This window comes from Triticum urartu, chromosome 2A (genome assembly GCF_056163025.1).
Source record: "Triticum urartu cultivar PI428250 chromosome 2A, HENAU_Tu73, whole genome shotgun sequence".
In the NCBI taxonomy this organism is placed as follows: Eukaryota; Viridiplantae; Streptophyta; class Magnoliopsida; order Poales; family Poaceae; genus Triticum; species Triticum urartu.
The window spans coordinates 67145322-67216278 of record NC_141874.1 but is presented as its reverse complement, the minus strand read 5'-3'; the positions used below and the strand labels follow the sequence as shown (position 1 = coordinate 67216278).

At 44.5% G+C, this 70957-nt stretch overlaps 5 protein-coding genes across 7 annotated transcripts; 1 reads left to right on the top strand and 4 right to left on the bottom strand.

The window, feature by feature from the left end:
* Positions 1–25098: 25098 nt before the first annotated feature.
* Positions 25099–32182, bottom strand: LOC125535647 (B3 domain-containing protein Os07g0679700). The gene is made up of 12 exons (XM_048698718.2): positions 31878–32182; positions 31001–31082; positions 30812–30913; positions 30007–30746; positions 29735–29831; positions 29078–29252; positions 27942–28018; positions 27445–27858; positions 27263–27312; positions 27017–27130; positions 26330–26397; positions 25099–26155 (listed from the first exon to the last, which is right to left on the bottom strand). Exons 1-12 carry the CDS (start codon positions 32009–32011, stop codon positions 25359–25361), a joined length of 2850 nt encoding a protein of 949 aa, XP_048554675.1. The 5' UTR covers positions 32012–32182; the 3' UTR covers positions 25099–25358.
* Positions 32183–38762: 6580 nt separating this feature from the next.
* LOC125535646 (vacuolar-sorting receptor 1) lies at positions 38763–43396 on the bottom strand. Of its 2 annotated transcripts, XM_048698717.2 has the most exons (12): positions 42742–43396; positions 41005–41691; positions 40816–40904; positions 40658–40727; positions 40468–40551; positions 40292–40368; positions 40132–40213; positions 39974–40056; positions 39823–39889; positions 39589–39720; positions 39299–39405; positions 38763–39187 (listed from the first exon to the last, which is right to left on the bottom strand). In XM_048698717.2, the coding sequence occupies exons 1-12, from the start codon at positions 43079–43081 to the stop codon at positions 39083–39085; spliced, it is 1923 nt and encodes a 640-aa protein (XP_048554674.1). In that variant the 5' UTR covers positions 43082–43396; the 3' UTR covers positions 38763–39082. The 2 variants fall into 2 exon arrangements, with proteins under 2 accessions (XP_048554674.1, XP_087399257.1); XM_087543131.1 differs by having other exon boundaries at positions 39974–40213; positions 42742–43363.
* Positions 43397–47899: 4503 nt separating this feature from the next.
* On the bottom strand, positions 47900–57360 carry LOC125535642 (tRNA (guanine(26)-N(2))-dimethyltransferase 1-like). Of its 2 annotated transcripts, none has more exons than XM_048698712.2 (13): positions 56983–57360; positions 56517–56598; positions 56305–56426; positions 56031–56118; positions 55771–55892; positions 54434–54573; positions 54279–54351; positions 54115–54203; positions 53922–54027; positions 53637–53849; positions 52025–52219; positions 51862–51939; positions 47900–48305 (listed from the first exon to the last, which is right to left on the bottom strand). In XM_048698712.2, the coding sequence occupies exons 1-13, from the start codon at positions 57199–57201 to the stop codon at positions 48171–48173; spliced, it is 1662 nt and encodes a 553-aa protein (XP_048554669.1). In that variant the 5' UTR covers positions 57202–57360; the 3' UTR covers positions 47900–48170. The 2 variants fall into 2 exon arrangements, with proteins under 2 accessions (XP_048554669.1, XP_048554670.1); XM_048698713.2 differs by having other exon boundaries at positions 56305–56423; positions 56983–57358.
* LOC147983792 (uncharacterized) lies at positions 50257–51608 on the top strand. The gene has a single exon (XM_087545653.1). It carries the CDS (start codon positions 50257–50259, stop codon positions 51097–51099), a length of 843 nt encoding a protein of 280 aa, XP_087401779.1. The 3' UTR covers positions 51100–51608.
* Positions 57361–68165: 10805 nt separating the features above from the next.
* Positions 68166–69186, bottom strand: LOC125540532 (putative expansin-B14). The gene is made up of 2 exons (XM_048704150.2): positions 68862–69186; positions 68166–68738 (listed from the first exon to the last, which is right to left on the bottom strand). Exons 1-2 carry the CDS (start codon positions 69143–69145, stop codon positions 68420–68422), a joined length of 603 nt encoding a protein of 200 aa, XP_048560107.2. The 5' UTR covers positions 69146–69186; the 3' UTR covers positions 68166–68419.
* Positions 69187–70957: the final 1771 nt, after the last annotated feature.

Sequence of the window (70957 nt, the reverse complement as noted above, 5' to 3'; positions counted from 1 at the left end):
TCCTTACGGAAACTAAGGGATATTAAGGCCTCCTTTTAATAGAGAACCAGAACAAAGCATTAACACATAGTGAATACATGAACTCCTCAAACTATGGTCATCACCGGTAAGTATCCCGATTATTGTCACTTCGGGGTTAACGGATCATAACACATAATACGTGACTATAGACTTGCAAGATAGGATCAAGAACACTCATATATTGATGAAAACATAATAGGTTTAGATCTGAAATCATGGCACTCGGGCCCTAGTGACAAGCATTAAGCATAGCAAAGTCATAGCAACATCAGTCTCAGAACATAGTGGACACTAGGGATCAAACCCTAACAAAACTAAATCGATTACATGATAGATCCCATCCAACCCATCACCGTCCAGCAAGCCTACGATGGAATTACTCACGCACGGCGGTGAGCATCATGAAATTGGTGATGGAGGATGGTTGATGATGACGATGGCGACGGATTCCCCTCTCCGGAGCCCCGAACGGACTCCAGATCAGCCCTCCCGAGAGGTTTTAGGGCTTGGCGGCGGCTCCGTATCGTAAAACGTGATGATTTCTTCTCTCTGATTTTTTTCTCATCGAAACTCAATATATGGAGGTGGAGTTGGAGTCGGAGAGGCAACAGGGGGCCCACAAGGTAGGGGGCGCGCCCCACCCTCGTGTCAAGGTGGTGGGCCCCCTGGCCTTCATATTTGGCAGGTATTTTTCTTATTTTCTGAAAAGTGTCTCCGTGAAGTTTCAGCTCATTCCGAGAACGTTTGGTCCTGCACATAAATAACACCATGGTAATTCTGCTGAAACAACGTCAGTCCGGGTTAGTTCCATTCAAATCATGCAATTTAGAGTCCAAAATAAGGGAAAAAGTGTTTGGAAAAGTAGATACGTTGGAGACGTTTCATGGAGAAAGATGGACAATGCACATATACTTCAACATAAATTGAAGGATTGATTTAAACATTTTACAACTAAACTCTGTAGTAATTTCAATATGCGGACCTTCCCGGCGCATAAGCTAGTGTGATACCATACTCCAAATGTAACATTTGGCTTGAGCGAAACAGTAGGGTTTTCGATCGTGTTGCTGTCATGACCTCGAGGGTGCTGGCGAAAATTCCTGCCCGACTGTCTGCTTTGGAAGGAAGCTAGGATTAGGTCTGGTGCTGGTGGTGTTGGTCGACGTCTATGTTGTGCCATCATGTAACTGAATCATTTCTCCCGTTTTCTTAATATATAAGACACGCTCCTCTTGTGTGTTCTATAAATAATGTAAATAGATCACGACTTCAAATTCCAGAGTATGGTTCGCAAATTAAAAATGTGTACACAATTGCTTACATAAATGAAGTGGATAGCAATATGCATATCATGTTGATGTATTCTTTCGTAGAATAATTTATATTATTTAACTCAGCACCTGATCTTATGTTTGTTTGATGACATAAGTGCTTGATAGGATAAGGAGACTAAATGGGATATATCAGGTACATGGTATGTATGTACATATATGTTGTTATATGTCCATTGCCTGAAGAATGTCTCAGCCCAAGTTTGCAGACTTTTCTTTGCAACATTTCTTACGCCGAATTATACTCATTGCTTGAAAACTCCAATGAAGCTGGGTAATGTATACACGCCTTTTTTTACTTGGGTAATGAGTAATGTGCGGTCGTTCGACATGTGCATTCTTGAGGCATCTATTTTTAAGATGGCTTCATAGGCGTTGTAGAGTGTACAAAACACTTTTTATTATAAGAGTGGGAAAAGCATTTCCTCCAAAAATAGAGCTTTACCGTTGGAACGATGGGCTAATACAACTATGACAGAAGACGAAGGCCGAGCAAAGGGCATGGAGTCATGGGTCCACCGAGCTCCTCCCTGCCAAGGGATCCACCTCCCGGCCTCCTAGCCATAAAATCATCATTGTTTCAAGTGATATTGCTTGAAAAGGTTTCAAATGCAGACTGCAGTTTAGAAGGCACTCACCTGTTCAATCTCAGACAACCAACTATTGACTTCAGTGCTTATGCTTCGAGAGCATTATATTTCATCATCATAAAGATCATCTATATGGTCCAACAATCTATTGTCACGGCACAAATAAACTAAGCATTAGGTTTTTCAGGCACAACACATGAGGATCGATGCTTGAAGGCTAATTAGCCACACAGCGAAGTTAGTTAGCAGATGAATGTCTTTCAGTTCCCCCTGCCCTCATGTTTCTAGATAATTTTCAAACATAGAGATAAGCTAAGCTAACATTTGCTCCTGAATATTCTTCTGTTTCATTTTCCATTATATTGTTTGGTTGAAATGAACTTTGTGGCAAAAGAGGGGGACCAACCATCTCTGCTGGACCTGAAAAATGTCACATCAGGGTTAACTCACAGTGTATTTTGTCCCATTGGAAAAAGTCATGAAATTCAACCATGTAAGCCAACAGGCTACTAACGATTATATTTTATTGAATTATTGAATGTGTGGGTTTAATTGAATTATTGGATGTGTCATTTTTGTGCCATACATTGACATAAGTACTAGTAATATTTAGAATCACATCAGTTTGAAACTTGCCATCAAATTGGGGCTTGAAATTCACACCAGTAGCACCCTTAATTTGTTCCGACTTTCCAAGGTGAGGCTTCATCACTCTGAGTTCAGGACCAGAAAGGATTGAGGATTCAAAATTTTCACCACAGGCATCTGCATGATGCCCATTAATTAAGTCGATACCCTGCGGATCTTCAATTGGAATTAGGAAACATAAAAAATACACATATATAGGATATTGGAGACTAGCGAAAATAACCTCCATACTTCTAATAGGTCCTTGATCTAGCTTGATCTCATCCTTGAAGCCTGGAATTGTTGATAAAGGAAAGAACATCAATGAACCAAAAGAGGCTTTCAAGCAAACTCCTGATCACATTGCTAAGTTTAGCCAAAAAGATAAACATCAATTCCACACTGACCACATTGAAGTTGAACTGGTGCAAAAAAGGAAGGTGGCAAAGCTTTCAAGTAAAATAATAAGCAGGTCAAGGGACGCCAGACATAGCTACAAGGTCCACCATTTTTCCTGAAGACTTACCGAGAAGTATTAGTCTTGACCCTTGACTGTTGTGATCTAAGTATGGCCCACAACACAAATAATCAGATATAGCCAACGTATATACGCAAAGTAGAAAATGTAGAGTGAATTTCAATGCTCAAATTATGGTATAATTTACTTTAGTAGTATTTTCGGACCAATCAAGAGTTAGTGAGCTTTCCATTTTTTGTGAGAGAGTCTATTAAACATGGTTAGCCTCTACATGTATGCACCCATTTCTTCAACTTCCCGCCCCATGTGTGGCTCCCTCATATCTAAATATGGTACAAATATGGGCTACACATTTTTACCTTAAATTGCACAAGTCGGTCAAGACCTCTTGACCCATACCACCTACAATTGGATTCGCCAACTAGTTTAATCAAAAGACAGAACATGTGGAGAAAGTTGGACAATGCACATATACTTCAACATAAATTGAAGGATTAATTTAAATATTTTACAACTAAACTCTATAGTAATTTCAATATGTGGACCTTCCAGAGGCATAAGTTGCTGTGATACCATACTCCAAATGTAACATTTGGCTTGAGCGAAACAGTAGGGTTTTCAATCGTGTTGCCGTCATGACCCCGAGGGTGGTGGCAAAAACTCATGCCCGACTTGCTGCTTTGGAAGCGAGCTAGGATTGGGTCTAGTGCTGGTGGGGTTGTGGAGGATAGGTTCCTTGTGTTCTTCTGTTGGTGGTGTTGGGCGGCGTCTATGATTTGCCATCATGCAACTGAATCATTTCTCCTCCTTTCTTAATATATAAGACACGCAATCCTCTTGCGTGTTCTAGAAAAAAATGTAAATAGATTAGGACTTTAAATTCCAGAGTATGGTTCGCAAATTGAAAATGTGTACACAATTGCTCACATAAACGAAGTGGATGGCAATACGCATATCCTGTTGATGTATTCTTTCTTAGAAAAAATATATTATTTAATTTTCTTGTAACACGCTAATAGCATGTACAGTAACAAACTTCTACATGGTAAGGAAGAAAAGCATTTCAATTTTCTAGAGAACATATACAGTATAGTTGTAGAAATGCACTTGGAAATTGTTTGATATCTAAGGTCTTCAAAACTATTATTCCCTTTTAGTCTAAATGCCCAAATGAACACCTCATTATCAGTTTTAATGTCAAACCTGAACCCTTTGACTACAAGACATGGATTATTCGAATTAAAACAGGGATGCGAGAGTACTTTAAAATAACCACGAAAAAATGACACTGAACAAATGGACATGTGAGAAGCTTTGTACACCATTTGGAAAAAATTATTCACATTTCCTTGGATGTGTTTTTTTCTCATTCCTGACTACCCATGTGCCCTCTGTTGTCCGAGGAATGAAGACCATACTTTATTAGATGGAAAAAAAGTTACGCGTGTCTGCCTCTACGAGTAATCCCTCCGTCACCAACCAGCTGCCTTGTTGTGTATCCCTAAAAAAGTGCCTCACTATGTATTCTTCCTCCCAAAAATCATGTTTACATATCCAAATGAAGCCCCCACCCCCAATCCAAATATAAACCCCAGCACAAATCTTTTCTTTGTTTGAGGAGATAAGTGCTTGATAGGACAACGAGACTAAATGGGATATATCACGTACATGGTATGCATGTTCTGTATGTATATGTTGCTATATGTCCATTACCTGAAGATTATTTCATCCCATGTTTGCAGACTTTTCTTTACAACATTTCTTATGCTGAATTAGACTGGTTGCTAGAAAACTCCAATGAAGTTGGGTAATTGATATCACACCTTTTTCAGGTGGGTAACGAGTAATGTGCGCGCGTCCGGCATGTGCATTCTTGAGGCGTCTATTTTTAAGTCGGCTTCATAGGCGTTGTAGAGTGTACAAAACACTTTTTATTATTAGAGTGGGGAAAGGAATTCCTCAAAAAAATAGAGATTTACCGTTAGAATGATGGGCTACGACAACTACGATAGAAGACAAAGGTCGAGCAGAGGGCATGGAGTCATGGGTCCAACAAGCTCCTCCCCACCAACGGATCCGCCTCCCGGCCTCCCCACCACTGAATCGTCATTGTTTCAAGTGATATAGCTTGAAAAGTTTTCAACAAAAGACTGCAGTTTAGAAGGCACTGGCCTGTTCAAACTCAGACAACCAACTATTGACTTCGGTGCTTATGCTTCGAGAGCATCTCATTTCATCATCATAAAGATCATCTATATGGTCCAACAATCCGTTATCATGGCACAAATAAACTAAGCATTAGGTTTTTCAGGCACAAGACATGAGGATCAATGCTTGAAGGATAATCACTCAGAAAGCAAAGATAATTAGCAGACGAGTGTTTTTCAGTTCCCCCTGCCCTCATGTTTCCATATAATTTTCTAACACGGAGATAAGAAACTAAGCTAACCTTTGCTCCTGAATATTCTTCTGGTTCATTTTCCAATATATTGTTTGGTTGAAATGAACTTCGGGGCAAAAGAGGGGGAACAACCATCTCTGCTGGACATGAAAAGTGTCCAAACATGGTTAACTCACAGTGTATTTAGTCCCATTGGAAAAAGCCATGCAATTCAACCATGTAAGCCAACAGGCTACTGACGATGGTATTTAATTGAATTATTGCATGTGGCAGTTTAATTGAATTATTGGATGTGTCATTTTTATGCCATGCATTGACATAAGTACTAGTAATATTTAGAATCAGATCAGATTGAAACTTGCCATCAAATTTGGCCTTCCAATTCACACCAGGAGCACTATCAATTTGTGCCCACTTTCTAAGGTGAGGCTTCATCACTCTGAGTTCGGGATCAGAAAGGATCGAGGATTTAAAATTTTCACCACAAGCGTCTCTATGATGCCCATTAATGAAGTCGCTGCCCTACGGATGTTCAATTGGAATTAGGAAACATCACAAATACACATGTATAGGATAATGAGGACTAGGGAAAATAACCTACATACTTCTTATAGGTCCCTGATCTGTGTGTGTGTGGGGCGGGGGGGGGGGGGAGCTGCTGCGGGGGCGCAACACGAGGGGCGTGTCGCGGCCGGGGTGAGAGCTGCTGCAACCCTGGCAAGCTGCTGCGGGGGCGGGGTGTGAGCTCGTGGCGGCACGGGGCAGCACCAGCACGGCGAGCGGCAACAGGGGGAGAGCCGCAGGCAGGCGCGGCGAGCTGCTGCATAGGGAGAGCGGCGGGGCAACGAGCTGTGGGCGCGGCGAGCCATGGGGCAGGCGGCGGCACAGGAGAGCCGTGGGGCGCAGCGAGCTGCGGGGTGGCGGTCTGCGGTGTTGCGGGGCGGCGGTCTGCGGTGTGGACACGGCGAGCGCGCACGAGCTTCGTGCGGCGGATAGGTTCCTTGTGTTCTTCTGTTGGTGGTGTTGGGCGGCGTCTATGATTTGCCATCATGCAACTGAATCATTTCTCCTCCTTTCTTAATATATAAGACACGCAATCCTCTTGCGTGTTCTAGAAAAAAATGTAAATAGATTAGGACTTTAAATTCCAGAGTATGGTTCGCAAATTAAAAATGTGTACACAATTGCTCACATAAACGAAGTGGATGGCAATACGCATATCCTGTTGATGTATTCTTTCTTAGAAAAAAAATATATTATTTAATTTTCTTGTAACGCGCTAATAGCATGTCCAGTAACAAACTTCTACATGGTAAGGAAGAAAAGCATTTCAATTTTCTAGAGAACATATACAGTATAGTTGTAGAAATGCACTTGGAAATTGTTTGATATCTAAGGTCTTCAAAACTATTATTCCCTTTTAGTCTAAATGCCCAAATGAACACCTCATTATCAGTTTTAATGTCAAACCTGAACCCTTTGACTACAAGACATGGATTATTCGAATTAAAACAGGGATGCGAGAGTACTTTAAAATAACCACGAAAAAATGACACTGAACAAATGGACATGTGAGAAGCTTTGTACACCATTTGGAAAAAATTATTCACATTTCCTTGGATGTGTTTTTTTTCTCATTCCTGACTACCCATGTGCCCTCTGTTATCCGAGGAATGAAGAACATACTTTATTAGATAGAAAAAAAGTTACGCGTGTCTGCCTCTACGAGTAATCCCTCCGTCACCAACCAGCTGCCTTGTTGTGTATCCCTAAAAAAGTGCCTCACTATGTATTCTTCCTCCCAAAAATCATGTTTACATATCCAAATGAAGCCCCCACCCCCAACCCAAATATAAACCCCAGCACAGATCTTTTCTTTGTTTGAGGAGATAAGTGCTTGATAGGACAACGAGACTAAATGGGATATATCACGTACATGGTATGCATGTTCTGTATGTATATGTTGCTATATGCCCATTACCTGAAGATTATTTCATCCCATGTTTGCAGACTTTTCTTTACAACATTTCTTATGCTGAATTATACTGGTTGCTAGAAAACTCCAATGAAGTTGGGTAATTGATATCACACCTTTTTCAGGTGGGTAACGAGTAATGTGCGCGCGTCCGGCATGTGCATTCTTGAGGCACCTATTTTTAAGTCGGCTTCATAGGCGTTGTAGAGTGTACAAAACACTTTTTATTATTAGAGTGAAGAAAGCAATTCCTCCAAAAATAGAGATTTACCGTTAGAATGATGGGCTACGACAACTACGATAGAAGATAAGGTCGAGCAGAGGGCATGGAGTCATGGGTCCAACAAGCTCCTCCCCACCAACGGATCCGCCTCCCGGCCTCCCCACCGCTGAATCATCATTGTTTCAAGTGATATAGCTTGAAAGTTTTCAACAAAAGACTGCAGTTTAGAAGGCACTCGCCTGTTCAAATTCAGACAACCAACTATTGACTTCGGTGCTTATGCTTCGAGAGCATCTCATTTCATCATCATAAAGATCATCTATATGGTCCAACAATCCGTTATCATGGCACAAATAAACTAAGCATTAGGTTTTTCAGGCACACGACATGAGGATCAATGCTTGAAGGATAATCACTCAGAAAGGAAAGATAATTAGCAGACGAGTGTTTTTCAGTTCCCCCTGCCCTCATGTTTCCATATAATTTTCTAACACGGAGCTAAGAAACTAAGCTAACCTTTGCTCCTGAATATTCTTCTGGTTCATTTTCCAATATATTGTTTGGTTGAAATGAACTTCGAGGCAAAATAGGGGGAACAACCATCTCTGCTGGACATGAAAAGTGTCCAAACATGGTTAACTCACAGTGTATTTAGTCCCATTGGAAAAAGCCATGCAATTCAACCATGTAAGCCAACAGGCTACTGACGATGGTATTTAATTGAATTATTGCATGTGGCAGTTTAATTGAATTATTGGATGTGTCATTTTTATGCCATGCATTGACATAAGTAGTAGTAGTATATAGAATCAAATCAGTTTGAAACTTGCCATCAAATTTGGGCTTGCAATTCACACCAGTAGCACTATCAATTTGTTCTGACTTGCCAAGGTGAGGCTTCATTACTCTGAGTTCAGGACCAGAAAGGATTGAGGCTTGAAAATTTTCACCACAAGCATCTGCATGATGCCCATTAATGAAGTCGCTGCCATGTGGATGTTCAATTGGAATTAGGAAACATCACAAATACAGTTATATAGGATATTAGGGACAAGGAAAAATAACCTCCATACTTCTTATAGGTCCATGATCTAGCTTGATCTCATCCTTGAAGCCTGGAATTATTGATAAATAAACGAACATCACTGCATCAACAGAGGCTTTCAAGCAAACTATGGATCCTAAAATTTCCTTTATCTGTCGATGCAAAAAGAAGCTTAAAATCATTAATTTAAAACAGGAGTAGATTAATCATAAATTCCTTAGCGTTGCTTTGTTTGGCCAGAAGGGAAAAAACATAAATTCCACACTGACCACACTAAAGTTAAAATGATGCAAAAAAGAGGAGGATGGCAAAGCTTTCAAGTAAACTAATAAGCAGGTCAAGGGACACCAGACATAGTTAGCACATGATCTTTTCTTCATTTGAGTACATAAGTGCTTGATAGGACAACCAGACTAAATGTGATATATCACGTACATGGTACATATGTACGTATATGTTCTTATATGTCCATTACCTGAAGAGTGTTTCAGCCCAAGTTTGCAGACTTTTCTTTGCAACATTTCTTACGCAGAATTAGACCAATTGCTTGAAAACTCCAATGAAGTTGGGACGAGGCTCCTCAGACGTACTGTAGGGCGCAGTTGGGCTACTGACATGTGGGCCAGAAAGCAAGTTGGCCCACCTATCAGTGACCCAACTGCACCCTGCAGTACGTCAGGGGAGTTGAGTCCATGAAGTTGGGTAATGTATATAACACTTTTTCACTTGGGTAATGAGTAATGTGCGGTCGTCTGACATGTGCATTCTTGAGGCATCTATTTCTAAGTCGGCTTCATAGGCATTGTAGAGTGTACAAAACACTTTTTATTATAAGAGTGGGAAAAGCATTTTCTCAAAAAATAGAGCTTTACCGTTAGAATGATGGGCTAATACAACTATGATAGAAGACGAAGGCTGAGCAGAGGGCACGGAGTCATGGGTCCACTGAACTCTTCCTAGTCAACGGATCCGCCTCCCGACCTCCCAGCTGTCAAATTGGCATTGTTTCAAGTGATATAAGCTTGAAAAGGTTTCAACTACATACTGCAGTTTAGAAGGCACTGGCATGTTCAAACTCCAACAACCAACTATTGACTTCAGTGCTTATGTTTCGAGAGCATCTAATTTCATCATCATAAAGATCATCTATATGGTCCAACAATATTTTATCATGGCACAAATAAACTAAGCATTAGAGTTTTCAGACACAAGACATGAGGATGTATGCTTGAAGGCTAATCACTCAAAAAGTGAAGTTAATTAGCAGATGAGTGTCTTTCAGTTCCTCCTGCCTTCATGTTTCTAGATAATTTTCAAACATAGAGATAAGAAGCTAAGCTAACATTTGCTCCTGAATATTCTTCTGTTTCATTTTCCATTATGTTGTTTGGTTGAAATGAACTTTGTGGCAAAAGCAACCATCTCTGCTAGACCTGAAAAATGTTACATCAGGGTCAACTCATAGTGTATTTAATCCCATTGGAAAAAGACATGCAATTCAACCATGTAAGCCAACAGGCTACTGACGATTATATTTTATTGAATTATTGAATATGCCGGTTTAATTGAATTATTGTGTGTGTCATTTTTATGCCATGCATTGACATAAGTACTAGTAATATTTAGAATCACATCAATTTGAAACTTGACGTCAAATTTGGACTTGAAATTCACACCAGTAGCACCCTTAATTTGTTCCGACTTTCCAAGGTGAGGCTTCATCACTTTGAGTTCAGGACCAGAAAGTATTGAGGATTGAAAAATTTCACCATAAGCATTTCCATGATGCCCATTATCGAAGTCGCTGCCTTGCAGATGTTTGATTGGAATTAGGAAATGTAAAAACTACAAATACATAGGATATTGGGGACTAGGGAAAATAACCTCCATACTTCTAATAGGTCCCTGATCTAGCTTGATCTCATCCTTGAAGCCTGGAATTGTTGATAAAGGAACGAACATCAATGAATCAAAAGAGGCTTTCAAGCAAACTGTTGATCCTCAAATTTTATTTTTTGTTGATGCAAAAAAAGCATAAAATCATCAACCTAAAACATGAGTAGATTAATCATAAGTTCCTTAGCATTGTTGAGTTTAGCCAAAAAGAAAAAAAACATATATTCTACACTGACCACATTGAAGTTAAAATGGTGCAAAAAAGGCAAAGCTTTCAAGTAAAATAATAAGCATGTCAAGGGACACCACACATAGTTACAAAGTCCACAATTTTTCGTAAAGACTTACCGAGACGTATAAGTCTTGACCCTTGACTGTTGAGATCTAAGCATGGTCTACAACACAAATAATCAGATGTAGCCAACGTATATGCGCAAAGTAGAAAATATAGTGTGAATTTGGATGCTCAAATTATGACATAATTTACTTTACTAGTCTTTTCATACCAATCAAGAGTTACTGAGCTTCCATTTTTTGGAGAGAGAGACTCTATTAAACATGGTTAGCCTCTACATGTATGCACCCATTCTTCAGTTTCGCCCCCCACGTGTGGCTCCCTCATATCTAAAGATGGCCCAAAAGTGGGCTACACATTTTTACCTTAAATTACAGAAGTTGTTCAATATCTCTTGACCCATACCACGTAGAGTTGGATGTGCCAACTAGTTTAATCAAAAGATAGAAGAGATGGAGAAAGATGGACCATGCACATATACTTCAACATAAATTGAATTATTAATTTAAACATTTTACAACTAAACTCTATAGTAATTTCAATATGCGGACCTTCCAGACGCATAAGCTGGTGTGATACCATACTCAAAATGTAACATTTGATTTGAGGGAAACAGTAGGCTTTTCGATCATGTTGCCGTCATGACCCCGAGGGTGGTGGCGAAAATTCATGCCCGACTTGCTGCTTTGGAAGCGAGCTAGGATTAGGTCTGGTGTTGGTGGGGTTGTGGAGGATAGGTTCCTTGTGTTTTACTGTTGGTGGTGTTGGGTGGCGTCTATGCTTTGCCATCATGTAACTGAATCATTTTTCCTCCTTTCTTAATATATAAGACATGCAATCCTCTAGCGTGGTTCTAGAAAAAAATGTAAATAAATCAGGACTTCAAATTCCAGAGTATGGTTTGCAAATTAAAAATGTGTATACAATTGCTTACATAAACGAAGTGGATGGCAATACGCATATCTTGTTGATGTACTCTTTCTTTGAAAAAAATTATATTATTTAGTTTTCTTGTAACGCGCTAATAGCATGCCCAGTAACTAGCTTCTTGCACATGGTAAGGAAGAAAAGCATTTCAATTTTATAGAGGGCATATACAGTATAATTACATAAGTGCAATTGGAAATTGTTTGATATCTAAGGTCTTCAAAAATATTATTCCCTTTCAATCTAAATGCCCAAATTAACACCTCATTATCAGTTTTAATGTCAATTCTGGTCCCATTGACTACAAGACGTGGATGATTCAAATTAAAAAAGGGACGCGAGAGTACTTTAAAATAACCCCCAAAAAATGACATTGAACAAATGGACATGTCAGAAGCTTAGTACACCATTTCGAAAAAAATTATTCACATTTCCTCGAATGTCTTTTTCTTTCTCATTCCTGACTAGCCCTATGCCCTCTATTATCTATGGAATGAAGAACATACTTTATTTGGTAGACAAAAAAGTTACTCGTGTCTGCCTCTACGTGTAATCCATGTGTCACCGACCAGCTGCCTTGTTGTGTATCTCTAAAAAAATGCCTCACTATGTATTCTTCCTCCCAAAAATCATGTTTGCATATCCAAATGAAGCCCCTAACCCAATGATAAACCCCAGCACATGACCTTTTCTTCGTTTGAGGAGATAAGTGCTTGCTAGGACAAGGAGACTAAATGGGATATATCACGTACATGGTATGTATCTATGTATATGTTGTTATATGTCCATTACCTGAAGATTGTTTCATCCCATGTTTTAGAATTTTCTTTCTAACATTTCTTACGCAGAATTAGACCGATTTCTTGAAAACTCCATTGAAGTTCGGTAATTGATCTCACACTTTTTTTCACGTGGGTAATGAGTAATGTGCGCGCATCTGACATGTGCATTCTTGAGGCATCTATTTTTTGGTCGGTTTCATAGGCATTGTAGGGTGTACAAAACACTTTTTATTATAAGAGTGGGGAAATCATTTCCTCAAAAAATGGGGCTTTACCGTTAGAATGATGGGCTAATAAAACTACGATAGAAGATGAAGGCCGAGCGAAGGGCACGGAATAATGGGTCCACCGGGTTCCTCCCTGACAGAGGATCTGCCTTCCGGCCTCCCCGTCGTCGAACCGTCATTGTTTCAAGTGATATAGCTTGAAAAGGTTTCAACTGCAGACCTGCAGTTTAGAAGGAACTGGCCTGTTCAAACTCAGACAACCAACCATTGACTTCAATGCTTATGCTTCGAGAGCATCTCATTTCATCATCATAAAGATCATCTATATGGTCCAACAATCCGTTGTCATGGCACAAATAAACTAAGCATTAGGTTTTTCAGGCACAAGACATGAGGGTCAATGCTTGAAGGATAATCACTCAGAAAGCAAAGTTAGTGAGTAGATGAGTGTCTTTCAGTTCCCCCTGCCCTCATGTTTCCAGATAATTTTCAAACGCGGATATAAGAACTAAGCTAACCTTTGCTCCTGTATATTCTTCTAGTTCATTTTCCAATATATTCTTTGTTTGGTTTAAATGTACTTCGAGGCAAAAGAGGGGGAACAACCATCTCTGCTGGACCTGAAAAATATCCCATCAGGGTTAACTCACATTGTATTTCGTCTGGACAAAGCCATGCAATTCAACCATGTAAGCCAACAGGCTACTGAAAATGATATTTTATTGAATTATTGGATGTGTCATTTTTATGCCATGCATTGACATAAGTACTAGTAATATTTAGAATCAAATCAGTTTGAAACTTGCTGTCAAATTTGGGCCTACAATTCACACCAGTAGCGCTATCAATTTGTTTTGACTTTCCAAGGCGAGGCTTCATGGCTCTGAGTTCAGGACTAGAAAGGATTGAGGCCTGAAAATTTTCACCACAAGCATCTCCATCATGCTCATTAATGAAGACGCTGCCCTGCGGCTGTTCAATTGGAACTAGGAAACATCACAAATACACACACACACACACACACACACACACACATATATATATAGGATATTAGGGACTAGGGAAAATGACCTCCATACTTCTTATAGGTCCATTATCTAGCTCGATCTCATCCTTGAAGCCTGGAATTGTTGACAAAGGAACAAACATCAATGAATTAAGAGAGGCTTTCGAGCAAACTGCGGATCCTTAAATTTCCTTTATTTGTCGATGCAAAAAAAGCTTAAAATCATCAACCTAAAACATGAGTAAATTAATCATAAATTCCTCAACGTTGTTTTGTTTAGCCAGAAAGAAAAAAACATGAATTCCACACTTACCACACTGAATTTAAAATGATGCAAAAAAGGAAGATGGCAAAGCTTTCAAGTAAAATAATAAGAAGATCAAGGGACGCCAAACATAGTTACACGGTCGACCATTTTTCCTATAGACTTACCTAGAAGTATAAATCTTGACCCTTGACTGTTGAGACCTAAGTATGGTATACCACACAAATAATCTGATATGGCCAACGTGTATGCCCAAAGTAGAAAATATATAGTGAATTTGAATGCTAAAATTATGGCATACATTACTTTACTGGTATTTTTCTTACCAATCAAGAGTTAGAGAGCTTTCCCATTTTTTATGAGAGAGAGTCTACTAAACACGGTTAGCCTCTACATGTATGCACCCATACTTCAACTTCCCGCCCCACGTGTGGCTACACATTTTTACCTTAAATTGCACAAGTCGGTCAAGACCTCTTGACCCATACCACGTAGAACCGGATGCACCAACCAGTTTAATCAAAAGACAGAACTGGTGGAGAAAGATGGACAATGCACATATACTTCAACATAAATTGAAGGATTAATTTAAACATTTTACAACTAAACTCTATAGTAATTTCAATATGCGAACCTTCCAGAGGCATACACTGGTGTGATACCATACTCCAAATGTAACATTTGGATTGAGCGAAACAGTAGGGTTTTTGATCGTGTTGCCATCATGACCCCGAGGGGGCTGGCGAAAATTCAGGCCTGACTGTCTGCTTTGGAAGGAAGCTAGGATTAGGTCTGGTGCTGGTGGTGTTGGTCGACGTCTATGTTGTGCCATCATGTAACTGAATCATTTCTCCTGTTTTCTTAATATATAAGACACGCTCCTCTCGTGTCTTCTATAAAAAAATGTAAGTAGATCAGGACTTCAAATTCCAGTATGGTTTGCAAATTAAAAATGTGTACACAATTGCTTACATAAATGAAGTGGATAGCAATATGCATATCATGTTGATGTATTCTTTCGTAGAATAATTTATATTATTTAACTTTCATTTAACACTCTAATAGCATGTCCAGTAACAAACTTCTTGCGCATGGTAAGGAAGAAAAGCATTTCAATTTTCTAGAGAACATATACGGTATAATTACAGAAGTGCACTCAGAAATTGTTCGATATCTAAGGTCTTCAAAAATATTATTCCATTTCAGTATAAATGCCCAAATTAACACCTCATTATAAGTTTAATGACAAACCTGATCCCTTTCACTACAAGACACAGATGATTCAAATTAAAACAGGGATGCGACTAGAGTACTTAAAAATAACCACGAAAAATTCACGTTGAACAAATGGACATGTGAGAAGCTTAGTACACCATTTGCAAAAAAATCACATTTAATCGGATGTGTTCTTTTCTCATTCCTGACTAGTCCTATGCCCTATGTTATTTGAGGAATGAAGAACATACTCTATTACAAAGACTAAAAAAGTTTTCGGTGTCTTCCTCTACGAGTAATCCCTGTGTCACCAACCAGCTGCCTTGTTGTGTATCCCTAAAAAATGCCTCACTTTGTATTCTTCCTCCCAAAAATCATGTTTGCATATCCAAATGAAGCCCCCAACCCAATTATAAACCTCAGCACCTGCTCTTTTCTTTGTTTGAGGACATAAGTGCTTGATAGGACAAGGAGACTAAATGGGATATATCAGGTACATGGTATGTATGTACATATATGTTGTTATATGTCCATTGCCTGAAGAATGTTTCAGCCCAAGTTTGCAGACTTTTCTTTGCAACATTTCTTACACCGAATTGGACTGATTGCTTGAAAACTCCAATGAAGCTGGGTATTGTATATCATGCCTTTTTTCACTTGGGTAATGAGTAATGTGCGGTCGTTCGACATGTGCATTCTTGAGGCATCTATTTTTTAGATGGCTTCATAGGCGTTGTAGAGTGTACAAAACACTTTTTATTATAAGAGTGGCAAAAGCATTTCCTCAAAAAATAAAGCTTTACCGTTGGAATGATGGGCTAATACAACTACGATCGAGGACGAAAGTCGAGCAAAGGGCATAGAGTCATGGGTCCGCCGAGCTCCTCCCTGCCAACGGATCCACCTCCCAGCCGTAAAATCGTCATTGTTTCAAGTGATATAGCTTGAAAAGGTTTCAAATGCAGACTGCAGTTTAGAAGGCACTCGCCTGTTCAATCTCAGACAACCAACTATTGACTTTAGTGCTTATGCTTCGAGAGCATTTCATTTCATCATCATAAAGATCATCTATATGGTCCAGCAATCTATTGTCATGGCACAAATAAACTAAGCATTAGGTTTTTCAGGCACAAGACATGAGGATCAATGCTTCAAGGCTAATTAGCCAGACATCGAAGTTAGTTAGCAGATGAGTGTCTTTCAGTTCCCCCCGCACTCATGTTTCTAGATAATTTTCAAACATAGAGATAAGCTAAGCAAACATATGCTCCTGAATATTCTTCTGCTTCATTTTCCATTATATTGTTTGGTTGAAATGAACTTTGTGGCAAAAGAGGGGGAACAACCATCTCTGCTGGACCTGAAAAATGTCACATCAGTGTTAACTCACAGTGTATTTAGTCCCATTGGAAAAAGCCATGAAATTCAACCATGTAAGCCAACAGGCTACTGACGATTATATTTTATTGAATTATTGAATGTGTCGGTTTAATTGAATTATTAGATGTGTCATTTTTGTGCCAGGCATTGACATAAGTACTAGTAATATTTAGAATCACATCAGTTTGAAACTTCCCATCAAATTTGGGCTTGAAATTCACACCAGTAGTACCCTTACTTTGTTCCGACTTTCCAAGGTGAGGCTTCATCACTCTGAGTTCAGGACCAGAAAGGATTGCGGATTCAAAATTTTCACCACAAGCATCTGCATGATGCCCATTAATTAAGTTGATGCCCTGCGGATCTTCAATTGGAATTAGGAAACATAAAAAATTGACATATATAGGATACCGGGGACTAGGGAAAATAACCTCCATACTTCTAATAGGTCCCTGATCTAGCTTGATCCCATCCTTGAAGACTGGAATTGTTGATAAAGGAACGAACATCAATGAACCAAAAGAGGCTTTTAAGCAAACTGTTGATCCTAAAAGTTCCTTTATTTGTTGATGCAAAAAAGCATAAAATCATCAACCTAAAAACGGAGTAGATTAATCATAAATTCCTCAGCATAAATTCCTCATATGTATTTTCAGACCAATCAAGAACAGCCGCAGGGATGCTCAAATTATGGTATAATTTACTTTAGTAGTATTTTCAGACCAATCAAGAGTTAGTGAGCTTTCCATTTTTTGTGAGAGAGTCTATTAAACATGGTTAGCCTCTACATGTATGCACCCATTTCTTCAACTTCCCGCCCCACGTGTGGCTCCCTCATATGTAAATATGGCCCAAATATGGGCTGCACAGTTTTACCTTAAATTGCACAAGTCGGTCAAGACCTCTTTGACCCATACCACGTACAATTGGATGCGCCAACTAGTTTAATCAAAAGACAAAACATATGGAGAAATTTGGACAATGCACATATACTTCAACATAAATTGAAGGATTAATTTAAATATTTTACAACTAAACTCTATAGTAATTTCAATATGTGGACCTTCCAGAGGCATAAGTTGCTGTGATACCATACTCCAAATGTAACATTTGGCTTGAGCGAAACAGTAGAGTTTTCGATCGTGTTGCCGTCATGACCCCGAGGGTGGTGGCGAAAACTCATGCCCGACTTGCTGCTTTGGAAGCGAGCTAGGATTGGGTCTGGTGCTGGTGGGGTTGTGGAGGATAGGTTCCTTGTGTTCTTCTGTTGGTGGTGTTGGGCGGCGTCTATGATTTGCCATCATGCAACTGAATCATTTCTCCTCCTTTCTTAATATATAAGACACGCAATCCTCTTGCATGTTCTAGAAAAAAATGTAAATAGATTAGGACTTTAAATTCCAGAGTATGGTTCGTAAATTGAAAATGTGTACACAATTGCTCACATAAACGAAGTGGATGGCAATACGCATATCCTGTTGATGTATTCTTTCTTAGAAAAAATATATTATTTAATTTTCTTGTAACGCGCTAATAGCATGTCCAGTAACAAACTTCTACATGGTAAGGAAGAAAAGCATTTCAATTTTCTAGAGAACATATACAGTATAGTTGTAGAAATGCACTTGGAAATTGTTTGATATCTAAGGTCTTCAAAAATATTATTCCCTTTTAGTCTAAATTCCCAAATGAACACCTCATTATTAGTTTTAATGTCAAACCTGAACCCTTTGACTACAAGACATGGATTATTCAAATTAAAACAGGGATGCGAGAGTACTTTAAAATAACCACGAAAAAATGACACTGAACAAATGGACGTGTGAGAAGCTTTGTACACCGTTTGGAAAATTTTATTCACATTTCCGCGGATGTGTTTCTTTTTCTCATTCCTGACTACCCATGTGCCCTCTGTTATCCGAGGAATGAAGAACATACTTTATTAGATAGACAAAAAAGTTACGCGTGTCTGCCTCTACGAGTAATCCCTTCGTCACCAACCAGCTGCCTTGTTGTGTATCCCTAAAAAAGTGCCTCACTATGTATTCTTCCTCCCAAAAATCATGTTTACATATCCAAATGAAGCCCCCACCCCTCAAACCAAATATAAACCCCAGCACATGATCTTTTCTTTGTTCGAGGAGATAAGTGCTTGATAGGACAACGAGACTAAATGGGATATATCACGTACATGGTATGCATGTTCTGTATGTATATGTTGCTATATGTCCATTACCTGAAGATTATTTCATCCCATATTTGCAGACTTTTCTTTGCAACATTTCTTATGCTGAATTAGACTGATTGCTAGAAAACTCCAATGAAGTTGGGTAATTGATATCACACCTTTTTTCAGGTGGGTAATGAGTAATGTGCGCGCGTCCGGCATGTGCATTCTTGAGGCATCTATTTTTAAGTCGGCTTCATAGGCATTGTAGAGTGTACAAAACACTTTTTAGTATTAGAGTGGGGAAAGCATTTCCTCACAAAAAATAGAGATTTACCATTAGAGTGATGGGCTAGTACAACTACGATAGAAGACAAAGGCCGAGCTGGGTCCACCGAGCTCCTCCCCACCAATGGATCCGCCTCCCGGCCTCCCCAACGCTGAATCGTCATATCTTTTCAAGTGATATAGCTTGAAAAGGTTTCAACTGCAGACTGCAGTTTGGAAGGCACTGGCCCGCTCAAACTCAGACAACCAACTATTGACTTCAGTGCTTATGCTTCAAGAGCATCTCATTTCATCATCATAAATATCATCTATATGGTCCAACAATCCGTTGTCATGGCACAAATAAACTAATCATTAGGTTTTTCAGGCACAAGACATGAGGATTAATGCTTGAAGGCTAGTCACTCAGAAAGCGAAGTTAGTTAGCAGACGAGTGCCTTTCAGTTCCCCCTGCCCTCATGTTTCTAGATAATTTTCAAACATAGAGATAAGAAACTAAGGTAACCTTTGCTCATGGATATTCTTCTAGTTCATTTTCCAATATATTGTCTGGTTGAAATGTACTTCGAGGCAAAAAAAAGTGGGAATAGCCATCTCTGCTGGACCTGAAAAATGTCCCATCAGGGTTAACTCACAGTGTATTTAGTCCCATTGGAAAAAGCCATGCAGTTCAACCATCTAAGCCAACATGCTACTGACGATGATATTTAAATGAATCCCCCAAACCAATTATAAACCTCAGCACCTGATCTTATGTTTGTTTGAGGACATAAGTGCTTGATAGGATAAGGAGACTAAATGGGATATATCAGGTACATGGTATGTATGTACATATATGTTGTTATATGTCCATTGCCTGAAGAATGTCTCAGCCCAAGTTTGCAGACTTTTCTTTGCAACATTTCTTACGCCGAATTATACTCATTGCTTGAAAACTCCAATGAAGCTGGGTAATGTATACACGCCTTTTTTTACTTGGGTAATGAGTAATGTGCGGTCGTTCGACATGTGCATTCTTGAGGCATCTATTTTTAAGATGGCTTCATAGGTGTTGTAGAGCGTACAAAACACTTTTTATTATAAGAGTGGGAAAAGCATTTCCTCAAAAAATAGAGCTTTACCGTTGGAACGATGGGCTAATACAACTACGACAGAAGACGAAGGCCGAGCAAAGGGCATGGAGTCATGGGTCCACCGAGCTCCTCCCTGCCAAGGGATCCACCTCCCGGCCTCCTAGCCATAAAATCATCATTGTTTCAAGTGATATTGCTTGAAAAGGTTTCAAATGAAGGCTGCAGTTTAGAAGGCACTCACCTGTTCAATCTCAGACAACCAACTATTGACTTTAGTGCTTATGCTTCGAGAGCATTATATTTCATCATCATAAAGATCATCTATATGGTCCAACAATCTGTTGTCACGGCACAAATAAACTAAGCATTAGGTTTTTCAGGCACAACACATGAGGATCAATGCTTGAAGGCTAATTAGCCACACAGCGAAGTTAGTTAGCAGATGAGTGTCTTTCAGTTCCCCCTGCCCTCATGTTTCTAGATAATTTTCAAACATAGAGATAAGCTAAGCTAACATTTGCTCCTGAATATTCTTCTGTTTCATTTTCCATTATATTGTTTGGTTGAAATGAACTTTGTGGCAAAAGAGGGGGACCAACCATCTCTGCTGGACCTGAAAAATGTCACATCAGGGTTAACTCAAAGTGTATTTTGTCCCATTGGAAAAAGCCATGAAATTCAACCATGTAAGCCAACAGGCTACTAACGATTATATTTTATTGAATTATTGAATGTGTCGGTTTAATTGAATTATTGGATGTGCCATTTTTGTGCCATGCATTGACATAAGTACTAGTAATATTTAGAATCACATAAGTTTGAAACTTGCCATCAAATTTGGGCTTGAAATTCACACCAGTAGCACCCTTAATTTATTCCGACTTTCCAAGGTGAGGCTTCATCACTCTGAGTTCAGGACCAGAAAGGATTGAGGATTCAAAATTTTCACCACAAGCATCTGCATGATGCCCATTAATTAAGTCGATACCCTGCGGATCTTCAATTGGAATTAGGAAACATAAAAAATACACATATATAGGATATTGGAGACTAGGGAAAATAACCTCCATACTTCTAATAGGTCCTTGATCTAGCTTGATCTCATCCTCGAAGCCTGGAATTGTTGATAAAGGAACGAACATCCATGAACCAAAAGAGGCTTTCAAGCAAACTCCTGATCCTAAAAGTTCCTTTATTTGTTGATGCAAAAAAAGCATAAAATCATCAACCTAAAACGGAGTAGATTAATCAGAAATTCCTCAGCATTGCTAAGTTTAGCCAAGAAGATAAACATCAATTCCACACTGACCACATTGAAGTTGAACTGGTGCAAAAAAGGAAGGTGGCAAAGCTTTCAAGTAAAATAATAAGCAGGTCAAGGGACGCCAGACATAGCTACAAGGTCCACCATTTTTCCTGAAGACTTACCGAGATGTATAAGTCTTGACCCTTGACCGTTGAGATCTAAGTATGGCCCACAACACAAATAATCAGATATAGCCAACGTACATACGCAAAGTAGAAAATATAGAGTGAATTTCAATGCTCAAATTATGGTATAATTTACTTTAGTAGTATTTTCAGACCAATCAAGAGTTAGTGAGCTTTCCATTTTTTGTGAGAGAGTCTATTAAACATGGTTAGCCTCTACATGTATGCACCCATTTCTTCAACTTCCCGCCCCATGTGTGGCTCCCTCATATCTAAATATGGTACAAATATGGGCTACACATTTTTACCTTAAATTGCACAAGTCGGTCAAGACCTCTTGACCCATACCACGTACAATTGGATGCGCCAACTAGTTTAATCAAAAGACAGAACATATGGAGAAAGTTGGACAATGCACATATACTTCAACATAAATTGAAGGATTAATTTAAATATTTTACAACTAAACTCTATAGTAATTTCAATATGTGGACCTTCCAGAGGCATAAGTTGCTGTGATACCATACTCCAAATGTAACATTTGGCTTGAGCGAAACAGTAGAGTTTTTGATCGTGTTGCCGTCATGACCCCGAGGGTGGTGGCGAAAACTCATGCCCGACTTGCTGCTTTGGAAGCGAGCTAGGATTGGGTCTGGTGCTGGTGGGGTTGTGGAGGATAGGTTCCTTGTGTTCTTCTGTTGGTGGTGTTGGGCGGCGTCTATGATTTGCCATCATGCAACTGAATCATTTCTCCTCCTTTCTTAATATATAAGACACGCAATCCTCTTGCGTGTTCTAGAAAAAAATGTAAATAGATTAGGACTTTAAATTCCAGAGTATGGTTCGCAAATTAAAAATGTGTACACAATTGCTCACATAAACGAAGTGGATGGCAATACGCATATCCTGTTGATGTATTCTTTCTTAGAAAAAAATATATTATTTAATTTTCTTGTAACGCGCTAATAGCATGTCCAGTAACAAACTTCTACATGGTAAGGAAGAAAAGCATTTCAATTTTCTAGAGAACATATACAGTATAGTTGTAGAAATGCACTTGGAAATTGTTTGATATCTAAGGTCTTCAAAACTATTATTCCCTTTTAGTCTAAATGCCCAAATGAACACCTCATTATCAGTTTTAATGTCAAACCTGAACCCTTTGACTACAAGACATGGATTATTCGAATTAAAACAGGGATGCGAGAGTACTTTAAAATAACCACGAAAAAATGACACTGAACAAATGGACATGTGAGAAGCTTTGTACACCATTTGGAAAAAATTATTCACATTTCCTTGGATGTGTTTTTTTTCTCATTCCTGACTACCCATGTGCCCTCTGTTATCCGAGGAATGAAGAACATACTTTATTAGATAGACAAAAAAGTTACGCGTGTCTGCCTCTACGAGTAATCCCTCCGTCACCAACCAGCTGCCTTGTTGTGTATCCCTAAAAAAGTGCCTCACTATGTATTCTTCCTCCCAAAAATCATGTTTACATATCCAAATGAAGCCCCCACCCCCAACCCAAATATAAACCCCAGCACAAATCTTTTCTTTGTTTGAGGAGATAAGTGCTTGATAGGACAACGAGACTAAATGGGATATATCACGTACATGGTATGCATGTTCTGTATGTATATGTTGCTATATGTCCATTACCTGAAGATTATTTCATCCCATGTTTGCAGACTTTTCTTTACAACATTTCTTATGCTGAATTAGACTGGTTGCTAGAAAACTCCAATGAAGTTGGGTAATTGATATCACACCTTTTTCAGGTGGGTAACGAGTAATGTGCGCGCGTCCGGCATGTGCATTCTTGAGGCGTCTATTTTTAAGTCGGCTTCATAGGCGTTGTAGAGTGTACAAAACACTTTTTATTATTAGAGTGGGGAAAGGAATTCCTCAAAAAAATAGAGATTTACCGTTAGAATGATGGGCTACGACAACTACGATAGAAGACAAAGGTCGAGCAGAGGGCATGGAGTCATGGGTCCAACAAGCTCCTCCCCACCAACGGATCCGCCTCCCGGCCTCCCCACCACTGAATCGTCATTGTTTCAAGTGATATAGCTTGAAAAGTTTTCAACAAAAGACTGCAGTTTAGAAGGCACTGGCCTGTTCAAACTCAGACAACCAACTATTGACTTCGGTGCTTATGCTTCGAGAGCATCTCATTTCATCATCATAAAGATCATCTATATGGTCCAACAATCCGTTATCATGGCACAAATAAACTAAGCATTAGGTTTTTCAGGCACAAGACATGAGGATCAATGCTTGAAGGATAATCACTCAGAAAGCAAAGATAATTAGCAGACGAGTGTTTTTCAGTTCCCCCTGCCCTCATGTTTCCATATAATTTTCTAACACGGAGATAAGAAACTAAGCTAACCTTTACTCCTGAATATTCTTCTGGTTCATTTTCCAATATATTGTTTGGTTGAAATGAACTTCGGGGCAAAAGAGGGGGAACAACCATCTCTGCTGGACATGAAAAGTGTCCAAACATGGTTAACTCACAGTGTATTTAGTCCCATTGGAAAAAGCCATGCAATTCAACCATGTAAGCCAACAGGCTACTGACGATGGTATTTAATTGAATTATTGCATGTGGCAGTTTAATTGAATTATTGGATGTGTCATTTTTATGCCATGCATTGACATAAGTACTAGTAATATTTAGAATCAGATCAGATTGAAACTTGCCATCAAATTTGGCCTTCCAATTCACACCAGGAGCACTATCAATTTGTGCCCACTTTCTAAGATGAGGCTTCATCACTCTGAGTTCGGGATCAGAAAGGATCGAGGATTTAAAATTTTCACCACAAGCGTCTCTATGATGCCCATTAATGAAGTCGCTGCCCTACGGATGTTCAATTGGAATTAGGAAACATCACAAATACACATGTATAGGATATTGAGGACTAGGGAAAATAACCTACATACTTCTTATAGGTCCCTGGGGGGGGGGGCGGGGGGGGGGGGGGGGGGAGCTGCTGCGGGGGCGGGGTGCGAGCTCGTGGCGGCACGGGGCAGCACCAGCACGGCGAGCGGCAACAGGGGGAGAGCCGCAGGCAGGCGCGGCGAGCTACGGCACAGGGAGAGCAGCGGGGCAACGAGCTGTGGGCGCGGCGAGCAATGGGGCAGGCGGCGGCACAGGAGAGCCGTGGGGCGCAGCGAGCTGCGGGGCGGCGGTCTGCGGTGTGGTGGTCTGCGGTGTGGACACGGCGAGCGCGCACGAGCTTCGTGCGGCGGCACGAAGCTCGTGCACCAGACGTTCGACTGAATGACAACGCGGACATGTTAAAAATGCGTCTGCCCTGTTGGATGCACCGACCGACCCAATCAAAAAAGCAAACACGGACGGGCAACTCAAACGGACAAAAAAAAAGAATAAAATCCGTGTCTGGGTCGACCCGTTGGAGTTGCTCTTAGGAGTGGGGTACAACACCAATCAGCCAGCCACCAAGCTGCCTTTCATACCAACCGAGCTTACAACTTTAGTACAAACGAGGTTGCACAGCCCTGTACACGTATGTTACACCAACACGAGGAAACCCTATCATTTTGATCTTCACATCAAAACGCACCAGCTGTTCCTTGGGGAAAAAAGGGGTAAGCCGATCACACACACACACACACACACACACACAAGTTACAAACACCCACCCACTAACACAGGCGCACGGTCAACAAGCTCAGGTCAGGTAGCAGCGATGTCACTGGCACTGGCAGCATTGCCCTGGTTCTCACAGGCTGCCTCGTCGACGGCCATGTTGTCCACGGGCTCTCGCTCCTGCTCCACCGCCACGGCACGCCCCTCGTCGGAGGGCCGCTCTTCGCTCTCCATCGGAGCGGGCTGAGACGGGACTGTGGCCGTGCCCGAGCTGCTCCCCTGCTCCGCCGCCAGGCTCACGAGGCCGTTCTGCTTCATGTAGCTCTCCAGGGGGCGGTTCGCGACCTCGAGGAGGCTGACCATGCTCACCCGGGGCTGGCCGCCATGCTGCTGCTCCTCCTCGCGGCTGGCGGGGTGGAAGTTGAGGTCTATGTGGCCCTTGTTCGCGTCGGCCTTGTCGAACATGATCACGTCGCAGTCCCGCGCGGTGTCCACCGTCTGGGGGGACCGCGACAGGTTGCTTCCTTCGGGCTCGTCCCTGCCCACCCAAGCGATCCTCTTGCTCGCCTCGGCCTCCTCTCGCTCCGACTGCCGTTGCTTCTTCCTCATCATGAGCGTCTTGAAACGGCGCCTGACGGTCATGCACACGTTGCAAGTGCACGCCGGGTTGTGCTTCGGCCCCTTGCCGCTGGGCGGCTGGATGCACACTATGCAAGTGCAGCCGGGCCGGTGCCGGGGGTGCTTGGTGGTCGTTGCGACCGAAGCAGCGCCTTGGTTCCCGACCTCCCCAAAGACTGCGGCAGTGGCCAAAGCGTCAAGGCTCGACGCATCCATTTCGGGGATGCTCTGCTTCAAGAAATAGTTGCTCTTCCGCCTCCTGATCTCTGCAGTGATAGTTAGCCTTTTAGGTTCTGTTTAATGGTGATGTCTTGGTAAAAGTTTCCTCTTTCCATTTTTATTTTCAGTTCTACTTTTTACAAGGTGAAGCTGCCTAAACGTCCTTTCTTTATCATGGATATCTTGTACTCTTGTTATCGGGGCTAGCAAATAATGCATACCTTCGTACTGCTGGAGAATACTTTGTAACTCCTTGTGGGCTAATTCTTCAGGTGCAGAGCAGGAACAGCTGCATGTTGTAGCAACTGATTTAAGCACAAGCAGCTAAGCAGAATGTGAAAGCACTATGAAATACGATGAAAATAATATGGAACACTAACAAAGAGAGGTTACAACAGTATATGCACTGGTATGTCTGTAAAAGCAACGTACTTATAACTAGAATTATTTCACATCGACGAAATTGCGATGAACACAGGGATAACAATAGAGAATTGTTTCAAGGCTGAAGAAGTAATAGCAAAAAATATTCTGAATAACATCACAGAATATTCTGATTGTATTTAGAGTTTTAGACTATTAGATAGCTCATGAGTAGACAGTAGTATTAGATACGCGATGCTACTAAGTTTTTCATAGACCTAATCAAGATATCCTATGCAATAAAGTAAAAAGTTTTTTTAGCACAAGTAAAAAGGTGGTCAGTCAGAGGAGAAAACAGAGGTTGTTTAATTAAAAGAAACTTTTGCTCAGGTATGGCTGTGGGCCAGTTTAGACAAAACCAGAATCAGTCAAAAGCTTAAGATTTTCAGTATGCAGTCCATCATCACACACCCTACTGATCATCATAATTGACAGCTTTTAGCGGAATAAAAATAGGTTCCATCACAAAGGTGAAATAGCATTACCTTTTTGGATCCCATGTGTTGTCAGCACATCTCCACTTGGAGGCAATAATGACATTAAGAGGCAGACGACGCCATTTTGAGCAATCATCACACTGAATCCATTGATCTTGTTCCCTAAATATACACAATCAGGTATTTGCACAACTTGGTACAACTGAAGCTAAGAACATAAACTTCCATATGATTTCCTGACATGTTGAAAACTAGACTACCATGGTATTTTGTTGTGTTCATTGAGTATCTTACCCTGTAGAACGACTGGTGAAAATTGATCTCTTTGCAAAGACAGGAGGTTCCTGCATGTACGTGGTAAAGTTAGAATAGGTTCAGTTATCAAAGTCCATTGCTGAGAATGAAGAGTTGTCTTGCTAGGCTTCAAATGAAGGGTGCCTTGAAGTGATGAAACGTGAAGAATGAAGCCAGCTTACATCATATTCTTCAAATTCATAGTCCTCAATCATCACAACTGTTGGTTTTGCAGATGGAGCAGGACGCAACAACTCCTGAGCCTCTTCCCAGGAAAGCTTCAGTTCCAGGGCCTCCTCGTTATCCATTAAAAGCCTCCTGCTTTTGGAACCAATATTGCGGCTTCTTTTGTGTAAAAACTGAAAAGACCCCTCATCTGGCCTGCCACCAAATCTATCTGCCTTAAGCCAACTAACATCCCCATCAGCTGAGTTGGCATGATGATCAAATAGAGAGCTTGGCTGGAGATCTGCAGCTCCCTTCATTGACTGAAGAAATCCTGAGTAACCACTTACTATAGATAGATTCTCATTTGTGTTAGAAAAGAATGAATCACCGAGAAGGGAACCAGTTGCAATGGCTGAAATCTGTGAGTCCTGTGTAGAAGTAACATAAATACATTGAAGTAAAGCTGGAGGCACAGAATAGGGAACAGAATTGCTTTGAAATTCAAACTTACTGGCAAACTGACAGTGTTTGTGGCCTTTCGGAAGCCCATAACAAGTTTCCCTCCAGGTTCTATCCGACTGAAGGTCACTGTAGACAATGAAAAAACACCAGTACATATAAAAATCTTCCCAGTAAAATCACATACGCCAGTACATATAAAAATCTTCCCAGTAAAATCACATACGCCAGTACATATAAAAATCTTCCCAGTAAAATCACAATACTCCCTCCGTTTTTATTTACTCTGCATATTAGCTTTGACTGAAGTCAAATTTTATAAAGTTTGACCAAGTAGGTAGAAAAATATATGAACATTTACAATAACAAATCTATATGATGTGACAGAAATACAGTGATATGGATACAACAAAAATACAATGAACACATGTCATATATCTCACTTGCACTTGTCCATTCCATGATAACTGGCAATGCATCTAGTTTAGAAAGTTGGAACTGCTTAAGGAGATTCATAATTTGTCTCTTTACTGAAGTAAAAATTTATGCTTCGGTTGCTTTCCCAATAAAAATGCCAAAGTAAACACAAATGTTCGATAGAATAATATTCGCATAGGACCTTTTTATTCACAGGACTATAAAAATACAGAAATATGAAAAATTTAGGGATTGATTCATGATACGTTGAGTCCTACAGGAATTGACAACCCTGGAATATATAACAAAAATTTCTGGTTGCACCACAGGAAAAAAGAGGAAATATTTTTAAGGATTGGGTGTTCGCTATTGTCGTAAACACAAAAGGACCTTGAGGGAAATTTCCTTCAGAATTGCATGTGAATTATTCCATAGGAAAACTTGCTATGGTTCCATGGTTTTCAGTTCTACAAATCAAACAAGCTGAAAAATTCCCAAGGAATAGAATCTTGCAAAATTCCTATGGAATTCTTTTGAATGAATGAAGCCCTACGTAAAATCACGCTTAAACCATGAACATGTGCGTGATGCAATAGAGCAAGCAATGCTTATTATCATACTCCCTCCGTCGCAAGATAACTGTCATGGCTTTAGTTCAAATTTGAAGAAATTTAAACTAAAGCCACGACAGTTATTTTGGGCGGAGGGAGTATATAATATGATAATAAGATTCCTCAAAAAACCATATATAAGAAATAAGTTGCAAATCACCTGTATCACCAGCTTGTAATTGTAAGGACTGTATGCATGGTGTAACACCCTCCAAGACATACATTCTGCTGTTGTTATTTGGCCAGAATCTGAACTGAAAATGCCATTCTTTGCCTTTTGCATCTTGAATTGTCAATGGACGACCTTCTGGCTGAGAGATTGGTGGAAAATAGGCCTACATAGAGTACCTCAGCAACTCAGGATTATAGGGGAGAAAACTTATATATGTTATGGGGATATTATCAAGCAGTTTGCTGCCCGACATCACAGCGGCTATGTGAATGGCACTTTCTGACCATGAAACAGGTTTCACTTGATCATTTAGACAGGAGTATCACCAATATAATGATGTTACTATTCTAAATACGCCATGAGAATGCAAATAGGCAAAACAGCAAGGGACTAAATGCTAATTAGACTGACTTGTTGTCTGTGTTACAACAGGTTTTCTTGGTTGCTTATTTTCATTTCCAATCGATCTCTTGAACATAGGCAACTGTGCTTCCCCAAATTCTAACATCCGGGAGCTCATGGTGCTCCTTGCATAAAGGTTTTTATTCATACAGATTATATGGCAAAATGAAATCGAAACGTGTGGCAACAGCATACTAAATTATGAAGAGAAAGCAGAAGGGCTATACAGAAGAGACATATCACCTCGGCACAGGCTTTTGGAAGAACAAGTCGTCCTATGCGTCCTGCATCACTAGCACTTAGAACCTTCTCAAACAGTGGAACGATGGTTGAATTCGAACTTGCAGCAAAATACAGTCAAGGAACACAACACAATATCCACAACAAAAACAAATACACAGCATATTGAAGACGCTCCCTCTCCTACTTGATCAACTATGCATCATGTAATTTGCATGTATATAATTTAAGCATCAGTGTTGCCAAGGAGTTGAAAAAACAATATTAAAGGATACTCTCCAGAAATTTGCTGCAGCTCTTGATCTGTTATTCTTGGCCAATACCGTGGAAGTAATTGATTGCGACCCCTTCCTTCAGCAGGTGGTCTGGCAACACGAAGATGTGGAAAACCATCTCTCATTGGGTCAAAAGCAGCACCTTCGGCAACCCTCGGTGGTCTGGTGAGAAAATGCCGAGCCCTCTGCGCATGCTGAAATGGAGATAATGTAGTGGCAAGTTCTCTTCCTTCAGAAAACGGTGTTGTTGGTGACACCATGGGTCTTTCCATAGTTGAAGTAGCCTCCATCTTGTTTCCATTATTAGCAATGCCCAAGCTCATACTGAGGCCTGCCTCTGAAATTGATTCACTTGTTGTGCTATCGGCTGTCGGGTCTCTATTATCATCCCTTCGTGTACACTGGGATTGGGGAGACTCTAATGCACTCTGAGGCCTAATTAAGAAAGGCATCCTTCCCATGTCCCCAATACTGAGTGTCGGTTGCTCCCACTTAATCTGCCTTGCGCCATTTTCAATTTCCTTTTGCCTCAAAATGTTACTGCTTTGCCCAATTTCCAAGTTCTTTACCATGAATGGATGATTGCTCTTAGTTATAATAGCAATATCATCACTTCTGGAATCGAGCATAAGGGACGGTGATTCCAACGGTCTACCTGGCAACAATTCATCGCTTTTACCAAAGAGTCTCTGGTTATTTGGAGGAGGTAAAAAAAGCTTTGGAGCCACTTGACACGAAACCTGCAGAAAGAACAATCAGATTTGGAAAGAAAAGAAATGGAAGATGACGCGAAAAAGAAACTTACAGGTTGAGGTCCTGGATTCTTCATGCAATTCACGCATTGAACTCCTCCGCTATCAAGCAGATCAAAGGAATTCTTCGAAGCAACACAGCCGCAATGGAGACGCTGAAACGGCGGAGCCCCTTGGAATTATTGCTGTGAAACAGTTTGGTTGCATATATAACTCACAGCATGTGTCAGAGTCTCACTCACCTTCCCACAAAACGAACAGTCCCTCCAACCAGACTCCTTTTGGTGGAATATATCGCAGAAGACGAGCTGCTCGAACGCCAACCTGAGCGCAGCACAAATGATATGGTAAGAATCGACAGGGCCAGAAAATTAAACTATAAAATGATAGTAGTAACAGGGTAACAGTAATTTCCTATGTTGCAGGAAAAACAATCTTCAAATATACTAGATTAAACATGTTTCTACCGTCGTCATCGAAAACGAACCGCAAGAGAACTTCCAGTGTCACAACACCGAATAGTTACTGCCAAGCAAGCAGCAAGTCTGAGTCAACCATACAGGGCACAGAGGTGACTTCCACCAAGCAGCAGGCAGTGTTTCCTCAAGCAAGCAGAAACTCTGAGTCAAGCATACAAGACACAGAGATCACTTTTACCAAGCAGGCGCAGCTTATATCATACAGGATCAATTTCCAGAATCAAGCTGCTGCCAGCAATTTTTGGGTCGGCCCTGATTAACTGAGCGATTACACAAAATCTGAATTGGACATGAGCTCCACACAACCAACTACTGCTAACTAGTATCTGTTCTATGCCGCTGGTAGGTATCCACGCAGGCTACAGCCGAGTCAACTCCGCTTTTCTGAAAAACTGCTCCACGCGCAAGACAAAAAGGAAATCCTCAGATTGCCCAACCGCAACAAGGAACAAAACATCGTCTCCCCGTGAAGAAAAGGCTGGGGGGCAAAGGTAGGCAGAGCATCGAGACGAATCGATTCGCCCAGCCGACGAGCTAGTCAGCGAGCCACCCATCCCATTCGGAACAGAGCACGCAGAGCAAGCGCGGAGGGAGGGAGGGAGGGAGGAGGTGGTGGTAGGGGAGGGGAGGGGAGGCGTACCCGCACTTGTCGCAGAGCACGGCGAAGCCGCCGGATCGCAGCGGCCAGCCCTTCCTCCACTCGCCCACCCCCGGGGCCGGCGCGCCGCACGCCGCGTTCATGCACCTCGCCGCCGCCGCGGCCATCCCCGCCATGGCCGCCCGCTCCGCTCCGTCGCGCGCCGACGAGTCCCCCGCCCTCCCTCTCCGATCAAGCTGCCGCCGCTGCTGCTGCCCCCGCCGAAAAGGGAAAGCAGAGTCCACCTCGCCCCGCCCCGCCCCGCCTCACCGCATCACCCACCCCCGCCCGAGATACGGAGAGAGGGAGGGAGGGGGGTGGGGGAGGCGTAGTTTTCCGCTGGATGTGGAGAGAGCAACCGACGCACGCACGAACGGGCGGGCGATCGGTGGCGACTGGCGCATGCGGTGCGGTGCGGGCAAGCCAAGTGAGGGAGGGAGGGAGGGAAGGACAGCGACGAGATGGGATGCCCGAAGCAGCTGCGGGCAGTGCTACTACACTAGTACTAGAACGAGGAGGAATTCCTTTTTCCTCCCAGAAATAAAGCCAGCTGAAAGCAACGACCGGGATTTTTTTAGGGGCGGGGGTTAGGGTAGCGAGCGTGGCTTTTTGTTCCTGTGCGTGCGTGCGTGCGTGCATGCACGACATGCCGTGCTTTTCCTACGGTTTCCGCCCCGCTGGCTGCTGCGTCGCGTTGCTCCCCTCCACGACGTCGCCGCTGCAGTCATGGGCGCACATGCCAATCAGCAGTGACCTTCACTTGTGCATTTTCTATTGCCGACGTGGTAAAAATGGGAGGAGAGGAGGCGAGGGCTCCCGCTTTCGCGCATGCCTGACAGGGCGCAGGGCTGGGTTTAGTTTATGGCGGATTGTTCTCCCGGAAGAAAACAAAAAGGAGGCGATGCGCTGCATGCGTGTCTGTGCCGTGCCTCTGTGGACGGGCAGCGGCCTGCCCTGCGCCGAATTCAATGCGAGCGAGGAATTTCAGAATGCCAGCCAGCCCAGACGCCGGCCCGCCCGCCGGCCGGCCTTCAATGCCTCCGGCTCCGGCACCGGCAGGCCGCGTGTGACGTCGCCTTCAGGTGGAGGCGCCCCAGTTAATAACGTTCAATTCCAGCCGGCCTCGGCGGCGGCGCCTCCTTTCACGAACCCAACCCCACTGCGCGTCTCTGCGTCCTCCGGCGCGGCACACGCATCATACGCAGAGGACGTACGTACGTACGGCCCACCTCGTAGCCAGCGAACACAGCGCACGGGGAATTGAAGGCGCTCGCGGTGGCCCGCGCGGCGGCCGTCGGGGCACGGCACAGGGCGTGGCTCGCCGCGACGTGGACCGGCGGGGCTCGCGGTTCCCCACGACGACGTCACGTGAGCGCTGCCGCGATCCCCCGCGCGCATGCCTCGACGAGGGAGATGCTGGCGTCCACATGCACGCATGCTGCCGTCGGCCGCCTCCGGCTGACCGCCGGGGCCCGGGGGCGACGTCGACGTCGGGCGGTACTGCTCCCCTGCCCTACCGGTGAGGTGGACGTAGAGTACGGGCGGAGCAGCAGCAGTAGTACCACGTAGCCAGCGTCCCCGTGGCCACGAGGTGAGGTGAGGTGCGGCTACGTGCGTGCGTCCGCCCGACACGGCGCACGTCGCCGACGGCGACGGCTCGGGCGCACGGGCCCGCGTGGAGGCGACCGGCAACTGTTTTCCTTTTTCCGGCGACGGAGACCGGGACGGCGACCGTTGCGTTTTCTTTTGTTTTTTTTGAAATGGGATGGAACGAAAACGGGACACGGTGAATACGTGACGTGGTATTATATTCGCCCTCTGCTACGACACGACAGGCGGCGGACTCTCTCGTGGGAGGGCAGGTGATTCGGCAGTTGGTGGGGCCCCGCGCTCGGTCGTGTTCAGCGTTGGAACAGTCGACTGATTGGCTGGGTTCAGAGATGCGAGGAACGGCGCAGGCACGTCGGCCGTCCGGAGCGACCGGGGCGTGTCCTCCAGTTTCACGGCGAGAACTGTTTCAGGGCGTCGATGGAGCAGTCTCTCGTGCCTTCAGACTCCTGCAGCCGTGCAGAAAAATGGACGAGAATTTCTGTTTTAACAGTCTTATCTTGTCGTTCTGTGGCGTCTTTGAGGCGGTAATATGGAGTGAAGCTACTTGGCACGGAATTCTCAGAAAAGAAAGTAAAAACTACTTGGCACGGACAGAAGGTGTGCGTCGCCGTCGCCGCAGAATCTCCACCGATACAGCGACGACGACACGGAAAGCGACGGTTAAAACAAATCGGCCGACGCGGACGGGGAAACCGCAGATGCAGCTCACGGTAGAAGAAAAAGGAATTAACGGATAAGGATGGCCTGATCGATCGTGGCGCCTTTGGGAAAACGGACGATTCTAGCTTACGCAACCGGCCGCTGATCATCGCACAATCACGGGCGGCTTTATGATTGATAAATATATCGTTAAAATTTGCGCTCCTTGCATATGGATTGGACGATAATGGAGAGTCGCTCAGGTTAACCGTAAGCCAGAGGGATCCGGCTTGTCTGCTCTCTACCATGCTTTCATTTGTGCTCTCATTTCATCATACGTTTGTCTTTTTTCTTTTTTTCTTTCTAATCTAACCACTTCCTTCTCTGATGTTAAAAGGTGGGGCTGAGCCTTATTTTATTCCAATCAAATCAAGCCACGTACGCGGGAGCATGGATAAGCACATGCCAGCGGAGCAGGCAAGTCTCGTCAGGTATGGACGTCTGCAACTGCTCAACCACTGTGTGCACGCCTGAACTACTGGCTGTGCTACCGTACGTGCATGCACGATATACTATTACGTCTGCGGCTTATTAGATGATGTTAGCTACGTGTCCTGGGGCAACTTGAGCAGAATAGTTGCTCGGGGCCGTACCGCCCACTCTCATTTATTAAACAAATGGAGCTCCCGTTTTCTTGAAACAAAAAATAATGCTCGGCAGCATCTACTCTTTCGTTTTAACAGAAACCACCAGGTCCTTTACAGCCACTGAAACACAAAATTAAGAAACATCACACACCGCTAGCACTAGCCACACAACCTTCTTTTTTTCGCGAAAAGTACTAGCTACACAACCTATGGCACCTACCCAGCTCAAGCTAAACCATGATCCATCGAAGATCACAATCAGCAGGTGCCTAGGAAGAAGTATATAGGAAGCAACGAACGTTTGAGACGTTGATTATCCTATTCATTTACTGCAGGCAACAAACTCCAAACCACAGCGCAGAGTCTTTAAACATCCATAACAACAAATTTGAAAGCAATAGCAGACTGGAGAGCGGTTTAATAAGATGGCCGTATGCATTTTTCTGATACAGAGACCAGGGATTTCCTCCTTTTTGAAAAAAAAAGAAAAAAAAAGCAGACTGGAGAGCGGCAAATAGCCAAAAAGAGTTTCTCCATTATCAGTTCCCAAGTGAAATAAAATTTGAACTCAAGATGGCACTGCTCCTCATTTTCTTTTCTTTTTTTTTGGCGTAAGCTACTACTACATGTTTGTTGAACGTTGGTTCTTCCATATATGGCTCCCAAGTGAGGCTGAATTTAACCTCGATTTTTTTTTTTGAATTTCATAGAGCATCGTCCGTCCGTCCAGCATATTTTAATTCTTCTCAGGATTTTTAGAACCCTTTGAAACACACTTGTTTTCCTATACCGATTCTCATCGATTTCCCACCCCCCAACTTGAGAAGCGTTTCGAGACGGTGCGCCGGCCGAAGCTTCGGCCGGTTGCCTCCCACTCGTGCGTCTCGTTCGGTGCAGCCCATATACAAAGCCCACGTAGCATCTATGTAGCACCCCGCAAGACACGTACCTATCGAGTTGCTTCTATTTTTTTTCTGAGCAAAGCCAACCGCACATGCCTTATCTTCTCATCTCCTTATCCACCCGCGTCTTCGGTCTTCTTCTTCTCCAGCAGCAACACATCTTCCATGAGAGCCATCCACCAACGATCTCCTCTAGTCATGCCGCATCTCCTCCAACCAGCGGAATCACAACCATAGCCATTGCTGCAAGCCTGCAACCACGGGCACACATTGCACGGCGAGGACGAGGCGGTGCTGCTCCTAGCAAAACTGGCATAGATTTGCTACATGCTTCAACCGGCATAGATTTTGCTATAACTGGCACAACATTTTGCTACAACTAGCATCGCGTTTTGCTACAACACACAGTCAGCGTCGCGGTTTTGCTACAACTAGCCTCGCTTTTTGCTACAACCGGCATAACGTTTTGCTACATCCATCACGAACGAGTTGCGAACCGCGACGGCGACGACGATGACTTTTTGCTGCAACCGTCGTAGGTATTTGCTACGTTCGGCAACGGGTTTTGTTACATCTGTTCGTCTTTAGAATGCAAATGTTGCTACCTGCAACGGCGAGCTACAACCAGCGACACCGGTTTTGAGTCATCTTTGTGATAGCCTAAGCATCGGAGACATCGATAAAACAGTCAGCATGGATGTCCGATACAGAGCTTCACCTTTTTTATTGAATGTTGCAACCGCCGCGCGAGATGCTACATCCGGTGACGAGGGATGCTAGAACCGATACTTTTTTTGCTGGAACCAAATGAAGACGACGATTTCTGCTGCCACCGCCATCGGATTTTGCTACAACCTGCAAGGTTTTTTGCTACATTCATCCACGGCTGTGTTGCGACCACGCGACGGCGGCGACAAGATTTTGTTGCAACCATCATGGATTTTTGCTACGTGCGACGAATTATTTTGCTACGTCCATTCACGTCGGAGCTGCGATCATTCACGGCGACGGCGATGATTTTGCTGCAAGCATTGTAGATTTTTGCTACGACTGGCCATATTTTTTGCTACGTCCATTCATGGCGAGCTGCGACCTGCGGCGACTCCAAAAGCACAGCTGTGGCGACGAACGGCTGCCCGGGGACGAGGACCATGACGCCGCGGCAGCTGCGATGCTGTGGATGAGGCTTTTTCATGATGGAACCGACGAGGATTCGTGCTACAAGCTCCATAGATCGAATTTTTTCGAGCGCGAGTAGGTTGTGTGAGGGCGGCGAGCAGTGGCGAGCTCGGGGTCTGCAGCGGTGCTTCGAACTCGGTCGCCTGCGGGAGATTACGGCAGGGTCAACGGCGCTGCAGCCTCCTCTCGCTTCCATGTGCAGTCGTGCAGTATTTTCAGGAAGAGGATGAAGAAGACAGACGAAGCAAGGAAGCACATCCGATGGCTAGCAGTCAATGTATCACACAGAAATCGTAAGGTTGACGGGCTGAATCGTTGCGCCGGCGCACCGGCGCAGAGTAGTGCCTCCCTAACTTTGGTTCGCGCGCGGCCAGAATCGGTTCCCACCCTAGTTAACTTTGGTCCGCGGCCAACACTCTTCTGCTTTGTTCCTTCCTTGCTCGTCTGTGCTTCTACAGAGTACAGAGTCCATCCATTGCGTACGCACTCCTAGTACTACGTACAGCCCGTGTGATGTGACTGGGAAAGTACGTACAGCCCGTGTATAAATACGGAGGTTGATGCTTTCAAGTTTGAAAAACCGGGCGTGCAAGGTGGTTGGCGGATCCACGTCGGGATTCGGAGCGCCGAAGACAAGGCTAGGGGCTAGGTATGGTAGGGCGAATCCGCTATGCGTGTCGATCCATCGGTAGAAAAATGGTGCCATGGTGGTGTCCAATCCCAATCCCAATCCGAAAACGCCTCCACGACAAAGCGGAAAAGAGCAGAGTGCATGGGCAGGCAAGGCACCGCCGCCCGTTGCTCGTTCGTTCGCCGCGGACCCCCAAGGGTCAAGACGGATGGCCATCTCTCGCGGCGCCGGCGCGACGGCAGAAGAAAGATGCAGCCGGAATTGCCTGCCTGCCATGGCCACTGTAGCAGGAGCTCGGGGCGTACGTGCGCAGCACCGGACGTCGAGCCGCCGCAGCTGCAGAGTACAGATACCACTGCCAACAGGTGTTGGCGAACAGTTCCTTCCTATGCATGCAGGTCGTGTCTGAGAGCTTTTAGACGAGCGCTAATCGGGTGGGCACCTCGGTTTCGTCTGCAGTTCGGTTAATCATCATGGCATGGCAACATGGCATGGATTTTGGATTCCCCGGGCCGGCCTCATCTTCTTTCTGGTCCACCGCTAGCGCTAGGGCACTGACTGCTGGATGCCCCAATCAAGTCTACTCCACGTATGATTCTGCCCGCGTTATTCCATACACGCATGGCAGTGGCGCATCATGATGGCTCTCGCTGCGCTGCCCAGCCTGTAAGGCTGCGTCGTTACCTGCCCTCGGTGAGTAAGTGATAACCCTAGTACCACTCTATTTAAGCAAGACGCCGGTGATGCGCATGTGTTCTCTGAACGAGGGTGATATGCAGGATATGCATGTGTTCTCTGATCGAGTAGTAGTACGTTGAAGGAAATAAGAGGTCGCACTGAACCATCTGTGTGTTCTAGAAAGTGACTTTGGTCGTTGCAGAATATGTAGTTTTGCCAGGGTAGAAATAGTACCATTTGATTCGTCACAAATAGTACTCCCTCCGTTCCTTTGTAAAGATTTCACTATGAATCACATAGTGATGTATACAGATGCATTTTAGAGTGTAGATTCACTCATTTTGCTCCGTATGCAGGCCATAGCGAAATATCTATAAAGACTTTTGTATTTGGGATCAGAGGGGGTATCTTCAAATTATGGTTTATCAGTAACGGCCCAAGGTGTATGTTTGAAGTCTCTGAGACCCTCCTAACCTCCAGAAATTCATTTGTTTGCCACTGTAAAAAGGCAGTACTATCTAATTACAAGAGTAGAAAACGAGAAGGAGCTCACAACTGTGATACCTGCGGAAGCACATCTTCATTTCGTTCTCTGGGGAAGTAGGCTAAATGCTCCTCTGGTCTCTTTATTAAGGGCAGCAAAGACGGTTCAGTCGGAACGAACAACAGTATTTACACAATGTTATCAAGCTGAACAAAGACCACGAGCATCGAAATTATGACTAAATGAGGGCTAAACTCCGGTGAGATCCATCCTAAACCTGTCCTCAAAGTTTCAGAAAAAAGGAAAAAAGTGTTTGTCTTTCAGAACCATAAGCTAACCAACCAATCTTCTGAATTCAAAACTCCAGCTCTGAACCCGACCACTCCGACGAGAGAAACTAGCTCTTATGCTCGATCCGTATGTGAAACCTCGGCGTTTCAGATGTCGGCGTGCTCCACATGCCGTTGGTGGCTCGACGTCTCCTGGTTCTCCAGCGGCATGTACTGCGCCATGATCGCGCGGATCTCTGAATCCATGTAGCTCTGCCATGGCATTATTTGGTAACAGCAAAAATGTACATGAGCCTCACATAAATCAGTGCAAAGTCTTTTGCAGAACAGAGTACTAGGAGCGATCATGTTTGAGCATTTTACCCGTAGCCGATATTTGTAGACGGCGTATGCTCCAACTCCCGCGAAACCGAGGCCGAAGAAGATGACCCACATGAAACCCCATCCCAGCGACGAAGTCGCGACCTTGCCTGCACCGGTACCGGAAAAAGCGTCAAATTAGCGCATTGTTATTATAGACAAAGGAAGGACCGTTTGAAGGTGCTACTAGCACATTCCACATTAACACCTTTGAAAGATAAATTAGGAACATGGTGAGACCTGGACCATATATATAGTGAGGTCCCAAAGGAAATTCAGGCTAGGCAACTCACTGATGCAAGTGTCATGCTCTCTCATGTATAGCATGTTGCTACCACCGCAGCCACACTCGTAGCTTCCCCATGTGTTCTCGCAGCTGCAGTCCTTGCACTGGCAGAAGAGCCTCTCTTTGCATTCATCAACATCTGCAAGCGCCAAGCAGAGAGGTACGTATTAAATATGAAAATTTACTTAAGAATATGCAAACATGGTTGTGTAACAATGTTGTTTCTAATGGCGATACCTACCTTCGCAACCGTGTATGCCGTCGCCCTTGAATCCTTGCGGACATTTGCAGCCCTTAGCTTGCTCATTCTGCAGATTTCCAAAATTCAGTTTTGTACTGCACACAGAAGCCATGAGAAAGAAAACTGCAATCTGAAAGAGATGATCTTATACCGAGCAGGCAGAGACAGACTTGCCGTTCCTGGTCTCCTTCCAGCAGCCTCCGTTGTTGATTTGGCATCGACCGACACCAGAAGCTGCCAAACCCATGAACGCATAAAAAGGGTAGCTTGTATGAAGATCATTTTGATTCAGTGGAGAAACAAGTTTACCTTCACAATGGGTGTACCCGTCGCCAACGAACTTGACGCCATTGACAACCGGGCACTCGCAAACCCGCCCACGGAAGGTATCCTAGGAGAAGTTACCCATGGAATTAGAACAAGGATGAGGTAACAATGTGAGCAGCACTTTTCAAGTGAAGTTCACTACCTTGCACGCCGTGAAATTAGTGTTTTTGTCCAGCCAGCAACCTCCATTGTTTTCCAAGCACTGGTTTGTTTGTATGTCTATGCAAGAAGATATGAAGCCCAAAAATTATAAACCATGAAGAATGAAATCCAGGCAGGTTTATTCAACAAACAACAAAAAAGGTGCAAACCACAAACCTTGAGTCAAACAGATGTCGGGTTCGGTCGTCTCCTCAAATCCCGAGCATATCGCTCGTAGCACCGCCCTTTTATCCAGTTTCCCTAAACAGAAATTAAAATAAACACACGTTCAAAAAGAAGAGTAAAACATATATAAACAAGGGAACATTGAGCTGAAAAGAAATGAAGAGTGGGAGAGTGGACGCACCTCTGTACTGTCTGTTATTGACGACGAAAGTCGGCAGTATGGTAACATCCCCTCGAGCACCATGGCCAATCTGAAGGATCAAAGGCATAAACATCAGTCTGCCATCAACCAACGAATCTGCTATGGCTTATATACGAGTTTATCATCAAGAGACTCACTTGAGCATCTTGCTCTGCTTTGAGCACCGGATTGTCTTCGTCGGCGTCGGGGTCTCCGACGCATTGGGTAATCTTGTCAATGTCCATCCCTGTAAAACAAAAACCGCAAACATAAACAAATGGCCAATCATCACCACAAACAAACAATAGAGAGTATATATCATAACGAACAGAGTCAACCACACGCACCAAGCGACTTGATGACACCATGAGCACAATCGGTGGTGTACTTCTTCTCCTTCATGGGGCACCGGATGGCGAAGTCGTGCACATAGTCCCACCACAGCCACGGCTTGCGGCTCTCGTTGGCGACCTTGAAGAGGCAAATCTGGATCAAGTTCTGCACCACGACGTCCTTGCCGTCGTACCCGGTGGTGAAGTCCTGCTCGGGGTCGGGGGCGCAGTAGCGGCCGTGGTTGATGCACTGCGACCGGCACTGCGCGCTCAGGACGAAGGCCTCCGGGCAGTACCAGGTGATGTAGTGCGGCGCGAACTGGGTGTAGCCGCGCTGCTCCAGCACCTGCGCCACCCCGCGGAAGTCCCGGACGAAGCTCATCTGCATGTCGCACTTGGCGCCGCACTCGTCGTTGCTGTTGGTCCAGAACTCGTACTCGACGCGCTCGTCCGGGTGAGGGAGGGACTCTCGCCAGTCCAGGAGCACGTTCACCATGTCGCCGTTCTCGAGGGCGCCCTTGAGGTCGTCGCCGAAGCGTTTGGAGACTAGGGCGGAGGGGACGGTGATGTTCTCGAGGTGCTCCTTGCCGCTGGACTCTGGGGTGTCCATTGTGATGAGGGGCTCTGCTCTGTCGTCGGCGACGAGCACCGCGGCGGCTCCGGCCGTCTGCGCGTTCCATCCCTTGGTTGTGAAGTAGCAGTCTGCACGTTGCAAAGAATTTAAGAACTCTTCTTGGTGATGACTGAAAACAGTGCTAGCCAGTGAGGTTAACACAGTTAAGAGGTACTCAAAATAAGAATATAAGATAGGAAGATGATGGATTTAAGATGATATTACTATCATGGCATTTATCTGCTTTGTTCAACAACTATGGCTGACTGGTATTACGGCACACCTAATCAAACTCGTTTTATGATGATGGCGTTGTGGTAGTAGAGATTTCCTTCTTTTGGACATTACCCTTGTTGATTCTATTTCGCTACACAACTCAAAGTGAATTTCTTATCTATTGCAAGATAGGGAAAAGCATTTTCTGAAGAGAGGTATATGACACCAGACATTGCAGGAAACAGTTCGAGGTGGACGGCCAAATTAGTTCTGTCCCTTGACAGTGGTAAGATCCCCATTCCAACACACGACAAAGATGTGCTAAGTACCTGATTTTTATATAATGCAAGATGGGACAAGTAGCTAACTGAACACAGTTATGCAACTATGCAGGTACCTGTGCCAAGAACCTCTCCACTCAAAGAACATGAGCAAAACATGTGCTATTTCATCAGGAAAGTAGGACCAAACTACATACACCAAAATGTCCAACGGAAGGAAAAGAGGGGTCCCAACTAACCATCCGAAACCCATTTCCTTAACATGGCATTACATAGCTTCGTCGTGCCGTGCCGCGCCGCGTCTCTCGCTGACGAAATTAATTCACTCCAAGAACATGACCAAGACTGAATCCATTATTTTCACATACATACTATGAACAGAAGCCATAGATAACCATATTCTCCAAGGTCCAAATCCTATTGCCGGGTTCCCATTTTAAAACGTGTGGACTCTTAATTAACATCTACTCGTAGCTAGGGAGAATGAGGAAGCAGGTGTATTGAACCATTCGTGCATGCAGTCGGCCGTAATTGCTAGTAGGACAGATTAATTAAAGGGAAACGCACGCGCACCGCCGGTTAAATCACAGGATCGGTCTGACCAAAGTGCAAAGTGGGATGAAGAAGGAGAAGAAAAGAAACCTCCGCGGTCGACGAGGAGGAAGACGGGGAGGCCGCCGGCCTTGGGGTTGAAGGAGAGGCCGAAGTCGGCGAAGGGCTTGCAGGCCTTGGTGTTGGCCTTGGGGTAGACGACGACGCCGTGCATGGTGCCCCCGTACTGCGGCATCCCGAAGTTGCCGATGGCGCACTCGTACACGCCCCGCAGCGCCGCCGGCGACGTCACCCGCAGGCTGTTCTTCTCCACCACGAACCTCCCCTCCACCGCCGCCGTCGCCGCCAGCGCCAGCACCACGAGAAGAAGAAGAAGAAGCCGCGTCCGCACCCATCGCCGCCACCCCGCCGGCGACGATCTCCCTCCCATGACACCTCGCTTGATCGGCGACCCGATCCCTCTCTGGCCAGATGCCGCACGACGATGGAACACGAGCAGGGCGTGGAGGGTCGATGGACGGATCGATGATCTCGGGGAAGAGAGGAGGGTGGCGTCTGAGCGGAAAAGGCGAGCGTGGGTTGAGTGGCAAGGGCGGATGGATTTGACCGGGGGTTGGGAGGGAGAGGAGGAGGGAGAGAGCAGTGGAGTGAGAGAGAGAGAGAGAGAGAGAGAGAGAGAGAGAGAGGAAGGGGGAGGGCGAGGTACGTGGCGGCCTCCTCGTGTGGGGGTTGGAACGCTTCCAAGCCTCCCGCCTTTTGCTTCTGGTGTGTGTTTGTGGCCGTGTCCGTGCTCGCGCGCGCGCTGACGGGGAAAGCCAGCGCTTTTCCGGACGCTGTCATGCTCATGCTCATCCTCATCCGACGAGAAAGACCGAGAGCGTGCCGTGCATTGCATGCATGTGTGGCGCGCGTGAGAGAGGCGGCACCGGGCGCCTTTGTGTGTGGAGCTAGCAATGGGGTGTGGACGGCCAGCATCGATCGGCAGTTCGGCACATCGGGCAGGTAGATTTTCCTTGAGATGGATATATACAAACTTGTTGAAGTTTTTTTTTTTTGAAGTAGGCGCGGCGGGAGTTTTTTTTTTGGGAACATGACTCTACACACCAAATATGGCTCGAGTCGGTGCGTTACCCGTGTGCGCCTTTGTAGGAGTAACTGAGACTACAAAAGTGCTGCTGTTTCTGGCTGAAGAGTGCAGGCTACCACTAGAGAAATGTGCTAACATTTGGTACACATCGTTCTCAACTTTTTCCCTTTTTAGAGGAGAGCACGTAGTTATAGTTGTGTCAAGTTCTACATGTGATTTCAATCTCGAGTTTCTTAGAATCTTGGAAGGGCCAAGGTGGAGGTACTGCCATACGCTTCACGTTCGCGGTGAGTTAGTTCAAGAAATGACACCGGGCTGAACACAAAACACCATGCAAGAGCGTGAGTTTCCTGCTCTGAGACAAAGCTCACTCTTTGGTGACCGTAGCAAGAGAGGAGAAATAAACACGAGCACAGTTTCTTTTCTCTGTGACGGCAAATAAAATTTACATGATCATTCCCCTCCCATGGTGAGGGTTACATGCAACGCAAGAGGAAACCTACATCTGGATGGGAAATCAAACAAGGGAACACGAGGGTCTTGTATATTATTGGCTGGGTCATCCAAACTCAGAGAATCGTCCTGAAAATGTAGGCATCAAAAGTTGCAATGTATGACACTCATGCCTCTGGCTCGGGCTTCTCAAAGAAGGTCTTCTTGATCCAGTCGAATGGCTGCAAAGGAAAATCAAAAGGATCTTCAGAATCATGTAGACCGAGAAACTGAAACTAATAGTGCGATGGTCATGACAAGAAAATTCAGAAGAAAAAACAGACTAACAGCAAAATTATGACTTTGAGATGGGTTAATGAAGATGCAAGATACTGTATTTGGAATTGATTAAGCAACTTATAGAATGGTTTAAATAGAGTAAACACAAACAACATAGGCACACCATGGATCTTCATCATGATTTTAGTTCCAGGTTTCACAAATACAGAAAAGACCAGACATCACAGGGGACAAAAGATGCGAGGAAGAATTTGTGTACCAGACAGACAGACTCGCTCAGTGCGTAAAGTAGCTAAGCCAAGTCATTTAAGTTGCCTCAATCATTGAATGTTCAGTATAGCAGAATGGATGCTTAGATTTTTGGCAAGAGGAGAGGAAATAAAGTTCCATTCGTCAAAAGGCAGAAGGTACCAGTTTCAACCAAAAGAAATCAGATTGTTTGGTTTTAAAGCTCGCCATATAGCCCGTAAAACATACACTGAATAGGACGTATAGACTTAGGTATCTGAGTTCATAACAGAGAGGGCAGACAAAACAATATGAAAAAAATACACGTACGTGCTCCAAATTTTCATAACAGTCAGAAATAGTGGAATACACCAGACTATGTATTCAACAGAAGCGCCTTCTTAGAGAAAAGCAACTATATTGACCATGTTTGAGACCTTCCTGGAGCTAACACGCACAACACACATCTTAGTTATGTGAAACTAAAGGTAAAGAAATCAAGGTGCCTCACAGAAACTATCAGAGGGAGTGAAAGTTAATTCATGACACCAAGATAGAACAATTAGAACTATATGCATTAGAAATTTAGAATGTAGCTAAACTGAAATTGTACGTTGCATCCACATTGTCTTACTCTGTGTCAAGTGTTCTAACATGTACTCCCTCCGTTCCTAAATGTAAGTCTTTGTAGATATTTCAATATGAACTACATACGGATGTATATAGACATAGTTTAGAGTGTAGATTCACTCATTTTGCTCCGTATGTAGTCCATATTAGAATATCTAAAAAGAGTTATATTTAGAAACAGAGGGAGTAGAAGCTTGTGCTGTGCTAAACTTGGTTGTCAAATATCATGTTAGAATGATGTAGATGTGACACTAGCTAATTCAGCATTTGTCCTGAGACATGGTCCATTTATTGCAGAAAGTTCCTATCACGAAGACACCTTAAACGCACGGGTTCGCAAACATAAATCTGTTGCCATCTCAAAATCACTTGGTCTTCTCCTTAACCGTATGCTATCCTACCATACGAATGGAGCACTAATTATATCCAAAGAACAAGTTTTACCACGTACTAAAAAACTTCTGGTAACCCCCCCCCCCCCCCCCCCCCCCCCAAATCACACCATCTCCGCTCGGATCGCCGAGCCTGCTTTCTGATCCATCACGCCGCAGATCTAGGCAAGCAGGCATGGCAAGATCGGATCTAGAGAAACCAAACCCTAACACCCATAGGACAGACTATCTACGGATCGAGCGACGGGTGCAAGAGGAAGCCAGGTTCAAAAGTAGCGGGGTACTGGGCGGTGGATACGATCAAACGCGTAATCGTGAATTGACAGTTTTAACACGGACCTGGACGAGGTAGATGGCGGCGCTGCCGGCGAAGACGCCCCAGGTGGCGAGGGCGGTGACGTCCGTGGGCTGGATGCGGCGGGAGGAGAGGAAGCGGGAGAGGGTGGAGCCGGACGCCGGGAGAGCCATCGCCGCCGCTGATTCGCGTCTTGCTGCTTTTCTCTCTCTCTCTTCTCGGGGGCAGGTGAGGAGATTGGGCGAGAGGAAGGAGAAGACTTGTTAAAATGCTTCTTGCGCGTTCTGATGGGCCTGTTCGGAGACAAGGAAGGAAGTTGCGCATGGGGCCAGTCCATCTGATGGGCCTAAAATTGTATTTAGCCTATTCGGCCATAAGGCCCAAACCATTTCTTCTGTTTTGATTGCTGAATAAATGTTGCTAAAAAAAGATTGCTGAATAAATCAGAATGACGCCATTCACATCCATGGACACCCGTGGAAAGCATTGGCGTCCCTCTTGATACTCACGTCATGGGAAATCTGAAACGAGAGGAAGGCATGGGTGCTCCAGAATGTGTACGCTTCGCCGATGGCTATCCTCGCCAAAATCCGCCGAGAGGCTGCTCGCTGGGCCATCGCCAGTGGGAAACATTTCAACGCACGCATGTCGCGAGAGTAGTTCTTTTAAGGCCATTTTGGCGCCCTCGGGCGTGTGTTCTAACTTTTAAAGCTTCTTCTTAATTAATGAAATGCGGAAAAACCTTTTGCCCATGTTTCATTTTTTTTCTCTTCTTTTTGGCTGAAAGAGGTCTGCAGAGCTATATCTAACGTCACAACTTATAGTGAGAGATGACGGGCACGGCAAGAAAAATGCATTGGTGAGCGTGGTGAAAATTGTGCTTTCCCAACAATAAATCTGGTATGAGGTTTTGAGATCTTTTTTTTTATGGGGGAAGGTTTCGAGATCTTCACTCTTTTAACTTGGCAATGCTTCCTAAGCAAGTGTGGGGTTTGTTGGAATTATCTAATTCCTTGTGTGCTCAAATTCCTCGGGCAAATGGATAGTTGTTGAGGTTCTCTTCCTTCGCCTGGGAGAGTATTATACGGAAACCAATATTCGATGAAAACCGGTGAAAACCACGAGATGAAGATGTTTTAAAGTTTTTTAAAAAATACGGGATGTTAAGAGGATGATGTTTTATTGCCACACAAAAAATCAAATTGATAGACATTACGAGATATGAGCTATAAAAAAGACAAAATCGGCGTTGAATAGTGCTGAACAGTAATCTCACTATCAAGGGCTGAAATTGTCTTTTTTATAGCTCATATCTCGCAATGTATTTCAACTTGAATTTTTGCGCGGCAATAAAACATCATCCTCTGAACATCCCGTATTTTTTTCAGACTTTTTTTGGAATTTTAAAATATGGTTTCCACAAAGTTTTCATTGAATGTTGGTTTTCATATGATATTCTCCCCCTTCGCCTAGCAAAGCTTATTTGTAGGAATACATACTTCATAAAGTTTGACCAAAGTTATACTTAACAATATCAACATCTATAATATTAAAGATATACAATATAAAAGATAATTTTATGACATTTATTTGATATGATTAATGTTGATAGTTTTTCCTATAATTTTGGTCAGTTGTCCTGAAGTTTGACTTGAGAGAAAACTTATATGCAGAGTAAAAAGAAACGAAGAGAGTATTTGAAGAGTAGACAATGGTGAGAGCATTAACCCTTTCGTGAATTAACCAACACCGCTTGTACTTTACATTTGCTACTTCCTCCTCTTTGCCACGGTGTTTCCTTGCATTATACCATATTTGTGCTCTCACTAGTGTGCGGCATAGATGGCTGGTCATTCATTCACTTGACAGGAAAACCCAGCAGAATGAGCTCGAAGGAGAGCCAAGAACAATGTCATACTTACTGATAAGGCATTATTAGTTATTGTGATGGATCATGACCCATTCGACCAACCTCTTCATGGGCCTCTGGTTCAGCTAGGTGGTTAAGGTTCACATTCTGGGATCAGCAGAAACTTGCCGCACCGGGGAGCAAACGTGGACACGGCTGTAGATTATATTTTTCAGAACTTTCTATATGTTCAATTTCAGAATAAAAAGAATGTCCGGCTTCAAGTGTGTCGACGGTGAAAAGAAATTACAATTTGTCAATGGGAAGTATCTTAAGTGGTCTACCGGCCTTCATCTTAGGACCCCAGTGTTTTTCAGGGTTAGGTAGAAATCTTGGGCTCTTCCGTGCAACTAAACCCCCAGTTGCTTGAGAGAACGATGCCTGGTAGTTGTCAAACCAGTAAAAAAAAGGGGACAAAAATTAGATATAGGAAAAGTAATCAATGAAATCAACTGGAATACTGAATGGAATAACAGAGGCTTCAGAAGTATGAAAGGTCGAATTGTATAATTGCTTAGTTTATATAACTTACTTATGTCCACAGATAAGCATATTTCTGGAATAATCACTACACGGGAAGTCAGGGAATATATGTCGGCGAAGGAAAACACCTACCTTAATATATGGAATGAACAAAGTGGTGGCCAAATTGTGACTGGTGTGCAAAACAGGGCAATAATTGATCCTTCTAAACCAATACAAAAATGCAATAGTTTGTATGCTTCCAGTTAGCGCAACATCAGGTCAGTATTAGGTCTCTGTGCACAATAATTTGAGGTCTCTCTACAGATGGTTTCCGAGATTTCAGCCGGGTTTCTATAACTTTGACCAAAGTATCCAGATACATTTAAAATCAGCAAAATAGACAGGGTTCTACTAGGAGAGAGCTAGGACACAGTAAAAATTGATCACTTCTGGTTACTTGTACCAATTGAAATCCCAGCAGAGAGCTTGACTAGTGCTAGTGTTATGACCGGCATAGGGGCTTAGCCCAGTGGGTTATGGCCCAAGTATCTTAATTAGGGGCTTAGCCCAATTATCTTATCGTATTAGGATCGTTTGTTTAGGAGTCAAGTAAACCTCTCTATATAAGGAGAGGAGATATATCAATCTAATCAAGCAAGAAGCAATCAATATTTGCTCGGCTTCTCTTAGGGAGCCGGGAGACCTAAACCCTAGATGCCTCCTGCTTTCGCCGCCGCTGCTCCCGTCGCAAGGACGGCGCCACGCCGCCGGCCGCCGCGCACCAGCCCTCGCCCTTCCCCCTCCTTCCCCTACAACCTACGCCCTAGATTCCTAGCTCCTACCAATTTGGTATCCAGAGACTTGGGTCCGATCATGTCTTCGTCAACACCGTCGCCGCCGCTGCCCGCCTCCACCACCGCGCCGATGACGTCCGCCCCGATGACCACCGCCGGGGCCTACACGCTGTCGGGCCCGGTCACCACCGCGGGCTCCTCACCGCCGCCGGCACCCATCACGTCCGCGCCGCCGACGACCGCCGTCTTCACGCCGGAACAGATGACCAGCACGCTGCGGGATCTCATGATGGCCGTCCAAGGGCTCCACCTCAACCAGTACCACCAGCATATGGTTGGGCCGTACGCACCTCCGCCGGCTGCGCCGATCGCCGCCTACGGTCACCCCACGCTGCCATGGCCGTCCCAGGGCGCGCCTACCTACAGCGGGCAGCCGCTGCTGCCGTTCCAGGCAGGCTCCCCCGCGCTGCCGTGGCCGTCCCAGGGCGCGCCTACCTACAGCGGGCAGCCGCTGTTACCGTTCCAGGCGGGTCCCCCTGCGCTGCCGTGGCCGGCCCAGGGCGCGCCGGCCTGCACCAGGCTGCCGCTACTTGCCGTTCCAGGCAGGGCACCCCGGCGAGACCACTCCAGCCGCGGCTCCTCTGTGGCATCTGCCGCCGTTGCCAGCTACGGCTCCCCTATGGCATCTGCAGCCGCCTTCCCCCGTGGCAACCGACGCACCCGCCCACCCTCCACAGCCGACGCTGCAACCACCGGCGCTACCTCTGCCCAGCTCAGGGGCGTCCTCGCTGGCCGGCCTTTTGATACATGAGGTCCGGTTTTCGGCCTCCCCGTCGCCACTACCAGCTTGGGCGGCTGGGTCTTCGCCATCGCCGGTCTACACCACAGCTCCGGAGCAGCCGACCCCGTTTTCGTAGTTCGGCGGGCCATCCAGCTCCGCGGGTCCTTACCCGGAGTACTCCGACCAGGCGCCACCCGCCTCGCTGCTCCGCACCTCCGAGCCAGCTCGACACGGCGCTCCGACCCAGACGCCGCCGCGGTTCGCCAAGATCGACTTCGCCACCTATGACGGCATGGAGGACCCCCTCAACTGGCTCAACCAGTTCTTTCGCGGGCAGCACACCCTCGCCTCGAAGCGCACCTGGCTCGCCTCTTACCACCTCCGCGGCGCGGCACAGACCTGGTACTACGCCCTCGAGCAGGACAAGGGCAGCATTCCCCCTTGGGAGCGCTTCCGCGAGCTCTGCCTCCTTCGTTTTGGGCCCCCAATCCGCGGGAGCCGCCTGGCGGAGCTAGGCCGCCTTCCCTTCACCTCCACGGTTCAGGACTTCGCCGACCGTTTCCAGGCCCTGGCATGCCACACGTCAGGTGTGACGGCGCAGCAGCGGGCCGACCTCTTTGTCGGTGGACTTCCGGATCACATCCGCGTGGACGTGGAGCTTCGGGGACCCCAGGATATCCAGACGGCCATGTACTATGCCCGCGCGTTCGAGCGCCGCGCGGTGGCCGTCCAGCAGGAGTCACCGTCCCAGGCCACTGGGTCGCTACCCTGGCCAGATCCCGCTCAGGGTCAGCCTGCTCAGTCTTTCGCGGCACCCCTCGCCGCGACCGCGGCTCGCCCGTTTCGCCGGCTCACCTCGGCCGAGCTACTCGAGCGTCGCCGCCAAGGGTTGTGCTTCAACTGCGACGAGCCCTACACGCCCGGCCACGCCTGCCCGCGACTCTTCTACCTGGAGGTTGCAGACTACATTCCGGAGGACCCGTCGCCGCCGACCTTGCCGCCCCAGCTGTCGCGAAGGTGTTTGACGCTGGTTGATCACCTCGAGGAGTTCAGCAAGCGCTTCCCCACCTTACAGCTCGAGGACAAGCTATTTGTGCAGGCGGGGAGAAGTGTTATGACCGGCATAGGGGCTTAGCCCAGTGGGTTATGGCCCAAGTATCTTAATTAGGGGCTTAGCCCAATTATCTTATCGTATTAGGATCGTTTGCTTAGGAGTCAAGTAAACCTCTCTATATAAGGAGAGGAGATGTATCAATCTAATCAAGCAAGAAGCAATCAATATTTGCTCGGCTTCCCTTAGGGAGCTGGGAGACCTAAACCCTAGACGCCTCCTGCTTTCGCCGCCGCTGCTCCCGTCGCAAGGACGGCGCCACGCCGCCGGCCGCCGCGCACCAGCCCTCGCCCTTTCCCCTCCTTCCCCTACAACCTACGCCCTAGATCCGGTAGGGCCCTAGCTCCTACCAGCTAGTCTGGATCGTGTTGCTCAGAAAATCATGAGGCCAACCCGTCAGGAATAACAGAGATACATAAAACCAAACACCAATGGTACAAGGAATGGTTTGCTTTCACTTAAACATAACATTCAGGCAACGATTAAAACATTAGGGAAACAGAGCGCCGTTAATGAGAAGAGCCCTTAGCTCAGCTCAAGCTTAACAAGAGTGGAATATTAGTACTGTGTCCAAGTCACTCATGGTTAGCTTCACATAGTTCTGTCAGATTAATACAAGAAACAAACACAAGCTTCTGATGTCTGATCACAAGACCATAAAGTAAAAACTCATGCTTAAAATAAGCAAAAATTTGCAAGCATATGTAACTCACTTTTGCATAGAAACATTTTACTTCTCATGCATTGTTCATAAAAGGATACTAAGCTGTGTTTTATGATCCATACCTGCAATTGAGGCTCTTGGGAAAGTATCCTGCTACCTGGAAGATTCTCAGGTTGAGATTTTACCGGGTGAAGCTTGACCTGCAGGCACAGGAAGCCAATTAATGAAAAGTCTGCTGTGTCTGATACTCTGATTAACCAAGAAAATCTGAGATTTCTATCATACCCAACATCGCATGATGTCCCAAATTACAGACATTGGTGCATCTGTTTTCAGAGCTAGCGGATCCGCATGGCTACCTGATATTTGATAGCCAGCATTTCTTATAGCCGAATGAAACATAACCATGGTTGGATTGGTGCACTTCAATGTTGCACATATACTGTGAAGACTGACGAATAAAGGTGCATTGGGCAATTCCTGCACAAGAAAATCCCTTGTGATTTATGGATCCAATATAAACAACAGAATGTTAACATCTCAATGTATGTTCGATTCAGAGATTCTTTGTTTTAATGCATGCTATTTCAAATCGGGCCATTTATTTTAGCATAACATCATGTCTAAGAACTAGAGGTTATGGCTCCCAAGAAGAGCTAACCTGATTGGTGGAAATGGTATTCCAAATTGCCAGAAATAAAGTTAGTGTGCCATGAAGGATACCAGCTGCTGAGAGTGAAGGTTGATGTTCTTTCCTACCAGATACATATCGTGGTAGACAGATTGTTGTCAGGAATGGCATTGTTCTGGTGCAAGTGCAGATTCTGACATTCTTGGGTTTTTTGCAGATTCTGAGCACAGTTTAATATCCCAGATATCTCCCCTACCTGGCGATGTTAACACACTATCTGATTACCACCAACTCTACGAAATACTCAAATTTTGGCAAAGCCTCCTGTGTTTATGGGGACATCCACGGCAGACAATTTAGAATTATAACAGATAACATCCATATGACTCAATTAATCAATCACGCAGTTCATCGTTCTCAACATGTCTAGACTCGGTGGTAATCAGATAGTGTGGTAGCTTTCACCAGGTAGGGGAGATATCTGGGATGTTACACACAACACAGGGCATCCAATGGGTTTCCAGAATGCATATCAGGCAGGCCATTTACATAAAGATTTGTCGCTACCTTTTGGTCTGGGAATGTTTAACACCTTCCTAGAATCAGATGCAAGCAAGTCTATATCACTTCAATTGGAGGAGTGTGTAAACCAAGGGTTAAAAGTTATACTCGAAAAAGCAAGGATAATGCTGGACACTGCCATTAACTGTCTCCAGATGAGTTTCTGTTGCGGAGTGTGTAACCATGTAGCACGCGTAGACCTCCTCCAGTTAACGCATCAGTGCACTGGAACGAATACTGATACTCAACCAGTGGGCAGCCATTCTGCTGGACTTTTAGTCTAACGGAAAGTTCATTTTCGCTATCAACAAAATCAAGAATTTATTCAGTACTATTCTTCTTTTTTCTTTTTGTTAGTGACTTCGCCTTACAGAGATACGAGGTTATTTTACTACACAAAACCCGAGCCTGACACCAAAAATAACCATACAAAGTGATTTAAGTGCAAATATATTTGGATGCCCATTTGCCTATGCTGCCAACGTGACACTTGTACATATACCATTCAAGTAATGAATCAGAATATATGCACATCCGCGAATAGCTTCTATCCTATCAGCTTCTTTCTTAAACAATTCTGTATTAAAAGCATTAAAATTCACTAATCTGTACACTTTTCGTCCTGTTCATGTTTCATTTCCTCTAACATAATAATCAGCAGTCAACATAAGCATAACCAAAAGAGAAGACAAACCAAAATAGTACCTCTGATACTGACGTTAGTATAGCTGAAATTTTTGCATAAGCTTGATATAAACCACTTGTTGCTCGGATATTTGATAAAATGGAAGCAGCCCAATCCCTGTCATGTATTGGATCACTCCATATAGGCCCCCCCATAACAAATTTACCGCCACACTCAGAACACTCTTGAGGCACAGTAGGGCAAAAATTTGGTAGAGGAATATTCCTCTTATCCTGGATCAGAGGATCATATTCATAAGCATGCCATGCAAAACAATGGAACAAGAAAAGAGGAGTAGAGTCTACCTTTGAGTTTATTCTTCCAACATTTTGTAAGTGAAATGAATTGCAACCAACACATTGATATACATGTGAAAATTTGAGAGGTGAGCTTTTCACCGTGCTAGCCGACCTGCACAGTGAAAGAGGCACATTGGTAAGATCAATTTGTGGGAAACCATATTACAAACACCAAGGAGAGGCAGAGGCAGGAGACAACGTGAAGATTCGCACAAAAACCCTAATGTAGAAATCCATGTGCACTGATATGACAGGAACTATATAGCGCTTGTGGCGGATAGCATGTGACTGCAAGCAAAACAAGGAAAATGAATTGATGGATCGTCATAATGACTGTGAATAGAAGAGACTCTCAGATCTAACCTCGATGCAGGCAAGAAGAATTCTCAAGGCCATCTCATGGCGGTATTTGCCTCTTACTGGATAAGAACCATATCTGCAGGTATAGATAACTGTTATGGTAGAATTAAATGATGTAGTCATGCAGTTGATGATTGATAATCGAATATTAAACTCACTTGGAAAAACAAACTTCTGCATTGCCCCCAGCAAGCACTGCCATGTCTGTAGCTGAGCACATCAAGATACCACCATCTGCAACACATTGAACTGCTGAATCAAGGAATGCAGCTGGTGATCCATAAGGATCAAGATCAACCTGATTCAGCAAGTACATAGGACATCAATACAGCATGATATGGATGCATATTATCCTCAAACGCGAGGAAAAGTGACCACGTGCAGATGGAAACAAAAGAAGAGGATATGATATGATTTTAACAATTCACTGCAAAGAAGTAGTTCCCTTGGTCAATGTGTCACCCTCGCATGTGTGCAATCAAAATTCCCTAACTTTGACAACATACAGAAATATCTATGCTAGTTGCATGGAAAGGTGACAAATAGACCAGTCATCATTCACCGAAAGTACATTCATAACACTGTCCTTTTAGACTTCTTTGGTAGTGTGAAGCTATTGCGCGGAGAAGATGGCCAGGACGGCCCAGCGTGAAAAGATGAGATACTAGAATGGGGATAAGAATAACATCTATATAAAGGGCTGTCTGAACCAATTACCGACTAAGCTCACTGGGATACATACTATACTTCTACTAACTGACTCAATCTCTAATATACTTCCCAACTGATTACAGATTCAACTTCCTGATTTTTGCTGGATACCGGACTGTCGTGGAGTGCTGGACACACTGGCCGTTCTTGCCGCACATGTAGTTGCTGCCGCCGCCATGATACTCTTACTGCCAGGCCCATTGTCCACAGCATTGTTGCAAAACATAATAATTAAATTTTATGTGTATGGATACCATACATACCAAAATTCACAAACTTAATATTTATAAACAGAGGAATAGCCATATTACAGCAATGATGTGAGTGCGCTGTGCCACTATTTCCTATATGTAAGAAAGTAAATAAAAAAAACTTGGAACACCAAGTGTTTGATTTCTATGCAAGACATAAGGTATTACAGTATTGACACGCTGCAAGTGTCTAGAAACAGATTCGCACGAGTAATCGTGTCGGCTATATGTTTTTGTTTCTTACTTTTGTAGGATGTAGCATTGCAGCGTGATATGCAAAAATATTAGGCAATACTAAATTCTACGACACTGAGTTCTGAATTTGCCAGCTTATATATAGAAACATAATTTATATCTGCTTGATTTGATTTTCTACTCAGTCAGGAACACAAATATGAAGTAATATAGCAAATACAATAGCTACTTGTCCAAAAATGTGTAACTGCCATTTAATTTTCCTCGGCACTCAAACTGATACATAACAAATGATTCGAGAGTTACATTTCTATTAAAGTAAAGTAGTAAAGCCATACCACATCAAATTCTTTAGGGTGAGTGAGCATGTAAATGCGAGCGTCAGCAAGATGTGGCACCACCTTCGAAGATGCAAGAATGCCATTGTGATAGATATTTCTCTTACAGGATTCTATAGCAACTGCAGTTAATCAAACAAATGTTTAGCATCATCAGACATAAAATAGGGTGTTATTTCCAAGGACTCAAAATATACTTCGCAACCAAAAGATTTCTGAAAATTCATCTGAAACATTCTGACAGAAATATCAGAATGTACCTTCATTATTGTCAAGAGCTATAACTTCCCCAATTCCATCCACCTCAAGTGCATATCGGATAGCTCTTAACCCTGATGCAGCCAAAGCCTACAAAATTCATGACAAGAAGGATCTGAAGTGAAAAGATAGGCATTGTTTATGCAAATACTACTGCCGTACTAAGGTTATGTACATAATTTAAAAATGGGAGAACTTCCAGAAGAAATATACTATATCATAGCACATCACAGCTTGAACTGATCATTATTAAACAACAGGACTTCATAAATGCACCTCAAGAACTTTAGGTGCTTTAAGGCTCGATTCCTCTCTCAATGCAGTGTCTTCAGATCCTGTGGTAGCAGGGTCCAATCCATCGGCATGCTGCTCCGGCGGTATTTCAGCACGCCTGCCTGCTGCATCACAGAAATCGCTCAAGCATTGGTGCACCTTTTAAACGGAAAAAGGTTTGTAAACTAGCAGTGCGAATTGTGTCCAAAGAGTACCTTTTAATTGGGTATCATGCTCTTCCTGTCTTTTCGAAATAAACCATCTCAAAACAGCAATGGAAAGGTCTCTGTTGTTAACCTGGTGAGAATCGAATTCATAAGTACAAACAACTTGAACATATTTCTAAAGCTACCATCAGACGAAAATCCGAATTTCCAGAGGAAATATTGGATAGTAACCACAGTAGATTGTTCTTTTGTGAGTTGTGATGATACTGTTTGACAGTGAAGCTGCAGCAGCCATGGGTTCTAGCAGTATATAGCAACTTGTTTAGTCTGTAATTCTTGCAGTTCTAACGAAATGAACCGAAATCATCAAACAGATGACCACTACTATTATTTTCCAGAAGGAACGACTGCACTACTGTTCGTGCAACCATCAGGTGAAGCAGCAATGGCATCAGCCTGACAAAAGAAAATCAAATCTGCAGCACACGTAGACAAGAAGCAAAGGAGGCGAAACCTGAGCCTTGTTGAAGAAGACCGAATTGGACTTGTCCGCGAATATCTCCGCCCGCCCTTCCCTGACGGTCTCCGGGGCCGCGGCTATCTCCGGCGGCTCCGAGGCGGAGGCGGAGGAGGACGAGCAGGGACAGGAGGCGAACCAGAGGCTGAGGACGCGATTTGTGGAGGAATGCACGCGCGTGCTGAGGAAGCGAGAGAAACCACATGCTATGGTCATCAAATCGCCCGAGGACGCCGCATGGGGAGGAAGGAGTCGCGACGGCGAGCGGGCGGGCGGAGGCGGCCGTCGACCTTGGGGCGCCGGAAAAGTGTGCTTCTTGGATAACAGGGGGAGTGCTTGCTGCGTCTGCGGGTGCGCGACGCGCCGGAGGTGGGGGGTTCGGGCTAGCTGGGCCACCGCGTGAATGGGCCATCGGCTCTTTTAACCGAGCCCAAATGCACCTGTTAATCAACTATTTGAAATTGTCTAAAAAAATCAAGTATTTGAAAAATGTTAAATGTGTTTACAAAAAATGTTGACCATGTGTTAAAAAAATTTAGTCAAGCATTTGAAAAATGTTAAATATGTATTAAAAATGTTAATCTTGTACTTCAAAGATGTTAATAAAACATTTGAAAAAAGTTAAGTGTGTATACAAAAAATGTTGACCATGTATTGAAAAATAATTAAATGTGTATTTGAAAAATACATTAGATATATACCAAAAACGTACTATGTGTATAAAAAATTTCAAAAATGTTAATCATGTATAAAAATGTTGAATCTGTACTGAAAAAAAGATGTATTGAACAAAAAGGAACCGATGAAAATCAACAAAAACTAAAGAAAAGCAAAGAAACCCAAAAAGAAAACAAAGAAAACAAAAACAAAAGAATGAAAAACCGAAGAGACCAATTCAAAAGAATGAAAGCGAGAAAAGTGATGAAAACAAAGGAAAAAACGAAGAAATAAAGAAAGAGGAGGCACGCTGGAGGAGAGCAGGGTGCAACGGCGGGTCACTAGGAGGCCGAGAAGATGACAAGGGCGCCAGCGATTGAGGCTCTCTGGATTCTATTCGTCGACCTCATAAATCTCTGGCATCCATGGCATGCACCAAGCATAGGAGGAGGAGGCGCCCATGCCGCCTAGCCCCTTTCCCCCTCGAGCCAACGCCACCGTGCGCCATGGCCGCGAGCTGGGCCGGCCTCCTGCACCACAGCCGCGTGCACCCCTGGTTGCAGTCTCGCTTGCGCGCACTCCTGCAGCCCCACGCGCGTCCTCTATGAGTATTTAACAAAAAACTACCACATTTCATGGAACCGTGCCTACAAACTGAAGGAAATATGCCCTAGAGGCAATAATAAAGTTATTATTTATTTCCTTATATCATGATAAATGTTTATTATTCATGCTAGAATTGTATTAACCGGAAACATAATACATGTGTGAATACATAGACAAACAGAGTGTCACTAGTATGCCTCTACTTGACTAGCTCGTTGATCAAAGATGGTTATGTTTCCTAACCATAGACATAAGTTGTCATTTGATTAACGGGATCACATCATTAGGAGAATGATGTGATTGACCTGACCCATTCCGTTAGCTTAGCACTTGATCGTTTAGTTTGTTGTTATTGCTTTCTTCATGACTTATACATGTTCCTATGACTATGAGATTATGCAACTCCCGTTTACCGGAGGAACACTTTGTGTGCCACCAAACGTCACAACGTAACTGGGTGATTATAAAGGTGCTCTATAGGTGTCTCCAAAGGTACTTGTTGGGTTGGCGTATTTCGAGATTAAGATTTGTCACTCCGATTGTTGGAGAGGTATCTCTGGGCCCACTCGGTAATGCACATCACTATAAGCCTTGCAAGCATTGCAACTAATAAGTTAGTTGCGGGATGATGTATTACGGAACGAGTAAAGAGACTTGCCGGTAACGAGATTGAACTAGGTATTGAGATACCGACGATCGAATCTCGGGCAAATAACATACCGATGACAAAGGGAACAACGTGTGTTGTTATGTGGTCTGACCGATAAAGATCTTCGTAGAATATGTAGGAGCCAATATGGGCATCCAGGTCTCGCTATTGGTTATTGACCAGAGGGGTGTCTCGGTCATGTCTACATAGTTCTCGAACCCGTAGGGTCCGCACGCTTAACGTTCGTTGATGATATAGTACTATATGAGTTATGTATGTTGATGACCGAATGTTGTTCGGAGTCCGGGATGAGATCACGGACATGGCGAGGAACTCCGGAATGGTCCGGAGATAAAGTTTGATATATGGGATAGTAGTGTTTGATCTCCGAAAGGGTTCCGGAATTCACCGGAAGGGGTTTCGGATGTTTCCCGAAATGTTTGGGCACGAGAACACTTTATCTGGGCCAAAGGGGAAAGCCCACGAGGCTTTTGGAAAGTGCAAAAGGAAGTTTTGCGGAGACCAGAGGCTAGACGCCAGGAACCCTGGCGTCTAGGGGGTAGACGCCGGGAACCCTGGCGTCTAGGGGGTAGACGCCGGGAACCCTGGCGTCTAGCCGTGGAGTCCGAGAAGGACTCTTGCCTTTCGAGTGAAACCGACTTTGAGGAGGCTTTTACTCCAAGTTTCGACCCCAGGGCTCAACATATAAATAGAGGGGTAGGGCTAGCACCAAAGAGACATCAAGAAACACCAAGCCGTGTGCCGGCAACCCCGTCCCCTCTAGTTTATCCTCCGTCATAGTTTTCGTAGTGCTTAGGCGAAGCCCTGCGGAGATTGTTCTTCACCAACACCGTCACCACGCCGTCGTGCTGCTGGAACTCATCTACTACTTCGCCCCTCTTGCTGGATTGAGAAGGCGAGGACGTCACCGAGCCGAACGTGTGCAGAACTCGGAGGTACCGTGCTTTCGGTACTTGGATCGGTCGGACGTGAAGACGTACGACTACATAAACCGCGTTGATATAACGCTTCCGCGAACGGTCTACGAGGGTACATAGACAACACTCTCCCCTCTTGTTGCTATGCATCACCATGATCTTGCGTGTGCGTAGGAATTTTTTTGAAATTACTACGTTCCCCAACAATGGTATCAGAGCTAGGTTTTATGCGTTGATGTTGTGCACGAGTAGAACACAAGTGAGTTGTGGGCGATATAAGTCATACTGCTTACCAGCATGTCATACTTTGGTTCGGCGGTATTGTTGGATGAAGCGGCCCGGACCGACATTACACGTACGCTTACGCGAGACTGGTTCTACCGACGTGCTTTGCACACAAGTGGTTGGCGGGTGTCAGTTTCTCCAACTTTAGTTGAACCAAGTGTGGCTACGCCCGGTCCTTGCGAAGGTTAAAACAGCACCAACTTGACAAACTATCGTTGTGGTTTTGATGCGTAGGTAAGAACGGTTCTTGCTTAAGCCCGTAGCAGCCACGTAAAACTTGCAACAACAAAGTAGAGGACGTCTAACTTGTTTTTGCAGGGCATGTTGTGATGTGATATGGTCAAGACATGATGCTAAATTTTATTGTATGAGATGATCATGTTTTGTAACCCAGTTATCGGCAACTGGCAGGAGCCATATGGTTGTCGCTTTATTGTATGCAATGCAATTGCGCTGTAATGCTTTACTTTATCACTAAGCGGTAGCGATAGTCATGGAAGCATAAGATTGGCGAGACGACAACGATGCTACGATGGAGATCAAGGTGTCGTGCCGGTGACGATGGTGATCATGGCGGTGCTTCGGAGATGGAGATCACAAGCACAAGATGATGATGGCCATATCATATCACTTATATTGATTGCATGTGATGTTTATCTTTTATGCATCTTATCTTGCTTTGATTGACGGTAGCATTATAAGATGATCTCTCACTAAATTTCAAGATAAAAGTGTTCTCCCTGAGTATGCACCGTTGCCAAAGTTCGTCGTGCCCAGACACCATGTGATGATCGGGTGTGATAAGCTCTACGTCCATCTACAACGGGTGCAAGCCAATTTTGCACACGCAGAATACTCAGGTTAAACTTGACGAGCCTAGCATATGCAGATATGGCCTCAAAACAATGAGACCGAAAGGTCGAGCGTGAATCATATAGTAGATATGATCAACATATTGATGTTCACCACTGAAAACTACTCCATTTCACGTGATGATCGGTTATGGTTTAGTTGATTTGGATCACGTGATCACTTAGATGATTAGAGGGACGTCTATCTAAGTGAGAGTTCTTAAGTAATATGATTAATTGAACTTTAATTTATCATGAACTTAGTCCTGGTAGTATTAGCATATCTATGTTGTAGATCAATAGCTCGCGTTTAGCTCCTCCGTTTTATTTTTGATATGTTCCTAGAGAAAACTAAGTTGAAAAATGTTAGTAGCAATGATGCGGATTGGATCCGTGATCTGAGGTTTATCCTCATTGCTGCACAGAAGAATTATGTATTTGATGCACCGCTAGGTGACAAACCTATTGCAGGAGCAGATGCAGATGTTATGAATATTTGGCTAGCTCAATATGATGACTACTTGATAGTTTAGTGCACCATGCTTAAACGGCTTAGAATCGGGACTTCAAAGACATTTTGAACGTCATGGACCATATGAGATGTTCCAGGAGTTGAAGTTAATATTTCAAGCAAATACCCGAGTTGAGAGATATGAAGTCTCCAACAAGTTCTATAGCTAAAAGATGGAGGAGAATAGCTCAAGCAGTGAGCATGTGCTCAGATTGTCTGGGTACTACAATCGCTTGAATCAAGTGGGAGTTAATCTTCCAGATAAAATAGTGATTGCCAGAATTCTCTAGTCACCATCACCAAGTTAGTAGAACTTCATGATGAACTATGATATGCAAGGGATAACGTAAACGATTCCCAAGCTCTTCGTGACGCTGAAATCGACGAAGGTAGAAATCAAGAAAAAAACATCAAGTGTTGATGGTTAACAAGACCACTAGTTTCAAGAAAAGGGCAAAGGGAAAGAAAAGGAACTTCAAGAAGAACGACAAGCAAGTTGCTGCTCAAGTGAAGAAGCTCAAGTCTGGACCTAAGCCTAAGACTAAGTGTTTCTACTGCAAAGGGACTGGTCACTAGAAGCGGAACCACCCCAAGTATTTGGTGGATAAGAAGGATGGCAAAGTGAACAAAGCTATATTTGATATACATGTTATTGATGTGTACTTTACTAGTGTTTATAGCAACCCCTCAGTATTTGATACTGGTTCAGTTTCTAAGAGTAGTAACTCGAAATGGGAGTTGCAAAATAAACAGAGACTAGTTAAGGGTGAAGTGACGATGTGTGTTGGAAGTGGTTTCAAGATTGATATGATCATCATCGCACACTCCCTATACTTTTGGGATTAGTGTTGAACCTAAATAAATGTTATTTGGTGTTTGTGTTAGAAATAAATATGATTGAATCATGTTTATTGCAATACGGTTATTCATGTAAATTAGAGAATAATTGTTGTTCTGTTTACATGAATAAAACCTTTATGGTCATACACCCAATAAAAATGGTTTGTTGGATCTCGATCGTGGTGATACACATTTTCATAATATTGAAGCCAAAAGATGCGAAGTTAATAATGATAGTACAACTTATTTATGGCACTGCCGTTTAGGTCATATTGCTGTAAAGCGCATGAAGAAAATCCATACTGATGGGCTTTTGGAATCACTTGATTATGAATCAGTTGATGCTTGCGAACCATGCCTCATGGGCAAGATGACTAAGACTCCGTTCTCCGGAACAATGAAGCGAGCAACAAACTTGATTGGAAATAATACATACTGATGTATGCAGTCCAATGAGTGTTGAGGCTCGCGGCGGGTATCGTTATTTTCTGACCTTTACAGATGATTTGAGCAAATATGAGTATATCTACTTGATGAAACACAAGTCTGAAACATTTGAAAAGTTCAAAGAATTTCAGAGTGAAGTGGAGAATCATCGTAACAAAATAAAAGTTTCTACAATATGATCGCAGAAGTAAAATATTTGAGTTACGAGTTTGGCCTTCAGTTAAAACAATGTGAAATAGTTTCACTACCCACGCCACCTGGAACACCACAGTGTAATGGTGTGTCCGAACGTCGTAACCGTGCTTTATTAGATATGGTGCGATCTATGATGTATCTTACCAATTACCACTATAGTTTTAAGGTTATGCATTAGAGACAGCTACATTCAAGTTAAATAGGGCATCATCTAAATCCGTTGAGATGACACCGTATGAACTATGGTTTGGCAAGAAACCTAAGCTATCGTTTCTTAAAGTTTGAGGTTGCAATGTTTATGTGAAAAAGTTTCAACTTGATAAGCTCTAACCCAAATCAGAGAAGTGCGTCTTCATAGGATACCCCAAAAAAATGGGTACACCTTCTATCACAGATCCAAAGGCAATATATTCGTTGCTTTGAATGGATCCTTTCTAGAAAAATGAGTTTTTCTCGAAAGAAGTAAGTGGGAGGAAAGTAGAACTTGATGAGGTAACTGTACCTGCTCCTTTATTGGAAAGTAGTTCATCACAAAAATCTGTTCCTGTGACTACTACACCGATTAGTGAGGAAGCTAATGATGATGATCATGTAACTTCAGATCAAGTTACTACCGTACCTCGTACATAAACCAGAGTGAGATCTGCACCAGAGTGGTACGATAATCTTGTTCTGGAGGTCATGTTACTTAACCATGACGAGCCTACGAACTATGAGGAAGCGATGATGAGCCCAGATTCCGCGAAATGGCTTGATGCCATGAAATCTGAGATGAGATCCATGTATGAGAACAAAGTATGGACTTTGATTGACTTGCCCAATGATCGGCGAGACATTGAGATTAAATGGATCTTCAAGAGGAAGACGGACGCTGATAGTAGTGTTACTATCTACAAAGCTAGAATTGTCGCAAAAAGGTTTTTGACAAGTTCAAGGTGTTGACTACGATGAGAGTTTCTCACTCATATCTATGCTTAAGGCTGTCCGAATCATGTTAGCAATTGCCGCATTTTATGAAATCTGGCAAATGGATAAACAAAACTGCATTCCTTAATGGATTTATTAAAGAAGAGTTGTATATGATGCAACCAGAAGGTTTTGTCAATCCTAAAGGTACTAACAAAATATGCAAGCTCCAGCAATCCATCTATGGACTGGTGCAAGCATCTTGGAGTTGGAATATATGCTTTGATAAGTTGATCAAAGCATATAGTTTTATACAGGCTTCATGTATTTACAACAAAGTGAGTGGGAGCACTACAGCATTTCTAATAAGTATATGTGAAAGACATATTGTTATCGGAAATAATGTAGAATTATTCTGCAAAGCATAAAGGAATGTTTGAAAGGAGTTTTTCAAAGAAAGACATCAGTGAAGCTGCTTACATATTAAGCATCAAGATCTATAGAGATAGATCAAAACACTTGATGAGTTTTTTTTCATGAGTACATACCTTGACAAGATTTTGAAGTAGCTCAAAATGGAACAGTCAAAGAAAGAGTTCTTGCCTGTGTTACAAGGTGTGAAATTGAGTAAGACTCAAAGCCCGACCACGGCAGAAGATAGAAAGAGAATGAAAGTCATTCCCTATGCCTCAGCCATAGGTTCTATAAAGTATGCCATGCTGTGTACCAGATCTATTGTATACCCTACACTGTTTTTGGCAAGGAAGTACAATAGTGATCTAGGAGTAGATCACTGGACATTGGTCAAAATTATCCTTAGTGGAATAAGGATATGTTTCTCGATTATGGAGGTGACAAAAGGTTCGTCGTAAAGGGTTATGTCGATGCAAGTTTTGACACTGATCCAGATGACTCTAAGTCTCAATCTGCATACATATTGAAAGTGGGAGCAATTAGCTAGAGTAGCTCCATGCAGAGCATTGTTGACATAGAAATTTGCAAAATACTTACGGACCTGAATGTGGCAAACCCGTTGACTAAACTTCTCTCACAAACAAAACATGATCACACCTCAGTAATCTTTGGGTGTTAATCACATAGCGATGTGAACTAGATTATTGACTCTAGTAAACCCTTTGGGTGTTGGTCACATGTCGATATGAACTATGGGTGTTAATCACATGGTGATGTGAACTATTGATGTTAAATCACATGGCGATGTGAACTAGATTATTGACTCTAGTGCAAGTGGGAGACTGAAGGAAATATGCCCTAGAGGCAATAATAAAGTTATTATTTATTTCCTTATATCATGATAAATGTTTATTATTCATGCTAGAATTGTATTAACCGGAAACATAATACATGTGTGAATACATAGACAAACAGAGTGTCACTAGTATGCCTCTACTTGACTAGCTCGTTGATCAAAGATGGTTATGTTTCCTAACCATAGACATGAGTTGTCATTTGATTAACGGGATCACATCATTAGGAGAATGATGTGATTGACCTGACCCATTTCGTTAGCTTAGCACTTGATCGTTTAGTTTGTTGTTATTGCTTTCTTCATGACTTATACATGTTCCTATGACTATGAGATTATGCAACTCCCGTTTACCGGAGGAACACTTTGTGTGCCACCAAACGTCACAACGTAACTGGGTGATTATAAAGGTGCTCTACAGGTGTCTCCAAAGGTACTTGTTGGGTTGGCGTATTTCGAGATTAGGATTTGTCACTTCGATTGTTGGAGAGGTATCTCTGGGCCCACTCGGTAATGCACATCACTATAAGCCTTGCAAGCATTGCAACTAATGAGTTAGTTGCGGGATGATGTATTACGAAACGAGTAAAGAGATTTGCCAGTAACGAGATTGAACTAGGTATTGAGATACCGACGATCGAATCTCGGGTAAGTAACATACCGATGACAAAGGGAACAACGTATGTTGTTATGCGGTCTGACCGATAAAGATCTTCGTAGAATATGTAGGAGCCAATATGGGCATCCAGGTCCCGCTATTGGTTATTGACCAGAGAGGTGTCTCGGTCATGTCTACATAGTTCTCGAACCCGTAGGGTCCGCACGCTTAACGTTCGTTGATGATATAGTACTATATGAGTTATGTATGTTGATGACCGAATGTTGTTCGGAGTCCGGGATGAGATCACGGACATGGCGAGAAACTCCGAAATGGTCCGGAGATAAAGTTTGATATATGGGATAGTAGTGTTTGATCTCCGGAAGGGTTCTGGAATTCACCGGAAGGGGTTCCGGATGTTTCCCGAAATGTTTGGGCACGAGAACACTTTATCTGGGCCAAAGGGGAAAGCCCACGAGGCTTTCGGAAAGTGCAAAAGAAAGTTTTGCGGAGACCAGAGGCTAGACGCCAGGAACCCTGGCGTCTAGGGGGTAGACGCCGGGAACCCTGGCGTCTAGCCCTGGAGTCCGAGAAGGACTCTTGCCTTTCGAGTGAAACCGACTTTGAGGAGGCTTTTACTCCAAGTTTCGACCCCAGGGCTCAACATATAAATAGAGGGGTAGGGCTAGCACCAAAGAGACATCAAGAAACACCAAGCCGTGTGCCGGCAACCCCGTCCCCTCTAGTTTATCCTCCGTCATAGTTTTCGTAGTGCTTAGGCGAAGCCCTGCGGAGATTGTTCTTCACCAACACCGTCACCATGCCGTCGTGCTGCCGGAACTCATCTACTACTTCGCCCCTCTTGCTGGATCAAGAAGGCGAGGACGTCACCGAGCCGAACGTGTGCAGAACTCGGAGGTGCCATGCTTTCGATACTTGGATCGGTCGGACGTGAAGACGTACGACTACATAAACTGCGTTGATATAACGCTTCCGCGAACGGTCTACGAGGGTACGTAGACAACACTCTCCCCTCTCGTTGCTATGCATCACCATGATCTTGCGTGTGCGTACGAATTTTTTTGAAATTACTACGTTCCCCAACACAAACTACCACTTTACAAATTTGTGCCGAAAACTACCACTTTTTGTCTAATCTTTGACTAAAAACTATCATGTCGGGAAAGTGCCCAATTCGCCTCTCTAAACGCCTTTCTAACAGGATGGGCCCACCTGTCAGTATTAATCTTCTTCCTCCTCTCTCTCTGGCATTTCGTCAAACACTTTGCTGTGTTGCTATACCCCACGTCCATGACGAAAACGAAGCTCGGGCATGAAGTCGAAGCAGTAAGCAGGGGCGCGGCGGCTGTGGTGGTGACTAGCAAGCGGCGGCCATGGGTGCTGGTGGAGGCCGGCGCAGGGCGAGAGGACCAGATGAAGGCTCGGGCTCCTCGAACCATGGGGATGGCCGGCAACAGGCAACTGCGGGAGGCCGAGGGGAGCGGCGAGGTCGGCCGGATCTGGAGCTTGAGGCATCCGGCGGCGACACTGGAGCAGGGCACTGGCGGGGCGAGGGAGAGGCCGCGCACGGCAGAGACGGCTAGCTCCGGCGAGGGCACCGGTGGTCGGGGATGGGCGAAGCGGCGATGAGGAGGCCGGGGATGCGGAAGACGGCGTGGAGGCGCGGCACTGGTCGCGGGCGTGGGAGGCGGATCCAGAGCGGGAGGTCGCTGATGAGGAACTGGACGGGGCGGCGCGGGCTGACGAGGTGCTGCGGGGTGACGGTGTGGGAGGACGAGCGGGGCAGAGCGGCGGAGTGCACATGAAGTGTTTGAGGAAATGCCAGAGAGAGAGGAGGAAGAAGATTAATGCTGACAGGTGGGCCCATCCTGTCAAAAATGCGTTTAGAAGAGGCGAATTGGGCACTTTTCCGACATGGTAATTTTTAGTCAAAGATTAAACAAAATATGATAATTTTCGGCATAAATTTGTAAAGTGGTAGTTTGTAGGTACGGTTCCCTGAAATGTGGTAGTTTTTTTATTAAATACTCGTCCTCCGTTCACTCACCTAGTCCCCTGTGCCCGGCCGTGCTCTGGGCGAGCACCGGCCGCGCCCTGGTCCTGTCCCATGCACGCCACCGCTTTGTTGATCGGCCATGAGCCAGCCGGTTTAGTTAGCTGCTGGTTTTGACCAAAGTGTTATCAAGGATGAAACATATCCAGTTTAATTAGTTGAGAGACTAAGTTTTGATGTTTTTGGAGTTGAGCGGCGATTTGTAAACTTTCGCAAGAGTTTAATGATGAAAAATATGCTTTTCCCTTCTTTTAAATCCTATAAATTAGGTGAGTTTTTTTGTATGCTTTGTTGAATTTCAACTTACTCGAAGGATTGAAGAACAACAAAATTGGCGCTAATCTTGAGGTTTTAAACAGATATACAAGTATACAACACAATCCGCCAAATATTTGCAAACAAAAAAAATTCATGTTAGTTGCAATCTTTCAAGCATGAAAGCAACTCTTCCAAATTGACATGAATTACATATAAAGGCACGGAGCTAATTAACACATGAAACAGGCTTTCATCCCGCTTTATTATATATAAAGCAGCATCACAAGGTACACGGCCGGAATACAATGTGAATTAACACATACTCGATCCTACAGACTGATAAATCACTCGATCAGTAGTTTACGATGGACCGGTAGGTCTTGTCGGCCTGCCAGCCGGAGGGGATGACGTTGCTGGCGACGAGTTTCTTGCCGGAGCTGGAGGTGAGGCGGATCGATATGGGCGCCCGCAGGGCGGACATGGAGTTGTACTTCCACACCGCGCCCAACAACTCTTGCATCAGCGCCCAGCTGCCGCCGCGCTGCTGAAGCTCCACCGCCGACAGGTCGCCGTCGCCGGACTCGTTGTCGATGAGCACCGCGAGGTAGTTCGGGTTGGAGCCAGCCTTCACTCTGAAGGCGATGTCCAGCCCGCGCCACTTGCACGGAACCCTGCGGCGGAGGAAATCAAAGACATGACAAATGATCGATGGATGCACAGTATCACACACGAACATGCATGGAGGCAGAGCACTGGGCATGGGTGTGTGCGCCAGCTAACTAGCGAGAGCATACCGGTCGTACTGGACCCTAATGTTGCCGGCGTCGCGGAGGTTGTCGGCTTGGCCGGGCTTGGCCATGGCATCGAACGCCTTGCCGCTGAGGTTGAAATGGGCAGCCTCGGCCAGACACGCCTCGCCGCCGGGGCGCTCGTCTGTGACGACCACGGTCACCGGGCGGCCGAAGCAAGCGGCATTGCCGGTGCATTTAACCTGATAGCAAGCACCGCAGCCCTTGCCGTCCTTGAAGATGGAGGGGCCGGCCGCCGTGATCATGGAGGAGAACGGCGGCTTCTCCATGTCGCCCTGGTACCCGCACGCACCACCTGCAACACGCTCTGCACGCGTCAGTACACGTGAATAACTGCTGTACACACGTCCTAGCATGCATGCACCCTTATCATGGAGATCTGCATGCATCGCCATGCGACCATATACCTACCGCCAGTGCCGGCGCCTTGGCGGAGATCATACCACGTTGCGCCGCTTTCGAGCCAACCTGAGACGCTGCGCGAATGGAGGAGGAAAAGGCAGCTGCTGGCTAGAGCCACACAAGCGACGAAGAACGAAGAAGCCATGCACGCAGTGCACAATACTCCTATATGATTGGTCCGCGTAGGTAGAGGAAGAAGAGAATGAATTGGAAATAGATCAGCAGATGTGTGTGCTAGCAAGCGTAGTCTCTCACCATGTATTTATAGGCAGCCAAGAGAGATCGCACCCTGATCGCAATTTTTTTCCACTTTGTTCAAGGCTCATTCGCAGGGGTCAAATTTCTGGAGCGGGCGGAGGCTGATTTGAGTAGGTTCTCTCTTGTGCCGGCTATGTTACAGGCCACACCAACGCCACGGTCTTTTGGTGTGGCTGATGTTGGCTCCACGGAGGACGGAGGTGCAGAGCCCTATATATGTTTTTTTTGAGAACCATGGCTACACGAAACTAAGTCGTGGTGTAGGTACACTCATTCCTCATTACATTCCTTAAGTCAGCCGGAACGTTTGAAATGATCAGGAAATCTCCCGTCGCTCTTGCCTTCGATGCCAGTTCATGTGCTAGCTTATTCTTCTCTCTTGTGACAGCACTGACTTCCGTTCGTGAAAAAACCTGGAGAAGCCCTTTGATATCAGAAATACTGGCACAACAAGCTGCTCTGCACTTCTCCTTTCCATTCAGGTCCCGAGCTAGGATTGCGCAGTCCGTCTCTAAGATCAGGTTCCCGTTGAAATACTTCGCAAATTCCCTTAACCCCAACTCTGCCGCCGTGGCTTCTGCCTCTTCTACAGAACTGCAGTAAGGTAACTTCCTTCCCAGCGATATGAAAACGTGGCCCTTATGGTCTCTTGCAACTGCCCCGCCCCATGCTTCACCCGAGTCCGCAAGGAAAGCCGTGTCCGTGTTTAACTTGACGCCACCTGGTGTGGGGCCTCTCCATACCCTGGTTTCAGAAGTGGTCGGCATACAGGGTTTGGTTGGGAATAGGCCCCTTCTGCATTTGTCTCCTTCGCTCCAGGGATTTTCTGCTGCCATCTGTATCTCATCATGTATCCGTAATAAGGCTTGCGCCGCACCTAACACCGTATCTTTCCCGTCACCGTGAATCGCATTGTTTCTAAGGCTCCAAGCTTGCCACAGAATTAGCATTAGCTTGGTCCTAGTTTCTTCTCCGTGAGATAGTAGCAACAGCTGTAACCAGTCCTCTCTTGTGTATGTGAGGACAGATTCCTTTGGCAGCTGCCAGTAGGATCTCATTTCTTGCCGTAGGGCTGAACTTCTGGTACATGCGATAACGGTGTGGTGCTCATCCTCATTCCCTCTCCCGCAGATCTCACACACACTATCCTCAGCCATCGTTCTCCTGACCGCATTATGTTTTGTCGCGAGCGAGTTTGTGGCAACTCTCCATCCGAAAATCGTGACCTTCTCGGGTATCTTCGCCTTCCAGATTGCGTCCCATATGCTACGATCCCCTGGAGCCCGTGATGAACTAGTTGCTCTGTCTGCGCCATTTGTTTTTAGGGAGTGAGCAAGCTTGTAGGCGCTCCTGACCGTAAATATACATGTTTTCTCATAATGCCAGGCAACGCAATCCTCAACCTCAGTCCATGGAATTTT

Excerpts from the sequence above, each read along its gene's own strand:
- LOC125535647 (XM_048698718.2), bottom strand. The coding sequence starts at position 32,011 with ATGGCGGGGATGGCCGCGGCGGCGGCGAGGTGCATGAACGCGGCGTGC. Across the intron at positions 30,747-30,811 it reads AGAATCCAGGACCTCAACCT|GTTTCGTGTCAAGTGGCTCC; the intron begins GTAAGTTTCTTT and ends TTCTTTCTGCAG. Across the intron at positions 29,832-30,006 it reads CTGCAGCAAATTTCTGGAGA|TTCGAATTCAACCATCGTTC; the intron begins GTATCCTTTAAT and ends TTTTGCTGCAAG.
- LOC147983792 (XM_087545653.1), top strand. The coding sequence starts at position 50,257 with ATGGAGGACCCCCTCAACTGGCTCAACCAGTTCTTTCGCGGGCAGCAC.
- LOC125535646 (XM_087543131.1), bottom strand. The coding sequence starts at position 43,081 with ATGGGAGGGAGATCGTCGCCGGCGGGGTGGCGGCGATGGGTGCGGACG. Across the intron at positions 40,728-40,815 it reads AAGCAGAGCAAGATGCTCAA|ATTGGCCATGGTGCTCGAGG; the intron begins GTGAGTCTCTTG and ends TTGATCCTTCAG. Across the intron at positions 39,188-39,298 it reads TCTACAAATATCGGCTACGG|AGCTACATGGATTCAGAGAT; the intron begins GTAAAATGCTCA and ends ATGCCATGGCAG.
- LOC125535642 (XM_048698712.2), bottom strand. The coding sequence starts at position 57,201 with ATGACCATAGCATGTGGTTTCTCTCGCTTCCTCAGCACGCGCGTGCAT. Across the intron at positions 56,599-56,982 it reads TCTTCTTCAACAAGGCTCAG|GTTAACAACAGAGACCTTTC; the intron begins GTTTCGCCTCCT and ends GATTCTCACCAG. Across the intron at positions 54,352-54,433 it reads GCAGAAGTTTGTTTTTCCAA|ATATGGTTCTTATCCAGTAA; the intron begins GTGAGTTTAATA and ends CTATACCTGCAG.
- LOC125540532 (XM_048704150.2), bottom strand. The coding sequence starts at position 69,145 with ATGGAGAAGCCGCCGTTCTCCTCCATGATCACGGCGGCCGGCCCCTCC. Across the intron at positions 68,739-68,861 it reads ATTAGGGTCCAGTACGACCG|GGTTCCGTGCAAGTGGCGCG; the intron begins GTATGCTCTCGC and ends CCTCCGCCGCAG.